The 72,089-nt window shown below is 38.6% G+C and overlaps 1 pseudogene; it reads right to left on the bottom strand.

Annotated features, from left to right (window-relative positions):
• Positions 1 to 42,967: 42,967 nt before the first annotated feature.
• Positions 42,968 to 43,912, bottom strand: LOC121135229 (annotated as a pseudogene).
• Positions 43,913 to 72,089: the final 28,177 nt, after the last annotated feature.

The raw sequence follows: 72,089 nt of genomic DNA, 5'->3' as shown, positions 1-72,089 counted from the left end.
AACTCTTCGTTGCATTGATTCTTTGTATTGTTTTCCTGGTTTCTACTTTATTGGTTTCAGCCCTCAATTTGATTATTTCCTGGCGTCTACTCCTCCTGGCGGAGTTTGCTTCTTTGTGTTCTAGAGCTTTCAGCTGTGATGTTAATTCTCTGGTATAACTGTTCTCCTGTTTCTTCATGTGAGCGCTTAGTGCTATGAACTTCTCCCGTAGCACTGCTTTCAAAGTGTCCCATAGGTTTGGGTATGTTGTGTCTTCATTCTCATTGAATTCGAGGAATTCCGTAGAGCACATAAAAGCATAAAATTAAGAGATTCTTTTAAGAATGCAAAGCCAAGGTGAGCAAAGGGAAGATCATTTGCCATCTTCTTAGAGGACGCTGAAAGCAAACACCAACTTTAATTGCCTCTCATTTGGAATAGGCAATACTCGAAAGTCCTTTTAATTTCCCTCTTTGATATACTGGGATCTCCTCCCACTTAAACATAAAATTGAATAAATAAATACACATACATGGTAATCAAAAGTTAGATCATGGTACTATTTTAAATTTTAAGCTTCAATTTTTAACACTGTAAACATGTAAGAAATTGGTTTCTGTCTATGTTGTTAAATATTTTTATGTATGAATGAGAACAAATAAAAGTAAATTATTATTGGATGACCAAGTAATTTGCTTTTTATATCTTCATCATCTTTGATTTCTTGAATATTTTTGAACATATCATAAGATTACTTATTGATTATAGTTGTAAAATATTATATTAAACTTTAAGCCATATTTGTAAGATCTGTAATTTGCTACAAATGATAGTACAGTGTAGTACCTATTGAAATTTAAAGAACAGCTACTCAATATTTATAACAACTGAAATCTTACACGGATAGTACAGGGAGAATGTGTCCGGGCTCCACATAACATGAAACACTACTTGGCTTTCACAAGAACAATACCAAACAGTATCAGTGGATTATTGCTTATTACAATTCAACTATTGCTTATTACAATTCAACTTATTTGAACATCCAGGTTTGTGTCTGCATATTCCTAAAAACATGACTGTTTAAAAAACGACATATCTAACCACATGAAACAAGTAAAGTCCCAACTACTGAGACTATTTTTGCAAAATAAAATACAATCAGGAACTAGGGAGATAGTTCAGCCAGTAAAGTGCTTGTCTCAGGCATGAGGACCTGAATTTGATCCCCAGAACCCATGCAAAATATACATGAGGCATAAAGCTTTAATCTCATCTTTGGGAAAGGAGAGACTGGCAGATACCCAATATTTGCTGAGCCCTAGCCTTAGGGCAGAATGAGACAATGCTGAGCAGTGCCTGACAAATTATATCCAAGGGTGTTCTTTGGTTTCCACATATATGCACATTCATGTGCCACCACACACATGAACATGAACACATGTACACACAGAAAGAAAAGAAAGCATTAAGTATATAAAGCATCTCTGGTTATTGTGTTCTATACTCTGAAAATTTTAGGCAGGAATCCTTGATTTCTGTAATTAGTTATGTTTCTTATTGCTACAACAAAATATCCCAGCAAGGTGGTGGTATTGCATGCCTTTAATCCAAGCACTTGGGAGGCAGAGGCAGGCAGATCTCTGTGCGTTCAAGCCCAGTCTGATCTACAGGGCAAGTTCCAGGAAAGCCAAAGCTACACAGAGGAAACCCTGTCTTAAAAAACAAACAAAAAAACCTGACTAAAGCAACTTTATGATGGAAGGGTTTAATTTGGTGCAGTCCTGTGCTGCTCACATTTGGGCTGAGCCTTCCTGCTATTATTAAACTAACTTAAATGATCCCTCACAGGCATACCCAGAGACTGGTCTCATAGCTATATCCCAGATCCTTTCTAGTTGACAAACAGTATTAACTGCCACACTGTCTTGTAGAAAAAAAAATGACAAAACAGTTGAATTTGTAGATGATTTACTCTTAGAATAATAAAATAGCTTGCATAATTTTTCTCTCTTATCAATGGCAGATACCAATAAAGCTTTCAGTTTTGCTTTTAGGGCTTCATTTGGAATAGTTTCTTAAAAGTGGCCTGACATCAATGTTCATTTATTTGCTTCTTAGTAACTCAGAGGTCATTCATTCCCCATTATTTAATTCTTCAATATTGAGCATATTATTTCTGTTGTTGTTGCTGTTTTCTGGGGACAGCTCTCGAAATCATTCATCTTTAACAGGTATAAGCTCAGTTCATAGACCAATGTAAATATGAGCCCCTTTAAATGTGCTTAACAACCTGTTAGTAATGCTAGTAAATGGATTCCTTTAGCGTCCATCAAGATGCTTCTGGAAAAGATCAGCTTCCAAATTTCAAATGGTGTCCAGGAACCCTCAGGCACAGAGAGCCATCTACCCCAATTCCTGTGGAATCACTATGTCTGGCTGGCTCTGTCAGGGAATAATTCTGAAGAGCCGTCATTCTATCCACAGATTGCCTGATAGATTGGCCTGGTGCCTTTGCCCTATTGCCTCTTCAATTTTACCATCTTCTTCTGCACACTCCTGTACAGCTTCTTTTCTCCAATAGATTTTTCTTGCTGCATAAATGCCCTTCATTCTAAGCTCTAGCCCAGATCCTCTGTCTAAAATAACTTAGCCTACAAAATTAGGTTAAATAAAAATAAGTACTTTGCCTTAATAAATATAGTTCCTAGCTCCAAAGTCTCTTTTGACAATTAGTCTAGTCTTCCAGTCCACTGTGTCTAGCACAGCAGATTTTCTGTTTATGTCACAGAAAAATACCATCCTTAGTATCATTAGTTGAACCAATTTCCCATTGCTTCACCCTATGATGGATCTGTCTCTTTGGACTAGATGTTCCAACACTGTGCACAAATGATCAATTCCTAAAATCAATTACTTTTAATTTTTCAGATTTATTGTAAACAAAGAGGCAGCCATATAGCTATAATTGTTCTTGCCTGAAATAAAATATGCAAAGAATTACTGGGTAAGTTATATGACTTTAGCTAAAAGAAGAATGAAAATAAGACTCAAAGTCCCCATATAACAAAAACAGATAACACTTTCCCGCATCCAAATTAAATAAGTGATTATTTGCCGGTTTTATCTTTGCTAAGGGTTTTGGTTATTCCCCGTGAACATAATTTAATACATTGAGCAAAAGTGAGCAGTATCAGACACAATACACATTTATTCTTGTTGTATGAAACCATGTGACCTTTACCAGCAGTTACAGGAGAGGCAACAAAGGAGGACACTTATCAGTAACTTCCCAAGCCATAAAGATACCAGTACTCCAAAAATTGGAGTTCTGAGGACATTCATATTCAAACCCCCAAGAGCAATGTCATCCCTAGTACCCTTCACAGATCAAATTACTATTCCCAAAAGTATTCTTGGATATTTTCAGTCTCAAAATATGGAAAACAAAAGCTCTAGACAGAAGCGTCTCCAACTGCCACATCTCATTGAAATGATTATCAGTGAAAGGCAGCAGCTGTACAACAGGAATACCATGGAACTATGAAGCCCTCTGTGCCACTGTTTCACGACATTACTTGACTTAAAGCTATTTCGCTTCACTGGTGTTGATACGAAGATTTTGAGTTGAGTTATCTCAGTCCCTTCCACAGATGATTTTTAATGTGACAAGTTTATTATATCAAAGATTTAATTTCAGCACAGAAAGCTTTCACAGGTAAATGATTTCACTCTTGGTAAAGATGCATGGGAAAGACTAATTAGAAAACCATTGTTGGACTGGGTACAAGGGAAAAAAGAAGGTTTGGTAAAATATTTAAGCTGTACAAAGTGAGATATATGTATATAGTTTCATTTTTCTATATATGGATATCCAGTTATCTGAGCACCATTAGTTGGAGAAACATCTTGTCTATAACATAATTTTTTGGCATCTCTGTTAACAATTTTGTGGCTGTAGCCTTGTAGGTTTATAGCCGAGTCCTCTATTCAGTTTCATTGATTTATGTGTCTCTTTCAGACCAGGACTATGCCAGTTTTGATGATATGGCTCTGTCCCTTGACAGAGGAAATGAACAAAAATATGCTTTATGCAAACAGTAAAATTTTATTCAGTTATAAATAACAAACTTTTGTTTGTTTTTTTTTTCAGGGATATGAATACAATTGGAGAGTACCATGAGAAATGAGACTCGGAAAAACAAAAGTCACCTGCTTTCTCCTACTTGAGATTTTAAGTATGGTGATCCTTTGTTTATGATCTGATAAAACTTGCCTGAAGATCCGAATGCAAAGTTAGCCACAGCCATATAGGCTAAGCAGTAGTGGTACACACCTTTAATCCCAGCAGCGACACTAGTTAGGCATAGAAGCTGGGTGGTGCTGACGCACACATTTAATCCCAGTATTAGAGAGGAATATAAGACAGGAACTCAGGATCTCAGTCTGTATTCAGACTGGAGTCATACTGAGGACAGGATCACCCCAGGCTTGATAGAGGTAGTTACTCTCTAGTGGCTAGCCATTCTGTTTTTCTGATCTTCAGCTTGAACCCCAACATCTGTCTCTGGGTCTTTATCATTCATGCTACATTTCAGGTTCTACATAGGTAAAAAATATATATCTTTATGATATTAAAATATAAGTGGAACTATGAGAACGAAGACAGTTAAATAGATGGAGGGAGGAAACAGATATGGGGGGAACATGGTCAAACTGCAATGTATGAAAAGGTTCTCATGAAACTCATTGCTATGGACAATTAATGTGCACTAATACAATATCAAAAAGTACCCATCCCAAGTATACACACGGACTTTGGACTCCCATAGAACAATGTGAGGTGCACTCTCACCCGAACTCTTGGGGAAGGGTCTAGGCCCTGCCCTATATGAAATGACAGACTATGCACACCCCCATGGAGGGCCTCACCCTCCCTGGGGAAATGAGGGGATAACGGGGGGGGGGGAGGGCTCGGGAGGAAGGGAGGGAATGGGAGAGGGACCTGGAACTGACTTGTGAAGCAACCTTGTTTCTTATCCAAATTTAAACTGGAAAATAAAATTAAAAAAAAAGTTGCCAAACCCTCTTTTATAAGATAAAAGTCCATCAAATCCCTCCCATCAGGGCTCCAGAAACTCTGTAGAAAAGGAAGAAGAAATAGTGTAGGAGCCAAAGAACTGAGCTGAACTCAAGAAAGCCAGTAACAGAGAGGGAGGACTGATGACCAAAGGGATTAAGACTGGGCTGGTTTAACCCCCAGAAACAGCTGACCTGACAAAGATTAACTCTTGAATCCCAGGCATCAGCCTGGGAATCCAGCATGGGACTGATCAAGACCCCCTGAATCTGGGTGTCAGTGAGGAGGCCTAGGTAATCTATTGAGCCTTGGGCAGTAGATCAGTATTCATCCCGAGTATACACACGGACTTTGGACTCCCATCCAACAATGTGAGATGCACTCTCAGCCTGAACTCTTGGGGGAGGGTCTGGGCCCTGCCCTATATGAAATGACAGACTATGGACACCCCCATGGAGGGCCTCACCCTCCCTGGGGAAATGAGGGGATATTGGGGGGGTTTGGGGGGCAAGGGAAGAGGGGAGGGAAACGGAGAGGGACCTGGAACTGACTTGTGAAGCAACGTTGTTTCTAATCTAAATTTGAACTTAAAAATAAATAATAAAAAATAAAAATAAGAAAGTAGTGTAGGAGCCAGAGGAGAGGGAACACACGTAAAAACAAAGTCCTCTGAATCAACATGAGCAAGACGAAATACTGAAGCAGAATGCACAGACCCTGCATGGGTCTGCATCCGGTCCTGGTCCTTAGCGTAAATATTACAGCTTTTAGTTTAGTGTTTTTATGAAATTTCTGAGTGTGTAAACGAGTAGATCCTTGTGCCTTCTCTTCAGTATTTTTCCCTTCTGCTTGCTTGTTTTGTCCTACTATGAAAAAAAAACAATATCAAAAACATTTAGACTACCACCAGATAGCTAGCTAGGCAAGTTAATAAATAATATTACCACTTTTTGAAGTTTTTATTTATATCTGTAAGAGCAATGCCCAAACATAATTTTAGAAATACTAACTTAATTTGTCATAGTATGAATGTGAAATGCCCCCTACAACTTCATAAGTTTTAATACTTGGTACCCAGCTCATTTGGGAAAGGTTGTATAACCTTTAGGAAATGGGACATAGCTTATGAAGTAGACTGTTGGTATAAGTTGGTAGGTTACAGCATAACCCTGCTTCCTACACACATTTCTCTCAGCTTCCTGATTGGCATCCTATAACAAACAGCTACTCACTGCTAAGCCATCTTGCCTTGAAGGACTGTATACTAGAAAGGGGAAACTGTTTGGGTAATTTTAGGTCTCTAATACATTGGTGATCCCAGTAAATATTTTAGATGCAGCAAAACCGATGAACTAAAATTCCAAAACAGGAATCTAGACGTCAGCACCCACTGTTGAATTCACCATCTTCTGGCTCTTTACTTTCACATAGAACACAATTGGCTACGCATTTGATATATATGGGTATTTGAATTTGAATCTGAATGAGTTAATATAAAAATTAATGACCAAATTCCTTGTTACACTGTGATAAGAACATGTAGCTTGTGACTTAAAACTGTAGATGGATAGCACAGACTTGATTTCTTCCATTGTCTTAGGGTTTCTATTACTGTGAAGAGACACATGACCACAGCAACTCTTATGAAGGAAATCATTTAACTGAGGTGTTGGCTTACAGTTCAGAGGACCAGTCCATTATATCATCATGGTGTGGAGCAGGGCAGTGTGCATGAAGACATGGTGCTGGCTACATCTTGATCAGAAGGCAGCAGGAAATGGGGTGTCTATCACACTGAGGAAAGCCTCCACAGTGACACACATCCTCTAACAAGGCTACATCTACTCCAACACAGTCACACCTCCTAATGGCACCACTCCCTTTGGGGCCATTTTCTTTCAAACCACTACATACAATGTTGTGATACATTCTATTATAAAAAGTTCTACTAAATATGATAGAATCTAAGCAATTTAGATTAGGAGCTCACAAGTAACTGCCTTGTGGTCATATGTTCACGTACACGTATAAATATATATGTGTTTATACATAATCTAAACATTAGTATATTTTAATTAAAAACAAATGATCCACTCTCAGTTACGATAATAATGCTTTTAGTTATTCCCCTTCAACATGAATGTGTAATTTTTTGCTCTGATCTTTATTAATGCCATTTTGTATGTGGCTAGTTTCCATTTAGATTATATAAAATATCTTATTGATGTTCCAACATGATCTTAATTATCATTTTAATGCTTGCATAATATTCCATCACAGCAATGTTCCATAATTTATTAAGCCATTTCTCTAGAGTTAGACCTTCTCCTCGAGCTTAATCCTTTTTAAAAATCCTAATTAACTTCATAAAGCAATTTTGTATATAAATATTTCCAATGTTCTCTTGTACTTAGTAACAATTTTGCTTATTCACATATGCTTCTTAATGGAGATCCCATTTGGAGCATCTATGGAGCCCAGCCAATGATAAAGCTGTCTACAACTAATTTCATCTGATGACAAAAAACAAACTAGTTTATGTAAGCAATGGGTTTAGCAGTTTTTTATGTGTGTCTTTGATGAATGACCTTGATTTAACTGTGCAGTTGTTATTCTTCTGAATTTTTCACTCCCTTAAATCCTGTAATGCACTTGGTCACAGAGATAGTCTGTAGAAAAATAGAATTCATGGTACCCAGCAGAAATAACTGTCAAACTTCATTTTATTTTCCATTGAAGCCTCAGCTTTTCTCTCTAAAACTTCAAATTAAGTTCTTGACAGAGGTGGAAATTTTTTTATTTGGTGGTTCAGTTGTTTTATATTGTACCTATGATATACTCCAACTGACTCTACTTACACTCAGAACTAAGGTCTAGAATCAGAGGCATTTTAATAAACTCTGATTACTCCATGAAGCAGAAAATACTTTGCCATTTTTGTAATAAGTTCTCTCCAGAAAGTTTTAGGTCAGGCCCAATGTTTCTATTTTGAACCTAGTGTATTATAATAAACAAATGACTAATAGACTTCAAGCTTCAAGCTGAAGATCAGAAAAACAAAGAAGCTGATCAGTAGCTCTTACCTCTACCTCTGCTGAGACCAAAGGGATGATCCTCAGACTGCTCCATAGTTCACTGTTCCTCAGATTCACTCAAACTGTTATGCCAGAGCTTGCTGAGACAGAACAATGAAGACTGTGCTCCTATCTTTCATACCTCTGCAGTGCTGGGATTAAAGGCATGTGATCAGTTACTCTTTAGGCTGATTCAATCTTGTGTAGCCCTGGGTGGCCTTGAACTAACAGGGATTGGTCTACTTCTTAATCCTTAGTCTTGGGAATAGATGTGTGTACCACCACTGCCTGATCACTGTAGCTTGAGGCTGAATTTGCTTTATAAATCCACAGCAATCTTTAGTAAATCACAAAATTATATCACCACAACCTAGGGTGTGAATACAACAACCACAGAGTAGGACAACAGAAAGGAAATACAATACTTTCCATAGGAGGCTTTTTAAAAAATAAGCACCCAGAGCTGGAAAGACTGCTCCATGGTTAAAGGCCCTTGTTGGTCTTCCAGAGAACCCAGGTTTGGTTCCCAGAAGCCATGTCAGATGTCTTCCAACAATCTTAACTCCAGCTCCAAGGGATCCAATGTCCTTGACTGGCCACTGAGGGCACCCACATGGAAGACCACCACACACACGGAAACACACTTTCTTTATTAAACATGTGGTGGAGAGGGGAGAAGTGCAGCCAGTCATAATGGAACTTTATGTTTCTCAAATTAACTCTTAGTCCTTTCCCCGAAGCAAAGAATGAGCTTTCTGTTTATGTCATGATCCACTAAGATGTAGGAAAGGAAGTCATAATACTGAGTTCTTTTGGTGTTACTCATGTGTACATGTGTTCAGGGCTGAAAACATGGAATGGATAGCCCTATCTGTGGACTTATCCATGGAGAAGATTGATTCTCTCTTTCTCAGCAGACATTGATTTCTTGTTGCTCTTTATGCATGGGTGGAGCCCTGTGAGAATTCCCTTGTTCACACGGGAAGAGCTATTGGTATGTGCATTCAGGTCTTGCTTCACAAACATATTAAGATTTCATTTTTGTCACTTCTGGAAGACAATATCATAGCAGACTTCCTGGCACTTTGGTTCTTACATTTTTTGTGTGTTCCCTGTCCCCAGTATTCTGTGAACTTTGCATATAGGGGTTGGGTGCCCTTGTGGATATACCATCTGGAGCTGGACTCCCTCATGGTCATTTCTCCTTTACATTCCTAGCAATTATAGATATCTATGGTAGTGTCTGTTTGTTCTAAACATGAGGGGTGAGAGTTATTGTTAACCATGTTGATAAGGATAAGTATTTAGAACACAGCTACAAACTATGCTGATTTAGGAAAATGGCAATGGTGGGCTTTTCCTTAGAGTCTGTGACCTCTTCTAGGCAATCTTTTATATTCTTCTGGTTAAAACTTGATGTAAATGGTTGTGAATGGTTAAACAAGGTGCAAATAACCACGCTCTGTATCCCCAAATAATACAAATCAGCACAAGATGTTTGTAAGGAAAATGTGAAATTTAAACAGCACGACAGCACGTTATAAAACATTATTTAGCACATTTCATCCTTATCTTAGTTTCCTTCTCCAGGAATTCCTTGCACATGCATAGAGGCATCCCAGTCCAGCTCCCCATGCTTGGAATATATATATATATATATATATATATATATATATATATATCACACACACACACATATATATGTATATACCCGTTTTCTTTATTGCATAACATAAATTTTACTGATAGACACAAGTGAAGCCACACAAAACTTCCTTGAGCTTTTAATTTTCCTTTGGGTTTGCAAATCTTTAGCTTAGAATATACATTGAAATTTCACATATTAATTTATTGAATACCAAGAAGAGATTAAGATAAGCAAAGCTATCTGTGTGCTTTCTTATCCAAAGGACTCTGAGTTGTCAGTTGTAAAGTGCTGCAGGAGATCCTGTAGTAGATGGGTGAGTAGCTATTCAGTTCTGTCTCATTCAACCCTGAACAAGAAAAAAAACTATAGGTTTTTTCCAACAGCTTCTTTGTATATTTTTCACAAGGGACTTGACTTACCCACAGAAAAATGGAATGTGCTAAGTGAATTCTCCTAATGATGCTGACTGGAAACCTACTACCATGGATTTGGTGCATTTGACTCTGTTTTATTTGGCTCAGGAAACTGTAACAGAGTACCAATAAATCACAACAAATTCTTCGCTGATGTTCTGTGGGTTGGAAAGTTTAAACTGAAGGTGTTACCAGGGTTGATTTCTTTAAAAGGCTGTGAGTGAAAAATCTATTTGAGGCCTATAATAGTCATTGTATTCATATGGTAGTTAGTGGTATGGGTTAGTGAGTGGAAGTTCTTCATTCCATGTTTGATGACCTGAGTTCAATCTCATAATTCCACATAGTGGAAGGAAATAGAAAATCAATAACACCCCAATCCAACAGCAATGGAAAATAATCAGAAAAAATGATCAGAGCATAAACTAGTGAAACAGAAACTAAAAGGAAAAATACATAAAATCAAAGATGAAAATGGGAGGTTACTACACATTAGGACAAAACACAGAGAACTATTAGGAATATATGCACTCACATTCCAAAAGTTGAAATATCTAGGAAAATGGATACATTTCTATATACATATATCCTACAAAAATTAAACCAAGAAAAGATATACATAACTTCAGCAGATCCACAGTTATAAAAAGTCTCCCAAGAGAAGGAAGTCCTATACTGGATGGAATCTCTGTTGGATTAGACTAAATGTTTAAGGAAGAGCTAACTAAAGCCAATGTTTTTTAATCTGTTACATAAATTAGAAAGGGATGGAACATTGTCAAACTCATCCCACAAAGACAACATTACCCTAATTCAACAACCAAATAAAAACACAACAAAGAAATAAAATTATAGACCAATTTGATGAACTCCAGATATAAAGATTCTCAACAGAAATCTTGCAAGTTTAATTCAAGAACCCATTAGGATGATCATATACTATAACCAAGTTGGTTTCATTCCAGGAATACGAGGTAGGTTCAAAAAATGGAAATCAGTTAAGTGTAATTCATCAACCAAATAGACTTAAGTAAGGAAATGCATCTTAATATGTATAGAAAAGGCCCTCAAGAAAGTTTATCAACCCATCAAAACAAAAATATCTGAAGAAAGTTGGACTAACAGGAACATACTTCATCATAATAGAGGTCATATATGACAAACCTCTAACCAACATTATACTAAGTGGGAAGATTTTGAAGTACTTTTGGTAACTACAATTATACAAGGGTACCCATGTCTCCACTTTTAAATACTAGAGTGCTCAAAGTCTTAGAAAGAAAAAGGCTGGAGAGATGATTCAGTGGATAAGAGCATTGGATGCTCTCCCAGACTATTGCTAGTACCCATGTGGTGACTCCCAACCACCATGTTTGATTTCTAGCAACCATATAGTGGCTCCCTGTAATTGCAGTTCCAGGGGATCTGATGCCTTCTGGCCTTCTGAACTCCGTGAACATTACGTACTGAAGTGGTGCTGTTACGTGCATCCAGGCAAAACACTCACATACAGAAAATAAAAGTAATTAAAAAAGAAACAAAAGGACACAAATAGAGACAAAACTCAAATTTTTCCTATTAGTAGTCCACTCAAGCCCATATTGTAAAATCCCAGCAATGCCACCAGAAAACTCTTAGAATTGGCAAATTTAAGGGAAGTGTCAGAAAACAAAAATCAATAAATTTTCTATAACTAATTAGAAATTTGCTGAAAAGAAATTAGAAAATTATACCATTCCCATTACCTTGAAAAAAAAACCCTAAAATATCTAGGAATAAACTTAACTAATAATGTCAAAAATCTCTACAATAAAAACTATAGGATAATTAGAACTTGAAGAATATATTAGGATCTAGAAAGTCTTTGATTCTTATGGATTAACAAAATTAATATTGCGAAATGGCTATATTGAAAAATGATCAACAGGTTTAATATAATGCCCATCAAAATTCCAATTAGAGAAAACAATCTTAACATGCACATAAAAACATAAAAGACCCCCCAAAAGTCAAACAATCTCAATCAGAAAAAACAATGTTGGAGCTACCACAATGTCTGATTTAAATTCATACTACAAAGCCATAGTAACAAAGACAACACAGTATTGGCGTAAAAACAGATATGTATATCAATTGAACAAAATAGAGCGGACTTATCTAAGCTCATAGATTTACTTCTACCAAATTTTTGATAACTATATCAAAAACCTACACCAGGAAAAAGAAAACCTTTTCCAGAAATGTGCTGAGAAAAACGAACATGCAGAATAATAAAATTGTATTCATATCACCATCCTGTACAGAAATTAATGCAAACTAAATAAAAATATTAATATAGAATGTGAAATGTTGAAACTGCTGGAGGGAAACATGGGTCAATGACTTAGATAAATATAGGCATAGGCATTTATTTATAAAAATAACTCTAATAATACAGGAAATAATTTACAAAAAGGATAAATAGAGTTATATGAGATTAAGAAACTTATGGTCAGCAAAGTGAACATTTTTCAGAATGGAAGGAGCCTATAGAATGGGAAAAACAGTCTTTTCTAGTTACATATCAGAAACTATATTAATATCCAGGACACAATAAAAAACAAAAAATGTTAAACAGCACCCAAACCAAATCCTCCAGTTAGTAAATGGAGTAATGAACTCAATAAACAGTTGCCATAAGAAGAAATACAAATGACCAATAAACACTCTAACAGGTTTGAACATCTTTAGCCATCAAAAAATCCAAATTAAACCAACTTTGAAAGTTCACACCATCTGAGTTAGAATAGCTATAGCCCAGAAAACAAATTGCAACAAATACTGAATGTGAATTAATACAACCACTATCGAAATACAGACATACCTCAAAGAAACTGAAAATTGTACTAGCATATGACCCAGGTTCACACAAAGGGCTCTAAATATAACACAGAAATACTCTCACATCTATATATGCTGCTATGTTATTCAAAGTAGCCAAGAAATAGACCATCCTAGATTTTCATCAGCAGCTAAGTGGATAAAGAAAGTGAATGTCATAAATAACTGATACCATGATACTTGGAAGAAAACAGATGCAACTGAAAACAATCTGTAATTTCAGGCTCTTCTGGTTTCAGAGGGCACTGCATGTATGTGGTACACAGACTTACATATGGGCAAATCCCCCTATACATGAAAGAAATTTATAAGAGTAAAAATAAATGTATCAATAGGATGCTTATGGAGAAAGAACTGTTCAGTGTCTACATTGTGGTATAGATGAACAAATCTAAACTGGTTATAAAATTATATAGAATTTAATATGTATACTCCAGAGCAAGCAAAACTGGAAAACTCTGAATACTCTTACTGGTTTATATCAATGTCAATATTTTGGTTGCAGTATATTATAGTTTGCAAATTATTAGCCTAAATGTAAAAAGTGAGTAAAATCTCAAAAGACTTCTCTATATTATTTTTTACAATTGTGTGTAAACTTAAAATTACCTCACAGAATTGTGTGATTTGCCCATTTATAGTACACTGGAGCACATAAAATAGGTGTGATGTACAAGGATGGTAAATATGTATAAAACATCCTTCAATATCTAAAGACATTCAAGAAAAGCAAACTAAAAGGATGAATGTTTTGGAAATAAAGCAAGATTATTAGAATGTTTGCATAGCATTACCAAACCCTGGATTTGGTCCCCAACAATGCACAAACTAAGTCTAGTACCACTTGGGAGGTGGATCCAGGATGATCAGGAGTTAAGGTCATTCTTGGTTGTATATTTAATTCAAAGCCAGTACGGTATACATTAATTAACATGTTAATTGTACGAATTGTTGGATTTCATCAAACATTTGCATAGATGTGTATCATATAATTTACTCATATTCAATGCTCTATCACCATCTCTTGCCCCCTCACTCACCTGTAGTCCTATTTCTGCTTTCATGATTTATACATACAATTTTGAATCTGGATTACTCATAAGAGAGAAAACATTCCATATTGATTTTTTCAGTTTGAGATCTCCAGTTCCTTCCATTTCCCACCAAATAACATAATTTCACTTTTTGATGGCTGAGTGAAACTCCACACATTTTTATTCATCTATTGAAGAATATCTCGAGGAAAAATAAACACAAACTGTAGGTATAACTGTAATAATGAGTCCTATAACTGGGTCATATTATAGTTCTATCTTTAATTCCTTTTTATAAACCTCCATATTGATTTCCATGGTGGCAGCATTCCCATTATCAGTTCATAAGGATCTGTCCCCACCATTCCTTAGCCAGCATATCTTGTTTGTGTTCCAGACAATAGTGTTTCTGACTAGGATGAGGAATGTCAATGTGAGGAATGCCAATATAGTTCTTATTTGTATTTTGTTGATGCCTAGATGTTAAACATTTTCCCACACACTTATGCTGTTTCTTTGCAAACTACTTATTCGGTTCATTTGCCTACTTATTGATTAGATGATTTAGTTTGGATATATTTAATTTTTGAGGTCTTTATATATACTAGATATCAATTCAATATCAGATTATAGCTGGCAAAAAGTTACATCTTCAGGCTATCTCCTCACTTTAGTAGTTGCTTCTTTGGCTGGAACAGATCTATTTTAATTGGCCCAAGCAGAAAAGTGAATGAACTATGACACATACTTACAACAAAATACTACTCATAAAAAGGGATAAGCTGTCAACATCAGAACACCGTCAACAACTCACAAAGGCAATAAACTAGGATGAAGCAAATCTGGGAAGGTTACACACCACAATATCATACTTAAAATACATTGTAGCAAGATAAGCAGATCATAGCTTGCCAGGAATTAACAAGGGAAGTCATGTATGAGAGCATAATTGGAGCATGAAGTGATTTTTAAGGAACGATAGAATCACTGTGTGTCTTGCTGTATTAGTGAATACAGATTTCTAAATATGTTAAACTCACAAAATATGTATGTTAAAGGGGGAAAGGAAATAAAACAGAAGTGATTTTGAATATTCCTATAACAATTTTTACTCAATCCTCTGATTCTCCAGACCAAACGATTTAAAATCAGTGACTTCAGTTACATATACATTTAGTCTTGATAAATGTCTTTTCTGCCTGACCAGGGTGTTTGGGAACAAGAAAGTTGGAAATGATGTTTCTCATGATTTTTCAATTTTTTTGGATGCAGTCTCAACATGCAAACAGGATTCATGTTAGTCTTTTGTTGTGTGTGTCTATCTTCTGAGCCAAGAAACCGTGATCTCAGGGAGTTAAGCTTCACATCCTTGTAAAAGGATTATTCCACCTTGGCTTTTGGCTGTTAGCTCTACCTCATGGAGGGGTATGCAGGGTCATAAGAACTTCATCTGAGTATCCAGTCATTTCCTCCCTCCTGTTGTACATACCCTAATATTTGTATGTGGCCTAGGCTAACCTTGAACTCATAATCTTCCTGTTTTAGCTTCCTGAGTACTAGGGTTATCGGCATATATTACCATGCTAGGCCTACAGTTTTTTTTAATATTTTGTTTTTTTAAGAGTTTGCATTCATGTTTTTAAAATGTGGTATTTTTCCTACAATTGAGACTAATGACCTTAAAATACTACTGTAGTTATTTCACAATGTTTTTGAACGACTTGTTTGTTATTAATGTTGAAACACATTTATACAGGAGGTACAGTGAAGGACCTAGAGTAGTATCAGAAACATACTCTCTGATGTGTTGAAAATAGCTCTAAAATGAAATTTTTTTCCTTCTCTTTGGTTTTGTTCCTATTTCAAGCTTGTACTAGGCATATTGCTGGAATAACTTGAACCTTCATAATGTTGAAGTTCCCCATTCTGGCTTGAGTCTACTATCTATTGGCCCCAGTGAATATTTCATGGAATCAAAGAATTAATGGACTCATTGTCATCACTATCGTTCTCATTTAAAAATGCCGTTTTACTTAATCCCATCACTGCCAAATGTCATTACTGCTTGAAAAACCCATGTACTCAATAGAGCTTTTGTGGATTAATTGTCTGAATAAACACATTTTCCATTACCATGTCCAAATGCAAAATATACTTCTAGTTCTCACTCACTAATTCTTATGTAAATCCAGTGTTTCCTTATATTTATGTAATGTAAGTACCTATTATGCATATTCACTTATATAAATGTTTGTTATTCAATTATCTGTGTGTCATAAACACATTCACAGTCTATCACCTTGGTCCCTTGAAAGAAACTAATCATATTTCTAAGGAATTTATGCTCTGTCTCCTTTCTGACTAGCTTGTCTCCATTCATAAATTGACATTCAATAAATGTTTTAAATGAGTGATGATAAAGATAACTTCATATAACCTATAATGCAAAAGGATTTTATTCACATTTAATGGTTACAAAAAGAGATGCAGAGAAATGTACATGATTTATTTCCAATAATATAATGGACTACTTTCAGATTTTGCTATAACAACAGTATACAATTTTCTTGACTTTAAAAAATTGGCGAATATGATATAAAACATTTTGTATTGCTTGTACTATCCCCCACCAAACAGTAGTTCCAAAAATGTAATTTGTTAAAGGGAAAAAAAGAGCACCAAGGAGTGAAAAAGTTCTTTGAGATAAGTGTGCATGGTTCTTAAGTGTACTCTTACTTTGGCATAAGGAAACACAAGAGCCTAGGAGAAAACAACACAGCAGTGTAATACTAGTCAAACTTGGCGTATACTCTCTCCACACCCCACAATCCTCAAATTATGTGTTAAATGAGAGTCATTGCAAGTTCTTCTATGTGGAAAACATTTTCAATATTAAAGACGACTGAGGGGGATGAAATGGCATCCATCATCATTTAAAGTCCTGAGACCCCAAGTGAGCCAATGACTTCCTGATTGTCAGTGGTAAAGGTTTCAGTTAGAAGTGAGTATCTGACCTTGATGCGGGTATGGTCAAAGTAAGGAGCAGACATATCATAATTTTATCACATTTCCACAATATATTTGCAAATGTTGGCCACTATCCTGATTGATTTTCCTCTCTGAATTTCATTTCCCCTGATGAATGCTGATTTTATAATTGCAGTCTCTGTCTAAGTTGTCTGTCAAGTTTAGGAGAGTAGCCAGGCACTCACACACTGGCTAATGTGTTTGAAGATCTTGAAACACTTGAATAAATATATTTTGTTTGTTTCTCAGCCATTATATAGCTCATGGTTTCTTCCTAGGAACTGCATTTCAGGTATTGGAGTATCTTCTAATTTATTAGAAATAACACTTTGCTTCAAATGTGCTTTTGCTTACTTGAAACTCCATAAAAGCAGACTGTGAACTGAAGACAAGTGTAAAGCTTCTTTATTTTGGAAGGGAACAGAAGATAAGAGTCAGCTATGGGCAAAAAAGGAGCCAGTTGTAGTGGTGCTCATCTGCAATCCCAGCACTTTGGAAGGCAGGAGTATAAGAATCCACTGGTCTGCATGGTGAAAAGAAACAAGGAAGGGAGAACAGGATGGACAGAGAGGAGAAGAGATGAAAGCTTATGCAGTCCATCTGCAAGTAACTGGAGTGGATATCTGTAGGTAACTAGAGCTCATACTCTGTAGAAACCTCTGGAACATCATTTAGTGTAGACTTCTTGATGACTGGAGTGAAGTATAGGAGGTTGATTCAAGTCTAGAATACTTATCACAGATATCCCTTTCCTCACTGACTGAATTTCTTTCATGTATCATAAGCCTTTCTGTGCTTCCAGATTGTACATGTGATATGGAAGCCTATACTTTTATGCTGGATAAATTTCTTAGAGAGATAGAGGCACGTGTTATGTTGGGAATCTAATGGACAGTGGTAACAAGCTTTATTTGCAGCTACAAATGAACTCAGGTAGTAAAAAATGTAAAACAGAATACTGATGGTGTCTGTTCCTGCTTTCTTCTATATTGGGATTTGCTTAATAAAATTCATTGAAAAAGAAAGTGATAGACATATGCATTTTGAATTATTAACCCTGACGAATAAAGAAGCTGCACTGTGGTTTAGATATGGCTTTGGTGTATTTATCCAAAGGCTAGTGTGCTGGAGACTTTATCTGTGTTTCAGTAGTAAAGTGCATATGCTTATGTGTGCTTGTGTGAAAGACAGATAAATGAGAGTACAAAGTACAAAAAAGTTAATATACCAATATTATTATAATAGATTTATACAGTAAGATTTGTTGAATATTAAAGGTGAATATGCTATTTATTTTTTCCCAAACACTTAGCATAGGTTTTACAATCAAAAATAATCAAAGATGGCTCAGCAGGTAAATTCACTTGCCATGATTCCTGATGGTACTTGAACTATTTATATAAGCTTAATCTATTTTCCAGAGGAGGGTCAGCCATCTGAATGTCAAAGAAGATAAGGAACATTGAGCTCCTTATGCAGAAATGAGTTTGAGGCAATGGTCATTTCAGCTTAGATGAGTAGATAGCAGCGGTCAGGATTTGGTAGTAGCAGGGAAAGAACCATGTTGTCATCCTTCTCTAATGCTGTAGGTTGCTTTCTGGCAGTTGATCATGGAAACTTAAGCTAACTTAACCCCCACCAATTCTTTTTTTATACATTTTATGTAAATTAGAAACAATCTTATTTTACATATCAATCCGAGTTCCCTCTCCTTCCTATCCTTCCATGGCTCCCACTGGCCCCCATCCCATCCCCCATGGAGAGATGGCTCAGGCGTTAAAGGCTAGGCTCACAACCAAAAATATAATACTCTCACCAATTCTATGAACTATCTCCAGTACCCTTTAATTTTGTGTTTTAAATTTTTAAAGAAAAGCTTCCTTTTTTCCTAATCAGCCAGTCACTTTCTAGTATATACAGCTAAGTATATGGAACAATACAGAAAGGAACCAGAAGGCATTGCAGACAACAGAACCCTAGGGGACTGGGAGAGATTTTGATTGGTTATGTAGCACAGCAACCATGGAAACCTGCTGCTCAGCTCTCCTTCAGGAGAACCTGCTGTGTGAAGCAAAAAGCACAGTGATTGACAGCTTCCAGCTGCTATTCCTCTCAGCCAGTGTGTAAGCAATGGCTGAGGCATCAGAGTAAGCCTGTCGTCCCTCGGGCTAGGATTTCTCTAGGGAACAACTTTGTTTTCTTTCCCAATTCTTCCTTTCCTTTGCTATTTTCATACACTAGATTGGAGGCTCTTCCTGCCTGGAACTGCTCCCTCTACTGTAACCCTTTCAGGACACTTCCTGCTATAAATTTTTCACGTTTAATCTCATCGTGGCCTCTGCCACTCAACAAACCCACTGACTTAGGTGTTACTGGCAAAGATCGAGGAAAATATATAAAAAGGAATCTGAACTGACTCACTCAGCACCTAGATGATACGGTGAAGCCTACTCCACCTGCATTTCCCAGTATGGGAGAATTCCCTAATAGGGTTTGTCAATTCAGAGGTTTGAGTGGTAGACGTGATATAGTGCCCATAAGGACAGGAGAGTTGTGTGATTGTGTCTAAGTTCTATTGGCATACTGTGTAGAGATAATGTGAGACTGCAAGCTATTAGCAGTTAAAGACTATGAGGATCACTGTGACTACTGGCAGTTTAAAAAATAGGCCATTATTTCCTAAAGACCAGGAACTGATGCTGGTAAGAATGGGCACAAGGCCAGACTGAACAGCACAAGTTCAGAGGCATTCAAACATTCAAGCAAAGCAAGTTCAAGACCATGGTGGAGAAAATTTGAACCTTGAAACATATACTAGGGAACATCAGAATGGATGCTTTTGGGGAATATAGATCTGCATACAGCTCCAAACCCTCAAAACGTTAAAGGAAGCTATTGTTCCCTCAGCAAGAATGAGAATTTTCCCTCATATGGGAAGATTCTGCAGGCTTCTACTCAGTAGTTGGTTCAGGCCATGAGCTTCCCCATATCAGGAACTGTTCCACTTATACACATGACCACTAAGATGATAACTAAAGTTAAATCCCAGAATTGCTGCATAGTTAGGCCCAAAAACAAAGAATGAGGTTACATATGATGAAAGCTTCAAGAATTACTTAGTATGAACCCATAAGAACCATGTAATATTTGTGGTTTGTATTTTGAAGTTGTATGAAAGGGGCTGAACTATATAACTAAGTGAGTCCAAGCTAATTAAGGTGGAACAACTTAAATGAGTAGAGCAGATATTCTGGACCATAGCTTTTGGGAGCCCAGAAAATGATGGCCAATGTCATAGTAGTTGAAATGATTCCTGTGTTGTCATATAGCAGGCAGTAGAGACAGACTGGAGAGATTGAGCAAAATGGGTATACCTAAGTGCACATGCCACATGAAGCCAGAGGACTCAGTAGAGGACCATTTTGTGAGATGGTTGGTAAGACACTATCTGTTAGTATTCAGGCATCTGTACTGGTCTGCCCTTGGGGTTGTAACAGGATATGCCCTCAGCTGCAGGCTAAGAGCACCTCTGTGCCTATTCCCTGTTCCCCACTGAACTCCTGGAGCCAAGCTGCAGAGAGGGAGGAGTGATGAGCAAAGGGGTTATGACTTGGCAGGGGAAACCCACAGAAACAGCTGACCTGAACAAGAGGGAGCTTATAGACTCCAGACTGATAGCTGAGAGGCCAGCAAGGCACTGATCTAGATTCCCTGAAGATGGGTGTCAGTGAGGAGGCCTCAGCATCTTTGGAGGCCTCAGGCAATATATCCCCATTTATCCCTGTCATCCAGATGGACTTTGGGAGCCCATTCCACGTGGATGGATGCTGTCTCCTCCTGGACACATGTGGGAGGGCCTATGCCCTGCCCCAGATCATATGACAGATGTTCGAGATCTCCCATGAAAGGCCTCAACCTCCTTGGAATGTGGAGTGGGGATTGGAGGAGGGGTTGGGGGAGGATCGGAGGGGGTGGGAGAGGACGGGTGGGAGAGGGAGCTGGGTTTGACATGTGAAGCAAACTTGTTTCAATTTAAATTAAATAAAAAAATTAAAAAGGGCCCTACCCATCTCCCATCCCCCTCTCTTTCCTTCTCTCCCCCCTCTCTGCCTGTTTCCTCCCTCTCTCTGCCTCTATGCCTATCTTTCCTCTCTGGCACTGCTTTTGTCCCTGGAGGCTTGTCTCCTCCTCCCCTTTCCCTTTTTTATGATCCCTTTCCCTCATTTAAAAAAAAACTCCATTTGAACTTTATCACATGACATCTGTCTCTGGAGTGCTACATTTTTAAAGTTACAACACTCTATTCATCAATACTATCAGGAATGTAATAGTAAGAGGGGAAGCATTATCACTAATGTGAATGGTAATGATTCCTTTCAGGACATGGAGACGATGTCTTGATTAAGCTTGTGTAGAGTAAAGAGAAGCATACGAGTTAGCATTTGTATATCATACCTTAACACTGCTGGGAAGCATTTACCATAGAAGAACAGCATAAAGGAAAGCAGAGAAAATGTCTTGACCAGTCAGTTGATGTTAAGCAGATATTGTCACTGTGCACACACTATTTCCTCAAGGCTTCATCATTGGCCTAAGTGGAAACTTTCTTGGAGTCTAAAGATAGCCAGCACTTCCTCTCCCCTACCTCAGCCAAATCTGTTGTATATCTCATTTCATATGCTTACTGAAACACTTGGCTGATATTAAGAGGTGTGGCTTAGCAGTTCGTAGATCTTCACAGCGAATGACCACTTAAATTTGGATCACCAATAATCACTAAAAATAAAGTATCTAATAGAACAATTTAAGTTATTTAGTAAATTTGTGGAGTTTGAAACTGCTATTCCAGGCCGGGCGTTGGTGGCGCACGCCTTTAATCCCAGCACTCGGGAGGCAGAGGCAGGCGGATCTCTGTGAGTTCGAGGCCAGGCTGGACCGACAGCCTCCAAAACAGAAAAACCCTGTCTCATAAAACCAAAAAAAAAAAAAAAGAAACTGCTATTCCAAATATTACCAAGACAATGAGGTTGTGGAGATGAGTTGAGAATTCAAAGATTTAAAATGTTAAAATACTTGCAGAGAAGAGGTAGCTGAAAACTATGCTCTAAAATGGAAATGTAGGTTGGAGAAGTATCATTTAATTCTAAGCTTCACCAGGACTCCTGAAAATTAAAAGACTGGTCAACAGCAGAATGCTACTATTGGAACACTGTCATAGGGAATAACATGAGGCATACTGTTCTGCCATTTTCATTGCCTTCTGAGTTTGCTTCCTGTGTGGTTTCCTATATGAAAGGATTTTCTTCTTATTTTGCGCGTGCGCGCGCGTGTGTGTGTGTGTGTGTGTGTGTGTGTGTGTATTCATGTGCATATGTGTGACTGTGTGAGTGACCAGCATAGAAGCTACACAGATGGAGCCATGCTGAGCAAGCACTCCATGAATGAGCTAACTCCACAGCCCTAACAATCTTTTGAATTTCTCTCTTTGATTGTGAATGGTAGAAATTTATAATGGGTTGTATGGGTAATTTTGCCTTGCTTTTTTTCTAGAATTTGTGTGGTTTAATTTCTTTATTTTTGTGATTAGATATCTAAGCCATTTGAAATTCATCTTTATGTATGGTACAGGTATAGCTCTAGCTTTGCCTACACCCCCATGACTATGTACTTCTTATAGTAAAATTTTGTTCATTTTTCTCTCCAGTGAAACAACGGATCCACCTTTATCTTCTTAACTTCCCGTACATTTTGAGGTGTAAAATCCCTCTTTTATATACTGGGACAAGGTCACCTGATATGGTGGTGAGAAATAAAACCAGGCTTGGGTTGGAGGGACCACAGCAAGATTGAGTCTGTGACTATTTTATTGAGAGCAATCCGACTTTTTATTCCTTTATCAGAAACAGAATACAATCGCTATTCTCAAGATGTTGTGGTTTCCAGGATACAGTGAAGTTTATAAGATATACAGGGTACACAAGATTAATGTCTAAGACCAATTGTTTTGTCAACAGTTTATGCTTTCTTGACTACTAAGGGAACATACAGAGAACACAAAGTGGCCTGAGTGCTTCAATGTCTGAGAGAGTGCATCAGTCTCGCAGGAACTGGGAGGCACATTGTGCTCCAGGAGCCATGGACTATAGCCTGGAAAACCTATGACACATACCTCTCAAGGCAGCCGGGCCAACTCCATGGTTCCCTGCACTTGGGTATATTTCTGAACTATTGTATTCTGTTCTACTGCTCAGTCTTTTCATATTCTGGTAACTAAAACTGTTAGTTACAGAACTACGAAGTTTCAGTATCTACTAGGACTTATTTCGCTCATTGCTCTTTGCTTTTATCATTTTCCCAAATTATGATTGCATATTATTGCATTTTTATAAATGGGTTAATTTTAAAAACAGGGTTTGTATATTTGAAGTATATATCCATATATAGGAAATGACTATTGTGTTATATAGTATTGAGTGACATTTGTCTTTACATTTATAAATCTACTGTATATCTTTGGAAGTATTATTAATTAATACTTTCTGATGTAGATTTTCTGATATTTGATTATGTTCAAAGTAGTTTATCTTTCTTGTTATTGTGAATTGCACTGCCAGCAGCAATCATTGGTATATAGGACCTCTCATAAATATTGCTAGCTGTGGAGGGCCCTAAATAAGGATAGCATAATAAAAGTCATCTTAATATTCCTACTGTATTCTTGGAGACTAACACTTAGTTAAGTTTCTATTTCCTCTGTGTCTGCTTATCTTCCTGTACAGCAAACTTTCAAGGCCTGCAGTCCAGGCTCTTTCCCCCCCACCCCCACCCCTCTGCCACCTGACCTGCAGTCCAGACTCCCCTAACTACAGACTTAAGTCCTTGGAACATAGCCTGCCCATCTTCAAGTGATCCTGAATAAGAACTTTCTGTGGCCTGGTTACTAGGCAATGACCCCTCCCTCATTGTCCTGCATTCCTCTGCCCCATCCCCCAATCTCATTCCCCTATAGAAGCTTGTATGAAATCCTCAATAAATGGAGCTTTATCAACCGTGTTGTCTTGCTCCCATTGTCTCCTGTGCCATTATTCCAGGTTCCTGTGGGCTAGACATTCGTTTTGCCCTGCTGGTAAAGGCATTGCATTATCTCTTGCGTTATATCATTGTACTGTTTTTATATATGATGCATACTGAGTTTTGGAATTTCGTATCTTACTAAATTACTAATTTGTTTTATTTTGTGTTATTTTCATCATTTTTATTTTAAAGTAATTTTTCTCATTTTACATACCAATCCCAGTTCCCACTCCCCTCCCCTCCTGCTGTTCCCACCTTGCCCCCACCCCTTCCAGTCCTCAGAAAGGGAAAGGCTTCCCATAGAGAGTCAACAAGATCTGTCCCATCACTTTGAGGCAGGACCAGGCTGAGCAAAGTATCTCTCCAAAGAGAATGGGCTCCAAAAAGCCAGTTTATGCACCTAGGATAAATCCTGATCCCATTGCCAGCGGCAGGAGTTCTTTTGGGCTTTCTAGGCATACTATAATACTAATATGCTTTATTACTCAATTAAATTTATATCTTTAGATTTTCTTTTTATTTCATTTCTATTAATTTCAAAATAATATAAAATAGGAAAGAAGACAATCAGATTTCAATCCTGATCATTGCGAAAATGTCTCTATTGTCCCATTAAGTAATTTGTGTGCTTGAGATGAGTACATACACATACAAACACACATGCACACATGCTTTTTCGGGGGAGGTTTCAAGACAGGGTTTCTCTGTATTGTTTTGGAGACTGTCCTGGAACTCGCTCTGTAGACCAGGCTGGCCTCGAACTCACATATATCTGCCTGCGTCTGCCTCCCGAGTGCTGGGATTAAAGGTTTGCACCACCAACGCCTGGCCACACATGCTTTTTGTCATTTGAGAAAAACATATGAGCATGTTATCAAGTCAGAAAAATTTCCATTTCCTACTTATCTTTTAATGAATATGTGTTTAATTTTTTTCATTTATATTAGAAGCACTCTTATTTACATGTCCATCCCCCATTCCCTCGCCCCCCCCATCCTCCCACTGTTCCACCAACCCCCCCATCCCACTCCCCACCCACTTCCCAGGGATAGTGAGGACCTTCACATGGGTTCATCAAAGTCTGTCACATAATTTGGGGAAGGGCCCAGGACCTCCTTCCCGTATCTGGGCTGCAATTGTATTGCTCCATAGGGGATGGGCACCCAAAATCCATTTGTGCTCTAGGGATAAACACTGGCTCCGCTTTTAGAGGTCTCATAGCCTGTTTTGGCCTCCTAGCTGACACCCACATTCAGAGGGCTTAGTGTGTTCAATGCTGGTTCCCCAACATTAAGATGAGGGTCTCTGTGCTCTCATTAGGTGAGGTCAGGCCAGCTGTTTCTCCCTCTTTGATCATCTCATGTCCTCCACAACTGGATTCCGGGAGTATGGCTCAGTGTTTAGCTGTGGGTCCCTGTTTCTGCTTTGATCAACTACTGGATGAAGGCTCTAGGAGTGGTATCCAAAGTAGTCTGTTGCAGGATTCCTGCCTGGGTCTCGTAGCCGCTTTAGTCCCCAAATAACACAGGGGACACTATATTAATTATAATGCTGTTGGCAGTTTGCTTGGTTTCTTATCAGCTAACTCTGACTTAATTATTAACTGCTAATCTGAGTATTTCCATGCTGCCAACGGTGCTTTATTCATTAACCAAAGAGAGACATATACACAGAAGAACTTCTCCCATAATCTCCTTTTCTGTCTAAATAAAAAGTAAGGTTTTAACATTAGCATAGTAAAATATATAACAAGGCAGTTATTAAGCAAGAACTATAAATGCAATATTTAGTCCATTAACATTTAGCAAAATTTAAAGGAAGTTTTTTATCATCTATCCTATCTGTGTGAGTCTACAGTCTTACATGTAGCTCATCTTTTATCACAGCTAAGAAAAACTATAACTGTAACTATCTGTCTTCAGTTCCACCAAGGCCACAGAAGGATAATATATAAACACTAGAATTGACAGAAACATCTCACTACCTGGACAGTCTCCTGAAGTTCCTCTGTAATGTTGGGGCATCGATCTTCAGCCCATAGGCCACAGTGTGTCTGGCAGACTTCTCAGCAAAGCAGGAAATTTTAAACTGTCCATCTGCATCGGCCATTTGTCAGTCATTTTTCTGTGTCTTGCAGAATCTCTGGCCAGCTTTTCTATGAATCACAAACCCTTTAGGGCTGTCCCATCAAGTTTAGCAGTTATTTTTCCTGTGGGTCCTGCATGTAAAGTCTATCAAAGTAAAGGCAAGAGAATTTTCTTGCCCAAATGGCTAATCTTGCCATGTTGAAAGCAAACTCCATAACCAGTTTCTTCGATGCCAACCTTCCTCTCAGACATAACTGGTGTTTCAGGAGTAGTTGTGTCTCACTATCATGAGAAACCCTAAACTATTTAAATGCCATATATTTTGTAGGTCTTTGAAAGGTTTGAAGAATATCTATCCATCTCAAATATATCTGTGTATATCTAGGAAACCTAACTAACCAAACTATAAGTTCTAACTATTATAGGTGACTATATGCAATCTGTATTTAATTATGCATTACATTTTAAAAGATAAATATAAACACAATACTTAAACAGGAGGAGAACTATACATATCACAAAACTGACTTTAAATTTAAATGAATAAATGAAAATCCATACCAATACAAAGTATTTGTTTTTAGACCATAATCTCCATTTTACCTTTAAAAGAGATTGATTGTGATCATTAACCATTTATAGCCAACACCATTTAAATGAAAGCAAAAGTTTATGAACAGTATTTGGGAATTTCAGCGTTGTTCATTCCAGATTGCTTCCTGCTTGTTGAGGGCACCATCCATACCATGGGGATCATGGCAAAAATCTGGCTAAGTCCTTGGTTTTGTAGTCTTCTCAATTGCATCATCTTAGCTGTTTTATATGTTAAATCTCTTAGTATACTATTTCTGGGAGTCTTGCTTCATCACATATATTAGTCTGGAAGAAATCTAAAGCTTTTCATTTTCTGTGGAAACACAAACAAAAACTTTTCCCCAAGTAACCTGTCCTTATATTTAAATTTCAAAGTCAAAGCATTTTTAAGATATATACGTTGGATTAATTCAGTAGCATTTGTTTTAGCAGTTGTTGCTACTTCCTTAGCAGTCACACAATTCAGAGACAACACAATAGCATACAGCAGCCAGACCGTCTTTGAATGTTTCATCTTTACATTGCTTTTTTTTATTACTCTCTTACTTTTACTTTTATATTTTTTTTCTCTGAGACAGGGCTTCTCTGTGGAAATCTGTCTGCCTTTTTCTCTGGAAAGCTGGGATTAAAGGTGTGTGTTCCACCACCACCCAGCCAATTTCCTGTTTCTTTTACTCTCCCAAGCCTGCATATATATTTTAAACACACTATAAACCTTTTAGAGGTTTTATTTTATCTGAATCTGACTTTACTGTAAATCTTTATATTTTTTCTGACTGTGTATCTTTTATCTGCTAAGAGCTACAGCTGTTTTAACTATTGTCTTTCCAAGATGGCAGGTGTAAGTTTACAGTCAGCATTGGCCATGCAAGTCTCTGCTTGTCTCTAACAAAACATAGTCCACCTGAGAAAATGTTGCTACCAGGAAGCTGTGTTTGACTCTTTTCTTTTGATTGTAAAATCCCTTTTTAAGATTTTGTGAAGTTTTAAGAGGAAGTTCTTAATACTCACGTCGTTGGTGCCATATTGTTTTGGGATTCTTGCCTGGGTCCCATCACTGCTTTAGCCCCCAAATAACACACAAGACACTATATTAATTATAATGCTGTTGGCCATTTTCTTGGTTTCTTTTTGGCTAGCTCTGACTTAATAATTAACCCATAACTACTAATCTGAGCATTTCCACGTGATCTTTGCTTAGTGGAGAAAAGGGTTTGGACCCCTTCCTTCTCCTGCATCCTACATCATGACTGACTGTGCCTCTGTTTCCCAGAATCCTCCTCACCTCCTAGTCCCACCTACCTTGCTTCCCTATTGGCCAACAGTGTTTTATTTAATCAATCAATAAGACAACATACACACAAAAGGACTTCCTCCATCAGTCATCAATCTCATTATAGAGGAAGGACATCAAAGGCAGAGTCTCCCCCACTGCATAGATTCTTAGTTGGGATCATCCCTGTGGATCCCCAAACCTATACTGATTCCCTCTATCAGGGCATCTCCTTTCTTGCCCTCCACTATTCCTCCCCTGTCTCAGTCCTCCTGCTCTCCTCCCCACTTCACCTTATTCCCCTCTCCCCTTCCCACCTCCCTCATCTCCCCACCCCCATCCCATTGCTCCCAATTTGCTCAGGGGTTCTTACACCCCTCCTCTTCTTCAGGGAACCATACCTCATTCTTTTGCGGTCCTCCTTGTTTCCTAGCTCCTCTGGCAATGTGGATTGTAGGCTGGTAATCCTTTGCTCTATGTCCAAAATCCATATATGAGTGAGTACACGCCATGTTTGCCTTTTTGTGACTGTGGTACCTGGCTCAGGATGGTTTCTTTTAGTTCCATCAATTTGCCTGTGAATTTCAAGATTCCATTGTTTTTTTTTCTGCTGAGTACTAATCCATTGTGTAAATGTGCCACATTTTCTCTATCCATTTTTCAGGTGAGGGACATCTAGGTTGCTTCCAGGTTCTGTCTATTACAAACAATGCTGCTATGAACATAATTGAACATATGTCCTTGTTATATGAATGTGCATTCTTTGGGTATATGCCCAGCAGAGGAATTGTTAGATATTAAAGTAGACTGATTCCCATTTTCCTGAGAAACTGCCATAATGATTTCCAAAGTGGTCATACAAGTTTGCACTCCCACCAGTAATGGAAGAGTTTCCTCTTTCTCCAGATCGTCTCCAGCATAGATTGTCATTGGTGTTTTTGATTTTAGCCATTCTGACTGGTGTAAGATGATATCTCAGAGTTGTTTTGAGTTTCATTTCCATAATGGCTAAGGATGTTGAAATCTTTATTAAGTGTCTGTCAGCCATTTTATTTTCCTCTATTGAAAATTCTCTATTTATTTCTGCACCCTACTTTTTAATTGGATTGTTTGGTGCTATGGTGGTTAGCTTCTTGTATTCATTGCATATTTTGGAAATCAGACCTCTGTCAGATGTGGGGTTGGTAAATACATTTTCCCGTTCTGTGGACTTCCATTTTGTCTTGCTGATTGTGTCCTTTGCCTTGCAGAAGCTTCTCAGTTTCAGTCCCATTTATTAATTGTCTATCTCAATGTCTGTGCTATTGGTGTTGTGTTCAGGAAGCATTTTCCTGTACAAATTTATTAAAAGATACCTACCACTTTCTCTTCTAAGAGCTTCAGTGTAGCTGGATGTATGTTGAAGTTTTTGATGCATTTGGATTTAAGTTTTGTTCATGGCAATAGATATGGATCTATCTGCAACCATCTGCATCTCCACATCCAGTTATGCCAGTACAACTTGTTGAAGGTGCTTTCTTTTTCCATTGTATAATTGTAGCTTCAGTGTCAAAAATCAGGTGTTGGTAGGTGTGTGGGTTAATATCAGGGTTTTCAATTCAATTCCTTTGGTCTACCTGTATAATTTTGTGTCAATACCAAGCTGGTTTCAGAGCTATAACTATAATAGAGCTGGAAGTCAGGAATGGTGATGCCACTGGAAGTTCCTTTATTGTACAGGGTTGTTTTGGCTATCCTGGTTTTTTTCATATAAAGTTGAATGTTATTCTTTCAAGTTCTGTGAAGAATTGTGTTGGTATATTGATGGGGATTGCATTGAATCTGTAGATTGCTTTAGGCAAGATTGCCATTTTTACTATGTTGATCTTCCCTATCCAAGAGCATGGGAGATCTTTCAATTTTCTGGCATCTTCTTTGATTTCTTTCTTTAGGGATTCAAACTTCTTACTTTACAGGTCTTTCACTTGTTTGTTTAACATTACCCCAAGATATTGTATGTTTTTTGTGGCTATTACAAAGGGTGTGTTTCCTCTGATTCCTTCTCAGCGCAAGTTTATATCTGTATATAGTAGGGCTACTGATTTTTTTTAGTTAATTTTGTATTGTCCCACTTGCTGAAGGTGTTTTTTCAGCTGTAGGAGTTTGCTGTTAGAGTTTCTCAGGTCATTTATGAAAACTATCATAGTGAATGTTTGACTTCTTTCTTTCAAATATGTAACCCCTTGATCTCCTTTTGTTGTCATATTGCTCTAGCTAGAACTTCAAGCACAATAGTGAAGAGATATGGAGAGCGTGGATAACCTTGAGTTGTTCCTGATTTTAGAGGAATCACATTTAGTTTCTCCTCATTTAGTTTGGTGTTGGCTGTTGGTTTGCTGTATATTGCTTTTATCATGTTTAAGTATGTTTCTGTTTTTCCTGATGTCTCCAAGACCTTTATAACGAAGGGATGTTAGATTTTGTCACAGGCCTTTTCAGCATGAAGTGAGATGATCATGTGTATTTTCTTTTCCATTTTGTTTATATGTTAGATTATATTAATGGATTTTCATATGTTGAATGATCCCTGCATGTCTGGGATGAATCATACTTGATCATGGTGGATGATTTTTCTCATATGTTCTCAGATTTGATTTGCCAATATTTTTGTATAAATTTTAATGAGGGATATTGTTTTGTAGTTCTCATTCTTAGTTGTGTCTTTGTGTGGCTTGTGTACCAAGGTAATTGTATCCTTGTAAAAAGAGTTTGTAATGTCCCTTTTGCTTCTATTGTGTGGAACAATTTGACTAGTATTGCTGGTATTATCTCTTCTTTCAATTTCTGTTAGAATTCTGCACCAAAACCATCTAGCCCTGGGCTTTTTTAGTTGGAAGACTTTTGATGACTGCTTCTATTTCATTAGGGGTTATAGGTTGATTTAAGTTGCTTATCTCTTCTTGATTAAATTTTGCTAAGTGATATCTATCCAGAAAATTGTCCATTTCCTTTAGATTTTCAAATTTTTTGGATTATAGGTTTCCAAAGTATGACATGATGATTCTCTGTATTTCCTCAGTGTCTGTTGTTATGTCTCCCTTTTCATTTCTGATTTTGTTAATTAGCATGTGCTCTCTCTGCATTTAGTTAGTTCGGATAAACAATTGTCTATCTTGAGGATTTTCTCAAAGAACTAACTCTTTCTTTCACTTATTCTTTGTAATGTTTTCCTAGTTTCTACTTTATTGATTTCAGCCCTCAGTTTGTCTATTCCCAGCTATCTACTCCTCCAGGGTGAGTTTGCTTGTTTTTGTTTGAGAGATTTTAATTGCATTGTTAATTCTCTAATGTGACTATTGTCCAGTTTCTTCATGTGGGAAGTTGATGTTATGAACTTTCCTCTTAGCACTGCTTTCAAAGTGTCCCATAAGTTTGGGTATATTGTGTCTTCATTCTCATCAAATTTCATGAAGTCTTTAATTTCTTTTTTTATATATTCCCTGGAATGGTGCATTGTGCATTTTTCAATTTCAATGAGTATGGAAGGTTTCTGCAACTAGTGATGTTGTTGAATGCTAACTTTAAACCATGGTGGTCTGATAAGATACAGGATGTTACTCCAATTTTTTTCTATCTATGGAGGTTTGTTATGTTGCTGAGTATGTGGTCAATTTTAGAGGTTTCATGTACTGAGAAGAATGTATATTCTTTTGGGTTTGGATGGAATGGTCTATAGATGTCTGTTTATTCCAATTGAGTAATAACTTATGTTAGTTCTTTTGTTTCTTTGTTAAGTTTCTATCTGGTGGTCCTATCTTGTGGCAAGAGTTGGGTGTTGAAGTCTCCCTCTATAACTGTGTGTGGTCTCATGTGTGCTTTGAGTTTTAGTAATGTTTCTTTTATGAACCCAGACACCTTTGTATTTGGAGCATATATATCCAGAATTGAGACTTCATCTTGATGGATTTTTCCTGTTATGAATATGAAATATCCTTCTTCATATCTTTTCATTGATCTTAGTTTGAAGTGTAATTTTTTTAGATATTAAGATTACTCTACCAACTTGTTTCTGGGGTCCATTTGATTGGAAAATCTTTTCCTGACCCTTTATTCTGAGGTAACATCTGCCTTTGGCATTGAGATTTGTTTCTTGCATGCAGCAAAAGCATGGATTCTATCTTCATATCCATTCTGTTAGCCTATATCATTTTATAAACAAGTTAAGACCATTGACATTGAGGGATATTAATTATCATGTGTTTGTTGATTCTTGTTTGTTTTTGGTTTGTTGGTGGTAGTGTTATTATGTGCTGATTTCCCCTCCTTTTTTCTTCTTTTTTTCTGTCTGAGTCATTTATTTAATTTTTAATTTAAATTAGAAACAAGCTTGCTTCACATGTCAATCCATGCTACCTCTCCCTCCCCTCCTCTCCTGTCTCCTTCAACCAACCACCAACCCCACTCCACTCTCCAGGGAGGGTGAGGCCATTCATGGGGCATCTCCAAAGTTGGTCTTATCATCTGGGGCAGTGCCTAGGCACTCCCCAATGTGTCAGGTCTGAGACAGCATTCCTTCATGTGGAATGGGATCCTAAAGTCCATCTGAATGCCAGGGATAGATGCTGATCTATTGCCCCAAAGAATGCTGAGGCCTCCTCACTGACACCCATATTCATGGGGTCTGGATCAGTCCCATGCTGACCTCTCAACTATCAGTCTGAGGAACGTGAACTCCCACTTGTTCAGGTCAGCTGTTTCTGTGGGTTTCAACTGTCAAGTCTTAACCCCTTTGCTCATCACACCTCCCTCTCTGCAACTGTGTTCCAGGAGTTCGTTCTGTGTTTAGCTGTGGGTGTCTGCCTCTGCTTCCTTCAGCCACAGGATGGCATACAAGAAAGTCATCAATCACATAATTGGGGAAGGGCATTCAAGGTAGACTTTCCTATATTGCTTAGAGTGACAGTTGATGTTATCCTTGTAGGTCTCTGTACATCTCACTAGTGACAGATCTCTCTTCACACCTTTAATGGCTCCCTCTACTATGTTATTTCTTATCCCGCTCTTCTTTATTCTTCCCCTGACTCAAACTTCCTGCTTAACCCTGTATTTCTCCCAGCTTCTGCTCCCTCCAACCATGCTCCCAAACCCCTCAGAAGATTCTGTGTTGATCCCCTTCTTTTGGGTACCATATATATCTCTCTTAGGGTCCTCTCTGTTTTCCAGACTCTCTGGCTGTGGGATTGTGGTCTGGCACACCCATTTCATGCTTAAAGTCCATATATGAGTGAGGACATACCATGCTTGTCTTTTTGTGACTGGGTTACCTCAGTCAGGATGGTTTCTTCTAGTGCCATCTATTTGCCTGCAAATTTCAAGATTCTATTTTTTTCTGCTGAGTATTACACTATTGTTTAAATGTACAACATTTTCTTTATTCATTCTTCAGCTGACAGGCATTTAGGTTGCTTCCAGATTCTGGCTATTACAAATAGTGCTGCTGTGAACATAGTGGGACAGATGTCCTTGTTGTATGAATGTGCCTCTTCTGGGTATATGCATAAGAGTGGAATTACTGGGTCATTTGGTAGACTGGTTCTCATTTTCCTGTGGAAACTCCAAACTGATTTCCAACGTGGCTCTATGAGTTGGTACTCCCACCAGCAGTGAAAGGGTGTTCCCCTATCCTCATATCCTCTCCAGCATAAATTGTCATTGGTGTTTTTGATTTTAGCCATTCTGACAGGAATAAGATGGTATGTCAGTGTTGTTTTGATTTGTATTTCCCTGATGGCTAAAGGTGTTGAGAACTTTCTCAAGTGTCTCTCTGGCATTTTAGACAACTCTATTATGAATTCTCTAGTTCTATAACCCAATTTTTCATTAGATCCTTTGGTGTTTTGGAGACTTGCTTCATGAGTTCTTTGTAAATTTTGGAGATCAGCCCTCTGTCAGTTGTGGGGTTAGTGAATATCTTTTCCAATTCTGTGGACTGCCTTTTTTGTCTTGTTGACTGTGTCCTTTGCCTTACAGAAGCTTCTCAGGTTCAGATAGTCCCATTTGTTAATTATTGATCTCAGTGTGTGTGCTATTGGAGTTATGTTCAGGAAGCTGTCTCCTGTACCAATTCGTTCAAGAGTACCTTCTACTTTCTCTTCTAATAGGTTCAGTGTGGCTGGATTTATGTTGAGGTCTTTGACCCATTTGCATTGTTCTACATGTCAGCTTCCAGTTGTGCCAGCACCATTTGTTGAAGATGCTGTCTTTTTCCCATTGTATAATTTTAGCTTCATTGTCAAAAATCAAGTGTTCATAGGTGCCTGGGTTAATATCAGGGTTTTCAATTTGATTCCATTGGTCTACCTGACTATTTTTGTGCCAATATCAAGCTATTTTCAGGACTAAGTCAAGGATGGTGATGCCTCCTGATGTTCCTTTATTTTACCGGATTGTTTTGGCTATCCTGGGTCTTTTATTTTTCCATATAAAGTTGAGTCTTGTTCTTTCAAGGTTTGTGAACAATTGTGTCAGAATTTTGATGGGGATTGTATTGATTCCTTAGATACCATTTTTACTTTGTTGATTCTAGCAATTCAAGAGCATGTGGGATATTTTCATTGAAGCATATATCATGGTGTGTAGGGAGTGATTTTACCCATGTGGGAGTGTTCACGTGTATGTAGAATGTATGGTGGTAAATAAAGCCAGGGGGAGGGGACTCTCACACTTGGGGTTTTGGTTTCCTACCTGGAGAGCAGCTGTGACCATTTGTTCCCGGATTTCTTGGTGTTCAAGTGATTTCTTTTTCAATACCTATCTTAGGATATCCCCTTTTGTGTAGTTTAATATTTCTACATTATCTGATGACAGAAATAAGATCATGAATTTCAATGTAGAATGACAAAAGCTTAAAAGTGATTTTAGAAACAAAAGAACAGAGATAAACATGGCTTCTTGGTAGCAGCATTTTCTCAGATGGGCTCTGTTTTGCTAGAGACAAGCAGAGACTTCTATGGCCAGTATGGTAAACATACACCAGCCATCTTGGAAAAACCACAGTTTAAATAGCCACAGTTTTTAGCAGATAAGGCATGTGGCCAGAAACAAATAAAGATTTACAGTAAAGTCAGATTCAGATATTGAGAAACCTCTAAAGGTTTACTGTGTGTTTAAAAGATTATGTAGGCTTAATAGCAAAAAAGAAACTGGGTAGTGGTAAAAGAAATATGGAAGCTGGTTGTGGTGGCAAACGCCAGTAGGATTTGCCGCAGAGGCAGAGGCAGGCAGATTTCCAGAGAAATCCTGTCTCAGAGAAAGTAAATAAATAAATAAATAAAAGTAAAAGATGTAGAGTAAAATAAGCCATGTAAAGATGGAAAATACAGAGAGAGTCTGGATACTGTATTCTATTGTGTTTTTCAGTTTTTCAATTACTAAAGAATGAAGGACTACTAAAGCACACTTGATTATAAATGTTGTTAAATTAATTCAACTTATATCTTTTGTAAATGCTTTGACTTCTAAATTTAAATATAAGGACAGGTTAGTTGGAAAAAGAGTTTTTGTTTATGTTTCCACAAAAACTAAAAAGCTGTGGATTCCTTCCAGGCTTCTGTGGTTTGATGAAGCAAGACCTCCTAAAGCAATGTCCCAGGCAGTCCAACATCTAAAACAGCTGAGATGATACAGCCTTAAGGACTACAAAAAACAAGGACTTGCCAGGTTACTGAGTTTTGTCATAATCCCTATGGTATGGACAGCATCCCCACCCAACAGGAAACAGTTTTAAATGAGCAACGTCCAAATTCCCAAATATTGTTTAAATGTATATTTTCATTTATACAGGGCTGATTATAAATGGTAATGATCACACTCACTCTTTCTAAAGGGAAAAAATGGAGATATGATATAGAAATAAATACTTAGTCTTGGAATGGATTTTCATTTATTGATACAAATAAAGGTCAATTTAGGCAGTCCAACATCTAAAACAGCTGAGATGATACAGCCTTAAGGACTACAGAAAACAAGGACTTGCCAGGTTACTGAGTTTTGTCATAATCCCTATGGTATGGACAGCATCCCCACCCAACAGGAAACAGTTTTAAATGAGCAACGTCCAAATTCCCAAATATTGTTTAAATGTATATTTTCATTTATACAGGGCTGATTATAAATGGTAATGATCACACTCACTCTTTCTAAGGGGAAAAAATGGAGATATGATATAGAAATAAATACTTAGTCTTGGAATGGATTTTCATTTATTGATACAAATAAAGGTCAATTTAGTGATATGTATATTTCTCCTCTTGATTAAATATTGTACTTATACTGATCTTTTAAAACATAATGAATAATTAAATACAGACTATAGATAGTTACTTATAGTAGTCAGAACTTATGGTTAGGTAAGTTAGGTTTTCTAGATATAAAAAGATATATTTGAGATAGATAGGTAGTTTTTGAACCTTTCAAAGGCCTTCAGAAAATGGCATTTAAAATGGTTTAGGGTTTTTCTTGACAATGAGAAATGTCTGTTCCTGGCACAACAATTACGTCTGAGAGGAAGATGAGCATTGAAGAAACTCATTACTGAGTTTGCTTTCAACACGGCAAGATTAGCCATTTGGGCAAGAAACTGCTCTTGCCTGGACTGCTTGACTGACACTGTATAAACTGTACATTCAGGACCCACAGGAAGCAACTGCTGAACTCAAATTGTCCTACAGGGTTCCTGCTTCATGAAAGAGTCTGCAAGACTTTCTGCAGGACACAGAAAAATAAAAATGACTGACAGCCAATGCAGATGGTCAGTTTGAAATTTCCTGCTTTGCTAAGATGTGGCCTATGGGCTGAAGATAGATGCCCCAATATTACAGAGGAACTTTGGGTGACTGTTCAGGTAGTGAGATGCCTCTTTCAAAGATAATGTTTATATATTATCCTTTTGTGGTCTTTGATAGAGTTTAAGACAGCTAGTTATAATCATAGATTTTTTTAGTTATGATAAAAGATAAATTACATATAAGACTTTAGACTCACAAAGATGAGATGGATGATATTTTCTTTAAATGCTACTAAATGTTAATAGACAAAATATTGTAACTATAGATTTTACTTGATAACTGTTCTGTTATATATAATTTACCTATGTTAAAGTTAAAACCTTTCTTTTTATTTAGACAAAAAAGAGGAGATGATGGGAGAGTCCAGTGTATATGTCAACAAAACACTGTTGGCCGATATGGAAAAAGATAGCTAGGACTAGGAGTCTAGGAGGATTCTGCGAATTGTAGTGAAGAGTGCATCCTAGCAAAGATAAGTTCTTGTAAAATATGTATGAGTAATCATGGGTTAATAATCAAGTCAGACATAGACGATACCAAAGCAAAAAAACAGCCAACAGCTTCATAATTAATATAGTGTCCCGCGTATTACTTGGGGGCTCAGACAGCTCAGTAGGGCTCAAGCGGTAGGCAGGAAGACTACATGTTATAATGGTGGATGATATTTTCGGATGTATTTTTGGATTAGATTTGCTAATATTTTATTGAGTATTTTTTGCATCAATGTTTATGAGGGATATTGTTCTGTAGTTCACTTTCTTAGTTTAGTGTTTTGTGTGGCTTGGGTACCAAGTTATTTATAGCCTCATAAAAAAAGTTTGACAATGAACCTCCTGCTTCTATTGTGTGGAACACTTTGAGGAGTATTGGAATTAACTCTTCTTTAAATTTCTGGTAGAATTCTGCAATGAAGCCATCTGGCCCTGGACTTGGGAGACTTTTGATGACTGGCTCTATTTCATTAGGGATTATAGATCTGTTTAGATTGTTTAACTGCTCTTGATTTAATTTTTGTAAGTGATATCTATCCAGATAATTATCTATTTCCTGTAAATTTCAAATTTTTTGGAGTACAGGTTTTCAAAGTATGATCTGAAGAGTCTCTGGATTTCCTCAGAATCCATTTTAAGTCCCCCTTTTCATTCATGATTTTGTTAATTTGCATGTTCTCTCTCTCTCTTTTGTTTAGTTTGAATAGAGCTTTGTCTATCTAGTTGATTTTCTGGAAGAACCAACTCTTTGTTTCATTAATTCTTTGTATTATTTTCTTTGTTTGGACTTTATTGATTTCAGCCCTCAAGTTGATTATTTTCTGGCATTTCCTCCTCTGCAATGAGTTTGATTCCTTTTGTTCTCAGAGCTTTCAGTTATGCTGTTAATTCTCTAGTGTGACTATTCTCCAGTTTCTTCATATGAGCACTTAGTGCTATGAATTTTCCTCTTAGTACTGCTTTCAAAGTGTCCCATAAGTTTGGGTATGTTATATCTTCATTTTCATTGAAGTCTTTAATTTCTTTCTTTCTCCTTTGACCCAGGAATGCTGAAATTGTGTGTTGTTCAATTTCCATGCATTTGTAGGGTTTCTGCAATTTTTGTTGTTGTTGAATACTAACTTTAAAGCATGGTGGTCTGATTAGATGCGGGGGCTTATTCCAATTATTTTGTACCTGTTGAGTTTTATTGTGTTGCCAAGTATGTGGTTAATTTTAGAAATGGTCCCACATGGCACTGGGAAGAAAGAACATTCTTTTGTATTTGGATGGAATGTTCTATAGATGTCTGTTAAACAAATTGGGTCATACCTTCTGTTAGTTCCTTTGTTTATCTGCTAAGTTTCTGTCTGGTGGTCCTATACAGTGGTGAGAGTGGGGTATTGAAGTCTCCCACTATAACTGTTTGAGGTCTTATGTGTGATTTGAGTTTTAGTAATGTTTCTTTAACTTACGTGGGTGCCTTTGTATTTGTGGCATAGATGTTCAGAATTGAGACTTCATTGTGATGGACTTTTCCTCTGATGAATATGAAATGACCTTCTTCATCTCTTTTTATTGATTTTAGTTTGAAATCTAAGTTGTTAGATACTAGAATAGCTACACCAGCTTGTTTCTTGGATCCATTTGATTGGAAAATCTTATCCCAACCATTTACTCTGAGGTAATGTCTGTCTTTGAAGTTGAGGCATGTTTCTTGTATGCAGAAGATGGATGGGTTCTGTCTTCGTATCCATTCTGTTAGCCTGTGTCTTTTTATAGGTAAATGAAGACCATTAATACTGAAGGAGATGAAGGTCCATTGAGTCTTAATTCTTGTTTGTTTTTGATTTGTTGTTGTTAGTGGTATTGCTTGTAGATTTACCCTGATTTTTCTCTTGGCTTTTGGTAAAGTTGGATTATCTATTGCCTATGTTTTTGTGAGCATAGTTACCTTCTTTTATATTGAAGTTTTCCTTCTAGTACGTTCCTTTTTTCTTTTAGTGTTTGGTAAAGTGAAATTATCTATTGCCTATGGTTTTGTGAGTGTAGTTGTCTTTGTTGGGTTGGAGTTTTCCTCTATTACTTTCTTTAGGGCTGGATTTCTGGATATGTATTGTTTAAATCTGTTTTTTTCATGGAATATCTTTTTTCTCCATTTATAATGATTAAAATCTTTGCTGGGTACAGTAGTTTTGGCTGGCATCCCTAGTCCCTCACCTTTTGTTGAACATCTATCCAGATACTTCTGGCTATCATAGTTTCCATTGAGAAGTCATGTGTAATTCTGATAGGTCTTACTTTATATGTTACTTGGCCTTTTTCTTTTACTGCTCTTTATATTTTTTCTTTATTCTGTAATTGTGGTGTTTTGATTATTATGTGGCAAGGGGACTGACTTCTTTTTGTGGTCCAGTCTATTTGTTATCATGCAAGTTTCTTGTACTTTCATAGGCATATCCTCCTATAGGTTGGGGAAATTTTCTTGTTTTATATTTTATTTTTTAATTTAAATTTAAATTACAAACAAAGTTGCTTCACATGTCAATTCTAGGTCCCTCTCCCTTTCCCTCCCCAATTCCCGCGCAATCCCACCAACCCCTCCAATATCCACCTCATTTCTCCAGGAAGGGTGAGGCCCTACATGGGGGTGCCCATAGTCTGTCATTTCATCCAAGGCAGGGCCTAGGCCCTCCCCCAAGAGTCCAGGGTGAGAGTGCATCTCTCATTGTTGGATGGGTGCCCAAAGTCCCTTTGTATACCTGGGATAAATACTGATGTACTAACCAAGGCTCAATAGATTACCTAGGCCTCCTCACTGACACCCACATTTAGGGGGTCTTGATCAGTCCCATGCTGGATTCCCTGCCATTAGTCTGGGATTCAAGTGCTCACCCTTGTCAGGTCAGCGTTTCTGGGTTGTTATATGATTTTTGTGGAGTATGTTTTATGTACATTTGAGCTGTTTTTCTTCACATTCTTCTATACCTTAATCTTAGGTTTGGCCTTTTTACAGTGTCCCATATTTCCTGGATATTTTGTGTTAGGGATTTGTTGGACTTGAGATTTTCTTTGGTTGATGACTGCATATCCTCTTGTGAGTCTTCAACACCTGCGATTCTCCCTCCCATCTCTTATATTCTATTGATTATACTTATATCTGTAGTTCCTGATCATTTACCCAGCATTTCTCTTTCTAGCATGCACTCATTCCATTTTTTCTTTATTGATTCTATTTCTGCTTTCGAGCCTTGAACTGTTTGAGTTGTTTCCTTCACTTGTTTGGCTATTTTATCATGGCTTTCTTTAGATTCTGTAAGAGATTTCATTTCTTGTTTACTTTTTTTGTTTGTTTGGTTTTTTTTTTGGTTCGTCTTTCCCTTCCTTTTATGTATTTTTTGTTTGTTTTTCTTTTGTTTCTTTGCGGGATTGTCTTGTTTCAGCTGTAAGGGTCTCTATCATCTTCATAAAATAATTTCTAAGATACATCTCTTCTGCTTTATCTGTGTTGGGCTTTTCAGGTCTTGCTGGTGTGGAGTCTGGATTCTGGTGGTGTCATATTAGTTTTTCTATTGCTGAGTTTGTTATATTGTCGTCGTCCCATCCCTTCTTCTAGTGAGTACAGGTGGGGTAACTCCTTCTTGTCTATTCTTCCACTGTTGTATGTGGGCTAAGACTTCAGTGTCTGCAACTCTGTGTGGTCTGGCCTCTCCTGTTATTCTCCTCACTCAAGCTCAAGCAGGGGGAGGAGGGCAGAGGGGGAACCAAGATTGATGTGTGGCTGTATTCAGGTTGGACTTTCTTGTCTGGGCAGACCCACTCTACTAGAGGAGCAGGCCCAGGGAGATCCAAGGAGTGGGTGATGACCAGGAATTGAGGCCCAAGCAGAGCTCATGCTCAGTTCAAGTAGAGGGCATAGGGTAGAGGGGGGCCCAATTGTGAGGTGTGGCCATACTCAGGGTGGTCCTTTCTGTCTGGGAGGGTTGGCTCAAGCAGAATGTGGATGGTCAAGGGGGAAACGGGAGTGAGGTGTGGCTGGACTCAGGGTGATCCTTTCTTTCTGGGAAGGTCCATTCTACTCAACAAGGACTCACAGGAAGATCCAAGGAGGGGGTGATGCCTGGGAGTTGGGGCCTGAGTTTTCCTAAAGATATTTTTAACACCTATGGAGAAAACCAAGTTTTCTTTTTACTTCTTCCAGTGACATGAATTACATTAATGGATTTTTTTGTTGCTTTTTGTTTTTGTTTGCCAAGATAGGGTTTCTGTGTATTGCTTCTGTATATTGCATTGGAGCCTGTCCTGGCACTCGCTCTGTAGAGCAGGCTGGCTTTGAACTCACAGAGACCTGTCTGCCCCTGTCTCCCAAATTCTGGGATTAAAGATGTGTGCCACCAACGTCTGGCTAAATGTTTTTTTTAACACAAAAGGTTATAATTATGGAATAAGACCATTTTGATTAAGGTATAAGGTGTGTGTTTCTAAAAGTGTTTTGAATGTTATATGGTAATATTTTATTAATGTGAAAAGCATTAATAATTATGAGATTAGACCATGGATGCTACTTGTATATTCTATATTAGATTTGCTTGCCTTATAAACAAAATTGTGGAAGTATTTCTATGCTCTAGAATCATATAAAGAGTGTCTGAAGTATCTGATCTGTGAGGGTCTGGAAGATGTCCCTCCACAAGCCTTCTATATTTGTACATTATTGTGGATGTTTGATATATTTCCCCCTTTTACTTATGAAAAGGAGTATGCCGTGTGTGTGTGTGTGTGTGTGTGTGTGTGTCTGTGTTTCTGTACGAGCATATGTTAAGTGTATGAATGGATCCTTGAAAGCCAGAATAGGGTGTAAGATTTCCAAGAGCTGCAGTGGACGGTGGTTTTGAGTCACTTGATAATATAGGTACTAGGAACTGAACTTAGGTCTTCCCTTTTTTTTAACTAGGTTAGGTAGTGGTTTGTCTGTTTGTTGAATTTAAATTTTTCTGAATTTCTACTATGTTTTATTATACTATTCTAAATGACTCCTGTGGTGGTTTAAATGGCTTTGGTTCTCATAGATTCATGTGTTTGAATTCTTGGCCCATAGGGAGTGGCACTTTTAGGAAGTATAGTCTTCTTGGATTAGGTGTGGCTTTGTTAGATGAAGTGTGTCACTGTGGGGGTGTGCTTTGAGGTCTCATATGTGCTCAAGCTCTTCCTAGTGTAATATAGAGTCTCCTTCTGCTACCTGCAGATCAAGATGTAGAACTCTTTTTTCTTAATAAAATACTGAGTTTATTTCATACGTATATTTTTGTTTCCCTAATATTTCCACATCTGACCACCACCATTACTATGTCCTATCGTAACATTCCATACATACTTAAAACCAAGTAAAGGGTGGAGTTTCATCCTTGAAAACTAAACAGGCATTTTAGACAACACATTCTTGGCATTGGAACCTGGACAACATTTACCAAACATAGTAGGGAAAGTTCTCACTTTGCATTATAAAAAGGACAGCCAGATATATCAACTGTTACAGAAATAAGTAAGACAGAATATTTCAAACTGTTTAAACCATTTTCTTAAAGAGACTTCCTCCACTGCCAGAGATCTTGAATAGCCTCCTGGTCAGTCATCCGGAAGCAATTCTTCACATAATTAATGAACTTGGCTTCCACTTTGGAAAGAGAATCATCTTTTTCTATATTTACTTGCATTTTTGCCTTAATGTCTTCTACAGAGCTAGGTCCTTTTGGGGTTTTAGGAGTTTTTCCTGTTTTTTGAAGGACTCTTGACCTTTTGATCTTGGTGTTGACAGTTTTAAGTCTTTTCCATTTTGGTTTGATTTTTGTGCATTTTTGGCTGGGGTATCTCATACAGATTTCTTCACTGGAACTTTTTATTCAGCTTCTTCATCAGCAAAATCATCATCATCTTCTTCATCATCCTCATCGTCCTCATCCTCCTCATCCTCATCTTCATCGATTTTTACTTTTTTCTGTGGAACTTTGCTACCACCTCCAGGAGCAGACCGCTTGCCAGACATACTTAAGAGTTTCACATCCTCCTCATCTTCATCTTCTGACTCGGCATCCTCCTCTACAGCTACTAGGTTCTGTCCACTAATATGCACAGGCCCTGAACCACACTTCAACCGTAAGACCACAGGTGGCGTAATTCCAAAGCCCCCAAGAGAGACTGTTGGTTGTACAGACATTTTCAAAGTTGCCAGTGTTACTTTAATTGGACTGCCTTCCTAGTTCATTGCTTCTGCCTCTACGATGTGTAATTCGTCTTTTGCCCCTGCCCCTAAACTAACCGTTCTTAGTGACAACTGGTGTACATTCTCATCGTTATCCACCTTAAAGTGGTAATCTTTGTCAGCTTTTAGTTTATAACCAAAAAGGTAGTTCTGCGGCCTAAGAGGGCTCATGTCCATGTCCATCGAGTCTTCCATGATGTGGAGGCACGCACTTCGGTGTGAGAGAAGTCCAAGATATAGAACTCTTGGCTCCTTCCCCAGCATCATGTTTGCCTGCATACTGCCATGTCCTACCATGATTATAAGGAACCAATCTGCCGGGCATTGATGGTGCACACCTTTAATCCCAGCACTCGGGAGGCAGAGGCAGGGGGATATCTGTGAGTTTGAGGCTGGCCTGGTTTACAAGACATAGTTTCAGGACAATCTCCAAAGCCACAGAGAAACCCTGTTTAAAAAACCAAAGAAAAAAAGAAAGAAAGGAAACAATCCTCTGAACCTGTCAACCAGATCCAATGGTTTTCCTTCCTTTATGAGTTGCTGTGGTCATTGTGTCTCTTCGCAGCAATAGAAACCCTAAGACATCTCCATTCATCTTTCCTAATTCTTTCACTCCTCTGTCTGTCTGTCTCTATTTTTTTGACAGAGTCTTGCTATATAGCCTAGACTGGCCTATAATTGCCCTTCCTCTGTCTTCTGAGTGACAGAATTGTGAGTGTATGTTACCATGTCCAGTCTTTAGTCTGTTGTCTTTTGAATTACAATGATTTTTATATATTGTAACTATGTGCATAATTTTATTTTTGTTAAATATTTAAGACTATGTTTTTTTAAGAATAATCACCAGGTATTTCCCATATAGTTTAATTTCCGAATAGGTTGTCCCATTTTAAAAATTTATTTTTATTAATTTTGATTATGTGCACGTGTGTGTGTGTGCATGTGTGTGTGTGTGTATGTGTGTGCATATAAGTGCAGCAGGCAAGCCACCCAGTGTAAGTGCTTTACAAGATCAGTACACCCTTTTTACAATTAAGCCCTCTCTTTAGCTCCAATATATCCTAATTTATAATGTTTTCATTATCATTACATTAAAGAACTTCTACAGATTTGACTTTATTTCCCTTTTTGCAAATACACAATTTATAGCATTTTGAAAATGCCAAGTGAAAAGAGTTTTTGTTGTCTCATTTTTTAACAGTGTAAAAGTATGCATGCTATTTATTCTTTTTTATTTTTCTATAATTTTTATTTAAATTAGCAATAAGCTTGCTTCACCTGTCAAACCCAGTTCCATCTCCCTCCCCTGCTTACCCCGTAACCCTCCAGCCCCCCACCCAATCCCCACTCCATTCTCCAGGGAGGGTGAGGCCCTCCATGGGGATATCCAGAGTCTGTCATTTTGTTCAGGACAGGGCCTAGGCCCTCCCCCAAGAGTCCAGGCTGAGAGAGTGACCCTCATTGTGGGAGGGACACCCAAAGTCCATTTGTAGTTCATCTTATTTATTCTTTATTAAATACTTGGAGGGATTTCTGTGACATCATTCATGGCATATATTTATGAATATTTGAGCATGAGTCTTTTAAATACCAGATGGCAAACAGGTCATCAACATTGGCCCATTCCTCACTGCCCTTGTGTATTAAGAACTGCCTCTTATCACAGCACATGAACCATTCCACCTTAATTTCTCTCCCATTTCTCTGCCATATACTTTCTTCATCATAATGATATCCATGTGATGGGCATGATAAGGTGGTGCAAAGGTCTGTGCTGTGGATACTTCAGGCAAGTCTGACAGTGAGGACCCAAGCTGCCTGATGGTGCTCACCTGAGCTGCATGGCATCAGGCTGACCTGTAGATGCTTCAGGAAAGACAGACCTTGGGGACACAAGCTGTTACTTGGTTGTCTTTCACCTGCCTAAGCTATACCATTTCCTGTGTCATTCATATTAGTGTTATTTTTCCATTCAACGGTATTATTTATTTTTAATTTTTATTTTTAAATTTAAATTACAAAAATGTTGTTTCACATGTCAATTCCAGGTCCCTCTCCCTTTCCCTCCCCTCCTCCCACGCCCTCCCACCAACCCCTCCAATATCCTCTCATTTCTCCAGGGAGGGTGAGGCCCTACATGTGGATGTCCATAGTCTGTCATTTCATCCAGGGCAGGGCCTAGACCCTCCACCGAGAGTCCAGGGTGGGATTCTATGTCTCATTGTTGGATGGGCAGCCAAAGTTCATTTGTACACCCGGAATAAATACTGATCTACTACCTAAGATCCAATAGATTACCTAGGCCTCCTCACTGACACCCACATTCATGGGGTCTTGATCAGTCCCATGCTGGATTCCCAGCCCTCAGTCTGGGATTCAAGAGCTACCCCTTGTCAGTTCGGCTGTTTCTGGAGGTTAAACCAGCCCAGTCTCAACCCCTTTGGTCATCAGTCCTCCCTCTCTGTCACTGGATACCTTGAGATCAGCTCAGTGTTTAGCTGTGGGAGTCTGCCTCTGCTTCCATCAGCCATTGAATGTAGGTCCTGTTTCCCAGACTCTCTGGCCATGGGATTGTAGGCCGGCACTCCCATATCTATGTCTAAAATCCATATATGAGAGATTACATGCCATGTTTCTCTTTTTGTGACTGGGTTACCTCACTCAGGATAGTTTCTTTGAGTGCCATCCATTTGCCTGCAAATTTCAGGATTCCATTGTTTTTTCTTCTGGATAGTACTCCACTGTGTAAATGTACCACATTTTCTCTATCCATTCTTCAGTTGAGGGGCATCTAGGTTGTTTCCAAGTTCTGGCTACTACGAATAATGCTGCTATGAACATAGTGGAGCAGATGTCCTTGTTGTATGAATGTGAATCTTTTGGATATATGCCTAAGGGTGGAATTGCTAGGTCTTGTGGTAGATTGATTCCCACTTTTGTAAGTTATCTCCATAGTGAATTCCAAAGTGGGTGTACGAGTTGGCACTCCCACCAGCAGTGGAGGAGTGTTTCCTTTTCACCAAACCTCTCATCATTATGTCCTTCCTATTTTTAAGAAACACAATGCATATTCACTTGGAGAGAAGAGAGTTTGTGTTATGAAATATCTCCTCATATACAATATCAACATGAGAATACTCAAAATCTGAATGGCCGCATATATCATGTTTGTTGGGAATGTAGAATAACAAGCACACTAATACATCACTAACAGGAGTGTAAAATTTTACAGTCTCATTCAAGTATGTCTGGCAATTTCTTATAAAATTAAATATCCTAGATCTTTGAAATGAGTGATTATGCAACTAAGTACATATCTAAAAATGTGAATATTTATGTCCAAAAATCTTCAGGGAAAATTTATTCTTAATAACTAAACACTGGAAATAATTCATATGTCAATCAAATAAAACCAATAAAGTGCTATATATTCAAACAGCAACTAGTATACAATAATGAGAAAGATCAAATGTCTGTCAAAAGTACTCTTATGAATCGCTGATGGAGACTCAGGAAAAAAAATTAATAAAAGTATAATGCAAGGAAAATGTCAAAATCAGGGATCAGGAGGGCTATGAGCACTGATGACTCAGGCCAGAAAGCTTATTAATGTCACAGTCTTTTTTATACCCCTCAAAAGTGGAAGCAGAAAACAAGTCAGTAAAGAGCATCAAACAGCAGAATCATGGGGAGCTCAGAATATCTCAAGTTCCCCTTTAGCAAAGTATATTCTGTAATGGCAAACAAAGCATTTCATATCTCAGTGTCTAGAACATTTGACTACATACATACAGGAGAAATTACAATTATAAGTTCCCAGATGGCAATGCTCCTAGGCCCCAGTGCCAGTCCATAGCAAGCCCTAGCCTGGTATGATCCTGACTATGTGAGGGGCCCACATCCCATCAGGACCTCCAGGTAAGCTCCAATCCAATCTAGCTCACAAAAGATTTCACATTCATAATGTTAAGCAAAAGATACCATATAAGAGTGCACACAGAGTTGAAAGTACATACTTTGTAATTCTCCTAAGAATTTCAAAACAGGGAAAACAATCAACAATGACCAAATTCAGTATATTGGTCAGTCTGGGGAGCTTATAGTTGGGAAAGGGCATGAGACAGTTCTCTGTGATGCCTGAGTTGTTCTGTATATGAGGCAGCAAGGAAGTGGTTGTATAGTATATGTGTCATTTCTTTGTACTATATAGTGAATATATGTGTACTTAACTCAGTGTAGTTATATTTTAAAACTCCCAAATTGGGAAAGACAGAGAGAGAGACAGAGAGAGAGAGAGAGAGAGAGAGAGAGAGAGAGAGAGAGAGAGAGAGAGAGAGAGAGTTCTTCCTGTAAAGAAAGTGTCAGCATACAATCCCACTGCCAGAGAGTCTGGGAAACAGAACTTCATCCAGTGACTGATGGAAGCAGAGGCAGACACGCACAGATAAACACTGAACTGAACTCCTGGAACCCGTTGATAGGGAGAACTGATGAGCAAAGGGGTTAAGACTGGGCTGATTTAACCAACAGAAACAGTTGACCTGAACAAGGGGGATCTCTTGGACCCCAGATTGATGGTTCTATGGAAAGCATGGGACTGATCCTGACCCCCTAAATGTGGGTGTCAGTGAGGAGGCCTAGATAATCTATGGGGCCTTGGGTAGCATTTATCCCTGGCATACAAATGGACTTTGGCTGCCCATCCCACAATGAGGGATGCTCTCTCAGCCTGGACTCTTAGGGGATGACCTAGGTCCTGCCCTGGATGAAATGACAGACTCTGGAGATTCTCCATGGAGGGTCTCACCTTCCCTGGGTATCTGAGTGGAGATTGGGTGGAGGACTGAGGGGGTGGGGAGGGATAGGGAGCTAGGATTGACATATGAAGCAAACTTGTTTCTAACTTAAAATAAAAGGAAGAAAAAAGAAAAAAGAAATCATAGAAGGAAGTTGTCTGATTTGCCCAAGCGAGCCTTCACTTCTGCTGTATCTCATTCCATGAGCTATGTGCAATCCCACATGTAGGAAATGTACCAAATAAAGTACTGATCCATCCAAGGCCAAGGTTTTACCAGCTAGGACTGTTAGAGCAACTGCACAAAATGCTTTGTGTTCATTTTTCTGTTATCTTGACACAGGCTAGGGTCATCTGAGCATAGGAAACCTCAACTGAGAACATGCCTCCACCATACTCTCCTGTATGCAAGTGGGGGAACCCTTTTTTGATTAAGTATAGATGTGGGAGGTTTTAGCTCACTGTGGGCAGTGCTACTCCTAACAGCTGGTTCTGGGGGGTGTCAAAAGCAGACTGAGCAAACTGTAAGAGGCACACTAGTAAGCAATACCCCTCTACAGTATGTGCTTTAGTTCCCATATCCAAGTTCCAGCCCTAACTTCTTTCAATGGTGGACTGTGGTCTAGGATGTTTATACCAGATAAACCCTTTCCTTCCCAGGCTGCTTTTGGTCATTCTACTTATCTCAGCAATAGAAAGCAAACTAGGCCAGCTTTCCAAAGCTTTTCAGAGCTTTGTAGAGTACAGTGTGTGTTTAACAGGCTGCTGCTGTTCTTTGAACTGTAACTAGTGGCAGTGTCTCAGCAGTGCCTGTATCAGAGTTCCATAGGGTCAAGTGAAGCATAAACTCTACAGTAGTTTGGTTTCTGACCAGTCCTTCCATCCCAGTAAAGCTCTATGTTCCCTGAACATCTTGTGTTCATAACCCTTTTGTGATCACTCTGTGTCCCATCTCTTTTCCACCATCAGCTTTCTAACACCAAGAAACAGTTTGCACTCTCAGTGGATCTTCAAGATGCTTGGAATTCACCATCATTCGTCTGTCTGCAACCCCACAGGAATAACTCAGGATTCAGGGTTGTTAGATGAGTTGAAGAGGACGAATTTACCCAGTTAACAAAGTAACCGGCCTGTTTTTTAATCTTTAAGAGAAAGGATAGGAACAAACCCCATAATGTGGCACAAGCTTGCATTTTAGTCTACAATGTCTTTTTGCCTTGGCTCCGGGACTGGCATATACTTCAGTGGTAGAACACTTTCCTACCCTAAGGCTCTATGTTGGGCGTGGATATCCTTCCCTAGTAGCTCCAGTAAGCCTCTTAAACACTATGTGGAAATCACAAAAAAAGAAAGAGAGATAAAGAGAGAGAGAGAGAGAGAGAGAGAGAGAGAGAGAGAGAGAGAGAGAGAGAGAGAAAGAGATAGAGAGAAAGAGAGACAGAGAGAAAGAAAGAAAGAAAAAAGAAAGAAAGCTTCTTCCCTCTTGTGGATTTCTACCTACTATCTAATATCCTTCATGATTTCTTCTTTTTTGTATTGTGCATGACAGCAACAAGACAGCTACCCAATCTATCTTAGCCCCATTTACCCTATTTTCTATTATTTATCTATTAATTTGTCTAAATATTTAAAAAATTATGATTCTGGAAAATGTGCTTAGGCATAAGAAAAATTTTGCCTACTGCAAATACTGTATCCTCAAGAGGAGGCTCTGAGATGTGGATTACTATACAATAACTGTACTTGAAAATAATAACTGGCTTTGTGCATAGGTGTAGGGTATTCGAATAAGCAGAATTTGGTCAAGGGCAGTGATAGATAATGAATGTAGTGGCAAGAACAGGCTTTGTGACTAAGCATGATGGTGGGCACTTATAATTGCAGTACTATGAAGATAGAAGCAGCAAGGTAACTTCTTCTAGGCCAGCCATGGTTATAAAGCAAATTTAAAGAATGCCTGGGGTCATGTGAGATCTTGTTCCAAAAATACAAAAAAGAAGAAAAATGAATGGCTGGGAGATCTAAAGCTAAAAATGGCCTCAAAGAGTTGTCCCACTTGAGGGGAGTAGTCTGACCTGTATTGTACCAAACTGTCATTGGATACAGACTGTTCACAGAAAAGAGGTGTAGTATCAGGTGATATATTTCTCTTAAGCCAATGAAATTTTTCAGCAAGAAAGCTGGTAGCTCATGGCTGGGTGTTGCCAGCACTCTTAGTATCTGGGACAGGAACAACAGTTCCAAAGGGGAGCATCTTCACTGTCTATGACAGCATCTGCTACAACCCATTTCTTAAAGTAATCACTATTTGAGATAATATGTTAATGGTCTGATTACATAAGTGAAAGAGAAGCATTTAGGTCAGATTCTCTCAGTACCTACTGAGCTGCTTTTACAGCACAGCACTAAATACAAAGGCGTTTCGTCTGCACCAAAACAAACAAGTTCTCAATCCCACTGGGCACCAACTGAGTGTCCCACAATTGAATTCAATTCTAACTCTAACTAACCAGCATGAGCATTGGATATCATACATTCAAATATTATGATCTCACAGAAGTATTTTCATTGAACTCTGGGATCAATAAAAGACCCTGTCTCAAAATTCCAGTTGAGACACAATGGAACTGATGCACAGAGGACACACAAGACCAGTACAGATTCAAACCAGATGGATTCCCAGCCCTGAGAGGGGGGCATGAACATGGAGTCCCAACCCCAACCAAGAAGCTGTCTGCAGTTGATACATGCTGGCAAAAGGAAGATCAGTTTTCTCCAGTGGAGTGTCATTGAGCATATCAATCACACTCCAGAGCAGGCCAAATGTACAAGAGTAGTTGGCCACCCTAAAACAGACTACAAGTTTTTTCTGGGTTTCCTGTTTTGGTTTGGTATTTTTTATTTGTCTTTTGTTTGTTGTTTTTGGTTCTCAATTTTGTGTGGGGGGTGGGTGTTAATTTGTAAAAAGATACATCCATCTCAGAATATGTTCTCCGGAGGGAACTCCACACAATTTTCTCAAAGACACTCATATACTAGCTCATCAAAAGGTATTTCAAAGAAAAGTCTCCAGCCTATCACCCACACAAGACTAATCATAGATAAGGGCCTAGTCATCAATAATTTTGAAATCTCCATGGTGATTGAAATATATAGAAAGGATTGAGAAGCAATTTTTTATAAATTCATAATTTCTCTTTATTTATTCTGTGGTTCTTTTATGTATTTGAATTAGAAACATATTTGCTTTGCATGTCAATACCAGCTCCCTCTCCCTCCCTTCCTCCCCCACCCCACCCCTCCACCCTTCCACACCCACCAACCCCACCAATCACCCATCCAAACCCCACTCGACTCTGCAGGGAGGCTGAGACCCTTCGTGCCGGATCTCCAGTGTCTGTCATATTTTCCGGGGCAGGGCCTAAGCCCTCCCCTATGTGTCCAGGCTGAGAGAGCATCCCTCCATGTGGAATGTGCTCCAAAAGTCCATTCAGGTGCCAGAGACAAATACTGATCTAGTACTCGTGGCACCGAAGGTTGCCGAGGCCTCCTCACTGACACCCATGTTTAGGGGGTCTGGATCAGTCCTTTGTTGGCCTCTCAGCCATCATTCTAGGGTCCATGAACTCCCCCTCTTCAGTTGAGGGGCATCTAGGTTGCTTCTAGGTTCTGGCTATTACAAATAATGCTGCTATGAGCATTGTGTTTATATGGTGGGTTACATTGATAGATTTTTGTATGTTGAACCATCCCTGCATTACTGGGCTGAAGCTTACTTGATCATGGTGGATGATTTTTCTGAAGTGTTCTTGGATTTGATTTGCTAATATTTTCTTGAGTATTTTCGAATCAATATTCATGAGGAATATTGGTCTGTAGTTCTCTTTCTTAGTTGTGTGTTTGTGTGGCTTGGGTACCAAGGTAATTGTAGCCTCATAAAAAGAGTTTGGCAGCAAACCTTCTACTTCTATCATGTGGAACACTTTGAGGAATATTGGCATTAGCTCTTCTTGAATTTCTGGTAGAATTCTTCACTGAAGCCATTTGGGCCTTGGCTTTTTTTGGTTGGGAGACTTTTGCCAAGTGCTTCTATTTCATTAGGGGTTATAGGTGTGTTTAAATTGCTTATCTGTTCTTGATTTAATTTTGGTAAATGATATCTCTCCAGAAAATTGTCCATTTCCATTAGATTTTGAATTTTATGAAATACAGGTTTTCAAAGTAAGACCTGAATATTACCTGAATTTGCTCTGTGTCTATTGTTTTTTTGGGGGGGTTATGAGACAGGGTTTCTCTGTATTGTTTTAGAGGCTGTCGGTACAGCCCAGCCTCGAACTCACAGAGATCTGCCTGCCTTTACCTCCCGAGTGCTGGGATTAAAGGTGTGTGCCACCACCACTGGGCTCTGTGTCTATGTTTATGTCCCACTTTTCCTTCTGGAAATTGTTAATTTGCGTGTTCTCTCTCTGCTCTTCTGTCAGTTAGGATAAAAGTTTGTCTATCTTGTTGATTTTCTTGAAGAATCAACTCTTTGTTTCAATGATTCTTTGTATTGTTTTCTTTGTTTGGACTTTATTGATTTCAGCCCTCAAGTTGATTATTTCCTGTCATCTACTGCTTCTGGGTGAGTGTGATTCCTTTTGTTCAAGAGCTTTCAGCTATGCAGTTAATTCTTTAGTGTGAATATTCTCCAGTTTCTTCATATGAGCACTTAGTGCTATGAATGTTCCTCTTAGTAATGCTTTAAAAATGTCCATTAGGTCTGGGAATCTTGTGTCTTGATTTTCATTCAAATCTAGGAAGTCTTTAATTTCTTTCTTTTTTTGTCCTTGGCCCAAGAATGGTGCAATTGTGCATTGTACAATTTCCTTGCATCTGTGGGTTTCTGCAGTCTGTGTTGTTGTTGAATTCTAACATCAAAGCACAGTGGTCTGATAAGGGGTTTTCCTATATATTTGTACCTGTTGAAGTTTACTATCTTGCCAAGTATTTGGTGGATTTTAGAGAAGGTACTATACGGCACTGAGAAGAAAGTATATTCTTTTTTATTTTTATTATTTATTTTTAAATTTCAATTTAAATTAGAAACAAGGTTGCTTCACAAGTCAGTTCCAGGTATCTCTCTGTTTCCCTCCCCTCCTCCGTGCCCTCCCCCCAGCCCTCCCCAATAACCCCTCATTTCCTCAGGGAGGGTGAGGCCCTCCATGGGGGTGTCCGTGGTCTGTCATTTCATCCAGGGCAGGGCCTGGACCCTCCCCCAAGAGTTCAGAGTGAGAGTGCATCTCTCATTGTTGGATGGGAGTCCAAAGTCCATTTGAATACTGGGGATAAATACTGATCTACTACCCAAGGCTCAATAGATTACCTAGGCCTCCTCATTGACACACAAATTCAGGGGGTCTTGATCACTTCCATGCTGGATTCCCAGCCCTCAGTCTGGGATTCAAGAGCTAATCCTTGTCAGGTCAGCTGTTTCTGGTGGTTAAACCAGCCCAGTCTTAATGACTTTGGTCATCAGTCCTCCCTCTCTGTCACTGCATTTCTTGAGTTCAGCTCAGTACTTAGCCTTGGGAGTCTGCCTCTGCTTCCATTAGCCACTGAATAAAGGTTCTGTTTCCCAGACTCTCTGGCCATGGGATTGTAGGCTGGGACTCCCCAGATCTATGTCTAAAATCCATATATGAGAGATTACATGCCATGTTTCTATTTTTGTGACTGGGTTACCTCACTCAGGATGGTTTCTTCGAGTGTAATACATTTGCCTGCAAATCTCAGGATTCCATTGTTTTTTTCTGCTGAACAGTACACCATTGTATAAATGTATCATATTTTCTTTATCCACTCTTCGGTTTAGGGGCATCTAGGGTGCTTTCAGCTTCTGGCTATTACAAATAATGCTTCTATGAACACAGTGGAATAGACATCCTTGTTGGATGAATGGGCATCTTTTGGATATATGCCTAAGAGTGGAGTTACTGGGTCTTGTGGTAGGTTTATTCTCAGTTTTCTGAGGAATCTCCATACTGATTTCCAAAGTGGCTGAACAAGTTGGCACTCCTACCAGCAATAATGGAGTGTTCCCCTTTTACCACATCCTCTCCAACATAAATTGTCATTGGTGTTTTTGATTTTAGCCATTCTGACAGGAATGAGATGGTATCTCAGAGTTGTTTTGATTTGCATTTCCCAGATGGCTAAGGATGTTGAGCACTTTCTCAAGTGCCTCTCAGCCATTTTAGATTCCACTATTGAAAATTCTCTACTTAGTTCTGCAGGCCACTTTTTAATTGTATCCTTTGGTGTTTTGGAGACTTGCTTCTTGAATTCTTTGTAAATTTTGGAGATCAGCCCTTATCATATGTGGGGTTAGTGAATATTATTTTCCCATTCTGTGGGCTGCCTTTTTGTCTTTCTGACTGTGTCTTTTGCCTTAAAGAAGCTTCTCAGTTTCAGGAGGTCCCATGTATTAATTGTTGATCTGTGCTACTGGTGTTATGTTCAGGAAGCTGTCTCCTGTACCAATTCGTTCAAGGGTACCACCCACTTTCTCTTCTAAGAGGTTCAGTGTGGCTGGATTTATGTTGAGGTCTTTGATCCATTTGGACTTAAGTTTTGTGCATGGCGATAGACATGGATCGGTATGCATTCTTCTACATGCCAGCCTTCAGTTATGCCAGCACCATTTGCTGAAGTTGCTTTCTTTTTCCATTGTATATTTTTAGCTTCTTTATCAAAGATCAGATGTACACACATGTTCGGGTTAGTATCAGGGCTTTCACTTTGATTCCATTGGTCTACCTATCTATTTTTGTGCCAATACCAACCTGTTTTCAGACTATAGCTCTATAATAGAGCTTGAAGTCAGGGATGGTGATGCCTCTGGACGTTGCCTTGTTGAACAGGGTTGTTTTGGCTATCCTGGGTCTTTTGTTTTGCCATACAAAATTGATTATTGTTCTTTCAAGGTTTGTGAAGAATTGTGCTGGGATTTTAATGGGGATTGCATTGAATGTGTGGATTGCTTTTGGCAGGATTGCCATTTTTACTACCTTGATCCTACCTATCCAAGAGAATGGGAGATCATTCCATTTTCTGAGGACTTCTTTAATTTCTTTCTATAAAGACTCAATGTTCTTCTGATACCGGTCTTTCACTTGTTTGGTTAACGTTACCCCAAGGTATTTTATTTTTTTATTTATTTTTTATTGTTTTTATCATTTTTTATTTTAATTTTAAATAGCTTATTTTACATGCCAATCCCAGTTTCCTCTCCCTCCCCTCCTCCCACACTCCCCTTCCCCCCCACACTCTCACCTATTGCCAAATCCTTCCACATAGGGGATATCTAGAGTCTGTCATTTCACTCTGGGTAGGGTCCAGGCACTCCCCTAAGAGTCCAGGCTGAGAGAGCATCCCTCTTTGTGTTATAGGCACATGATGACTGTTTGTATTCCAGGGATAGACACTGATCCACAGCTCAGGGCCCCATAGGTTGCCCAGGCCTTCTCGCTGACACTCACATTTGGGGGGTCCAGATCAGTCCCATGCTGGCCTCCCCACTGTCGCTCTGGGGTCCAGGAGCTCTCCCCTGTTCAAATCAGCTGTTTCTGCTGGTTTTGCCAGCCCATTCTTTGCCAATTTGCTCATCACTCATCTCTCTCTGTCACTGATTTCCTTGGGTTCAGTTCAGTGATTAATTGTGTGTTTGCCTCTGCTTCCATCAGTCACAGGATGAAGGCTCCCGGATGGTTACAGACATCAAGTTCATTGTCAGGAATGGTCATTCGAGGTGCTGGAGAGGATGTGGAGAGAGGGGAACACTCCTCCACTGCTGGTGGGAATGCCGACTCATACAGCCTCTTTGGAAATCAGTATGGAGATTCCTCAGGAAAATGGGAATTAATCTACCACTAGACCCAGCAATTCAACTCTTAGGCATATATCCAAATGAGGCAAGTTCATACAACAAGGGCATCTGCTCCACTATGTTCATAGCAGCATTATTTGTAATAGCCAGAACCTGGAAGCAACCTAGATGCCCCTCAACTGAAGAGTGGATAGAGAAAATGTGGTACATTTACACAATGGAGTATTACTCAGCAGAAAAAAACAATGGAATCTTGAAATTCACAGGTAAATGGATAGCACTGGAAGAAACCATCCTGAGTGAGGTAATCCAGTCGCAAAAAGACAAACATGGTATGTACTCACTCATATATGGATGTTAGACATGGATCAGGATAGTGCTAGTCTGCACTTCCACTGATAGAGTGTCTGGGAAACAGGAAAGAACCTAAAAGATATGCATATATGCATAGTACCCAAGAGAAGAGGATTGAGACAAGATCCTCTGAATGGATGGGGAACATGGCGAGGGTTGGGGGGGAGTGGGAGCTGGGAAGAAGAGAGGGGGTGAAGAGGAAGAGAGCTGGTCATGGGGGAACAGGAAGTTGAGTGGGTGGGCATAGAATAGGGGGAAGAGGGAATCATGGGATAGAAGACAGATCAGGCACCAGAGTGACCTCGAGTGATCTAAAGGGATAACACCAATTGGCAAACCCCAAGGTATTTTATGTTGTTTGTGGCAACTGTATAGGTTGATGTTTCTCTGATGTCTTTCTCAGCCCTTTTATCATCTGTATATAGTATGGCTACTGATTTTCTTGAGTTGATCTGGTAGCATGCCACTTTGCTGAAGGTGCTAATCAGCTCTAAGAGTTCCCTGGTAAAGTTCTTTGTGTCATTTATGTAAACTATCATATCATCTGCAAAAAGTAAAATTTTGACCTCTTCCTTCCCAATTTGTATTCCCTGGATCTTTTGTTGCCGTATGGCTCTGGTTAGAACTTCAAGTACAATATTGAAAAGGTAGGCAGAGAGTGGACAGCCTGTCTTGTTCCTGATTTTAGAAGAATTGCATTGAGTTTCTGTCCATTTAATTTGATGTTGGCTGTTGGTTTGCTGTATATAGCTTTTACTATGTTTAGGTATGTTCCTATTATCCCCGATCTCTCAAAGACCTTTATCATGAAGGGTTATTGGATTCTGTCAAAGGCTTTTTCAGCATCTAGTGAGATGATCATGTGATTTTTGTTTTTCAGCTTGTTTATATGGTGGATTACATTGATGGATTTTCGTATGTTGAACCATCCCTGCATTCCTGGGATGACACCTACTTGATCCTGGTGAATGATTGCTTTGATGTGTTCTTGGATCCGATTTGCCAATATTTTATTGAGTATTTTTGCATCAATGTTCATGAGGGATATTGGGCTGAAGTTCTGTTTCTTAGTTTTGTCTTTGTGTGGCATGGGGATCAAGGTTATTGAAGCCTCATAGAAAGAGTTTGGGAAAGACCCTTCTGCTTCTATTGCGTGGAATATTTGAGAAGAATTGGTATTAGATGCTCTTTGAATTTCTGGTAGAATTCTGCACTGAGGCCATCTGGACCTGGGCTTTTTTTTTTGTTGGAGATTTTTGATGACAGCTTCTATTTCCATAGGGGTTATAGGTCTATTTAAATTACTTCTCTGTTTTTGATTTAATTTTGGCAAGTGATAGATATTCAGGAAGTCATCCATTTCCTTTCGAATTTTGTGGAGTGCAGGTTTCCAAAGTATGACCTGATGATCCTCTGAATTTCCTCAGAGTCCATTGTTATGTCCCCCTTTTCATTTCTGATTGTGAATTTGCATGTTCACACTCTGCTGTTTGGTAAGTTTGGACAAAGGTTTTTCTATCTTGTAGATTTTCTCAAAGAACTAACTCTTTGTTGCATTGATTGTTTTGTTTTCCTAGTTTCTACTTTACTGATTTCAGCCCTCAATTTGATTATTTCCTGGCATCTTCTCCTCCTGGGGGAGTTTGATTCTTTGTGTTCTAGAACTGTGCTGTTAATTCTCTAGTATATCTATTCTTCAGTTTCTTCATGTGGGCACTTAGTGCTATGAACTTCCCCTATAGCAATGCTTTCAAAGTGTCCCACAGATTTGGGTATGTTGTGTCTTCATTCTCATTGAAATATAGGAAGTCTCTAATTTCTTTTTTTATTTATTCTTTGACCCAGGAATGGTGCAGTTGGGCATTATTCAATTTCCAAGAGTTTGTAGGTTTTCTGCAATTTGTGTTGTTGTTAAATTCTAATTTTAAAGCATGGTGGTCTGATAAGATGCATGGAGTTATTCCAATTTTTTGAAGCTGCTGAGGTTTGATATGTTGCCAAGTATGTGCTCTATTTTTGAGAAGGTTCCATGTGGTCTTGAGAAGAAGGTATATTCTTTTTTATGTGGATGAAATGTTCTATAGATGTCTGTTAATCTCAGTTGTGTCATTACTTCTATTATTCCCTTTGCTTCTTTGTTGAGTTTCTGTCTGGTATTCCTGTCTAGTGGTGAGAGTGGTGTGTTGAAATCTCCCACTGTAAGTGTGTGGGGGTTTATATGTGATTTAAGTTTTAGTAATGTTTCTTTTACAAATGTGAATGCCTTTGTATTTGGGGCATAGATGTTCAGGATAGAGACTTCATCTTGGTGAATTTCGCCTGTGATGAATATATAATGACGACCTTCATCTGATGAATATATAATGACGACCTTCATCTCTTTTGATTGATTTTTTAAAGTCTAATTTGTTAGATGTTAGGATTGCTACCCCTGCTTGTTTCTTGGTTCCATTTGATTGAAACAAATTTCCCAACGTTTAACTCTCAGGTAATGTCTATCTTTGAGGGTGAGGTGTGTTTCTTGTATGCAGCAGAAGGATGGGTTGTGTCGTCGAATCCATTCTGCTAACCTGTGTCTTTTTATGGGTGAGTTAAAGCCATTAATGTTGAGGGATATTAATGACCATTGATTGATCATTCTTCTTTGATATGGAATGGTTGTTTTTGGTGGAATTATATGTGGAATTTCACCCCTTTGTTCTTTTGTCTGTTGATAGTGAGGGATTCTCTAATGCCTATGTTTTTGTCATTGTAGTTACCTTCCTTGTGTTTGTGTTTTTCTTCCAAAATTTTCTGTAGGGCTGGATTAGTGGATACGTATTACATGAATCTAGTTTTATCATGGATTATCTCTTTTTCTCCATCTATAGTGATTGAGAGCTTTGCCGGGTATAGTAGCCTGGGCTGGCATCCATGGTCTCTTAGTGTTGGTTGAATATCTATCCAGGACCTTCTGGCTTTCAGAGTGTCCATGGAGAAATCAGGTGTAATTCTGATAGGTTTGCCTTTATATTTTACTTGGACTTTTTCCTTAGCTGCTCTTAATATTCTTTTTTTATTCTGTATATTTGGGGTCTTGATTATTATGTGGCAAAAGGACTTTTTTTCTGATCGACTCTATTTGGTGTTCTTTAAGCTTCTTGTACATTTATTGGCATGTCTTTCTTAAGGTTAGGAAAGTTTTCTTCTTTGATTTTGTTGAATATGTTTTCTGCCTCTTTGAGGTGGTTTTCTTCACCTTCTTCTATACCTATTATTCTTACGTTTGGTCTTTTCATGGTGTCCTATATTTCCTGGATGTTTTGTGCTAAGGATTTGTTGGATTTAAGGTTTTCTTTGGTTGATAAGTCCATTTCTCCTAGTGTATCTTCAACACCTGAGATTTGCTCTTCCATCTCTTGTATTCTGTTGGTAGTGCTTGTATCAGTAGTACATGACCGATTGCCCAGCTTTTCTATTTCCAGCTTTTCTTCATATTATGTTTTTTTATGTTTTCTATTTCAGTTTCCCCCGCGCTGCACTGTTTAGATTGTTTCTTGGAATTTTAGGTTCATATTTTTATCCATTTGTTGCATTTTATGAATTGTTTGGTTTGTACTTTCTTCCATTTCTTGCCTTTTTGGTTTGCTTTTTCTTCCAGTTCTTGTATTTTTTGGTTTGTTTTTTCTTCCATTTCCTGCCGTTTTTGATTTTTTCATCCATTTCTTGCATTTTGCTTTGTTTTTTTCTTCCATTTCTTGCATTTTTTTGGTTTGTGTTTTCTTCCATTTCCTGCCTTTTGTGGTTTGTTTTTTCTTCCATTTCTTGCATTTTTGGTTTGTTTTATCATCAATATCTTTGAGGAATTTTCCTATATCCTCTTTTAGGGCCTCTATCATTTTCTTTTTTTATGTTTTATTTTCCAGTTTAAATTTAGATAAGAAACGATGTTGCTTCACAAGTCAGTTCCAGGTCCCTCTCCCATTCCCTCCCCTCTTCCCGTACCCTCCCCCCAGCCCCCCCTTTATCACCTCATTCCCCCAGGGAGGGGGAGGCCCTCCATGGGGGTGTCCATAGTCTGTCATTTCATATAGGGCAGGGCCTAGACCCTTCCCCAAGCGTTCAGGGTGAGAGTGCACCTCACATTGTTCTATGGGAGTCCAAAGTCCGTGTGTATACTTGGGATGGGTACTGATCTGCTGCCCAAGGCTCAATAGATTCCATAGGCCACCTCACTGACACCCAGATTCAGGGGGTCTTGATCAGTCCCATGCTGGATTCCCAGGCTGATGCCTGGGATTCAAGAGTTAACCTTTGTCTGGTCAGCTGTTTCTGGGGGTTAAACCAGCCCAGTCTTAATCCCTTTGATCATCAGTCCTCCCTCTCTGTTACTGGCTTTCTTGAGTTCAGCTCAGTACTTAACCAAGGGAGTCTGCCTCTTCTTTGATCAGCCATTAAATGAAGTTTCTGTTTCCCAGACACTTTGGCCATAGGATTGTAGGCTGGCACTCCCCAGATCTATGTCTAAAATCCATATATGAGAGAGTACATGCCATGTTTCTCTTTTTGTGACTGGGTTACCTCACTCAGGATGGTTTCTTCTAGTGTCATCCATTTGCCTGCGAAACGCATGATTCCGTTATATTTTTCTGCTGAATAGTACTCCATTGTGTAGATGTACCACATTTTCTCTATCCATTCTTCGGGTGAGGGACATCTAGGTTGCTTCCAAGTTCTGGCTATTAAAAATAAAGCTGCTATGAACATAGTGGAATAGACATCCTTGTTGGATGAATGGGCATCTTTTGGATATATGCCTAAGAGTGGATTTGCTGGGTCTTGTGGTAGGTTTATTCCCATTTTTCTGAGGAATCTCCATACTGATTTCCAAAGTGACTGAACCAGTTGGCACTCCCACCAGCAATGGAGGAGTGTCCCCCTTTCATCACATCCTCTCCAGCATAAATTGTCATTGGTGTTTTTGATTTTAGCCATTCTGACAGGAGTGAGATGGTATCTCAGAGTTGCTTTGATTTGCATTTCCCGGATGGCTAAGGATGTTGAGCACTTTCTCAAGTGCCTCTCAGCCATTTTACACTCCTCTATTGAAAACTCTCTATTTAGTTCTGCAGCCCACTTTTTAATAGGGTCCTTTTGTGTTTTGGGGACTTGCTTCTTGAGTTCTTTGTAAATTTTGGAGATCAACCCTCTGTCAGATGTGGGATTAGTGAATATTTTTTCCCATTCTGTGGGCTGCCTTTTTGTCTTGCTGACTGTGTCTTTTGCCTTACAGAAGCTTCTCAGTTTCAGTAGGTCCCATTTATTAATTGTTGATCTCACTGTCTTTGCTACTGGTGTTATGTTCAGGAAGCTGTCTCCTGTACCAATTCTTTCAAGGGTACCACCCACTTTCTCTTCTAAGAGGTTCAGTGTGGCTGGATTTATGTTGAGGTCTTTGATCCATTTGGACTTAAGTTTTGTGCTTGGCGATATACATGGATCGATCTGCATTCTTCTACATGCCAGTCTCCAATTATGCCAGCACCATTTGTTGAAGATGCTTTCTTTATTCCATTGTATATTTTTAGCTTCTTTGTCAAAGATCAGATGTTCGTACGTGTGTGGGTTAATACCCGGGTTTTCAATTCGATTCCATTGGTCTACCTGTCTATTTTTGTGCCAATACCAAGCTGTTTTCAAGACTATAGCTCTGTAATAGAGCTTGAGGTCAGGGATGGTGATGCCTCCGGACGTTGCCTTGTTGAACAGGGTTGTTTTGGCTATCCTGGGTCTTTTGTTTTTCCATACAAAATTGATTATTGTTCTTTCAAGGTCTGTGAAGAATTGTGCTGGCATTTTAATGGGGATTGCGTTGAATCTGTTCATTGCTTTTGGCAGGATTGCCATTTTTACTACATTGATCCTACCTATCCAAGAGCATGGGACATCTTTCCATTTTCTGAGGGCTTCTTTAATTTCTTTCTTTAAAGATTCAAAGTTCTTACGATACAGGTCTTTCACTTGTTTGGTTAGCGTTACCACAAGGTATTTTATGTTGTTTGTGGCAATTGTAAAGGGTGATGTTTCTCTGATTTCTCTTTCAGCCCTCTTATCATCTGTATATAGTAGGGCTACTGATTTTCTTGAGTTGATCTTGTAGCCTGCCACTTTGCTGAAGGTGTTAATCAGCTGTAAGAGTTCCCTGGTAGAGTTCTTTGGGTCATTGATGTAAACTATCATATCGTCTGCAAACAGTGAAAGTTTGACCTCTTCCTTCCCCATTTGTATCCCCTTGATCCCCCTTTGTTGTCGTATGGCTATAGCTAGAACTTCAAGTACCATGTTGAAAAGGTATGGAGAGAGTGGACAGCCTTGTTTTGTTCCTGATTTTAGAGGAATTGCGTTGAGTTTCTGTCCATTTAGTTTGATGTTGGCTGTTGGTTTACTGTATATAGCTTTTATTATGTTTAAGTATGTCCCTGTTATCCCTGATCTCTCCAAGACCTTTATCATGAAGGGGTGTTGGATTTTGTCAAAGGCTTTTTCAGCATCTAGTGAGATGATCATGTGATTTTTGTTTTTCAGCTTGTTTATATGGTGGATTACATTGATGGATTTTCCTATGTTGAACCATCCCTGCATCCCTGGGATGAAACATACTTGATCGTGGTGAATGATTGTTTTGATGTGATCTTGGATCCGATTTGCCAGTATTTTATTGAGTACTTTTGCATCAATGTTCATGAGGGATATTGGTCTGAAGTTCTCTTTCTTTGTTGTATCTTTGTGTGGCTTGGGGATCAAGGTTATTGAAGCCTCATAGAAAGAGTTTGGCAAAGACCCTTTTGATTCCATTGTGTGGAGAACTTTGAGAAGAATTGGTATAAGCTGTTCTTTGAATTTCTGGTAGAATTCTGCCCTGAGGCCATCTGGACCTGGACTTTTTTTGGTTGGGAGACTTTTGATGACAGCTTCTGTTTCCATAGGGGTTATAGGTCTATTTAAATTGCTTATCTGTTCTTGATTTAGTTTTGGCAAATGATAGCTGTCCAGGAAGTCATCCATTTCTTTTAATTTTCGAATTTTGTGGAGTACAGGTTTTCAAAGTATGACCTAATGATTCTCTGGATTTCCTCAGAGTCTGTTGTTATGTCCCCCTTTTCATTTCTGATTTTGTTAATTTGCGTGTTCACTCTGTGCTGTTTGGTAAGTTTGGACAAAGGTTTGTCTATCTTGTTGATTTTCCCAAAGAACCAAGTCTTTGTTGCATTGATTCTTTGTATTGTTTTCCTGGTTTCTACTTTATTGATTTCAGCCCTCAATTTGATTATTTCCTGGCGTCTACTCCTCCTGGGGGAGTTTGCTTCTTTGTGTTCTAGAGCTTTCAGCTGTGATGGTAATTCTCTGATATAACTGTTCTCCTGTTTCTTCATGTGAGCACTTAGTGCTATGAACTTCCCCAGTAGCACTGCTTTCAAAGTGTCCCATAGGTTTGGGTATGTTGTGTCTTCATTCTCATTGAATTCGAGGAAGTCTTTAATTTCTTTTTTTATTTCCTCTTTGACTCAGGGATGGTGCAGTTGAGCATTATTCAATTTCCATGAGTTTGTAGGTTTTCTGCAATTTGTGTTGTTGAATTCTAATTTTAAAGCATGGTGGTCTGATAAGATGCATGGAGTTATTCCAATTTTTTGTTGCTGCTGAGGTTTGATATGTTGCCAAGTATGTGGTGGATTTTTGAGAAGGTTCCATGTGGTGGTGAGAAGAAGGTATATTCTTTTTTGTGTGGATGAAATGTTCTATAGATATCTGTTAATCCCAGTTGGGTCATTACTTCTATTAGAGCTTTTGCTTCTTTGTTGAGTTTCTGTCTGGTATTCCTGTCTCGTGGTGAGAGTGGTGTGTTGAAATCTCCCACTATAACTGTGTGGGGCTTTAGATGAGATTTAAGTTCTAATAATGTTTCTTTAACGAATGTGTATGCCTTTGTATTTGGGGCATAGATGTTCAGGATAGACACTTCCTCTTGGTGGGTTTCACCTGTGATGAGTATGTAATGACCTCCTTCATCTCTTTTGATTGATTTTATTTTAAAGTCTAGTTTGTTAGATATTAGGATTGCTACCCCTGCTTGTTTCTTGGGTCCATTTGATTGAAAAAATTTTTCCCACCCTTTAACTCTCAGGTAATGTCTGTCTTTGAGGGTTTGGTGTGTTTCTTGTATGCAGCAGAAGGAAGGGTTCTGTCTTCAAATCCATTCTGCTAGTCTGTGTCTTTTTATGTGTGAGTTAAGGCCATTAATATTGAGGGATATTAATGACCATTGATTGCTCATCCTTCTTGGATTTGCGATGGTTGTTGTTGGTGGAATTATGTGTGGAATTTCACCCCTTTGTTCTTTTGGCTGTTGGTAGAGAGGGGTTCTCTAATGCTTATGTTTTTCTGGTTGTAGTTAGCTTCCTTGGGTTGGGGTTTTCCTTCCAAAATTTGCTGTAGGGCTGGGTTAGTGGACACATATTGCTTGAATCTAGTTTTGTCATGGAATATCTTGTTTTCCCCATCTATAGTGATTGAGAGCTTTGCTGTGTGTAGTAGTCTGGGCTTGCATCCATGGTCTCTTATTGTAGGTAGAATATCTATCCAGGACCTTCTGGCTTTCAGAGTTTCCATGGAGAAATCAGGTGTAATTCTGATAGGTCTGCCTTTATATGTTACTTGACCTTTTTCCTTAGCTGCTCTTAATATTCTTTCTTTATTCTGTATGTTTGGGGTCTTGATTATAATGTGGCGAGGGGATGTTTTTTTGTGGTCCACTCTATTTGGTGTTCTGTAGGCTTCTTGTACCTTCATTGGCATGTATTTCTTAAGTTTGGGAAAGTTTTCTATGATTTTGTTGAATATGCCTTCTGCCCCTTTGAGGTGGATTTCTTCTCCTTCTTCTATACCTATTATTCTTAGGTTTGGTCTTTTCATGGTGTCCCATATTTCCTGGATGTTTTGTGTTAAGGATTTGTTGGATTTAGGGTTTTCTTTGGTTGATAAATCCATTTCTCCTAGTGTATCTTCACCACTTGAGATTCTCTCTTCCATCTCTTCTATTCTGTTGGTAATGCTTGTATTGGTAGTGCCTGACTGTTTGTCCAGCTTTTCTATTTTCTGCCTTTCTTCAGATTGTGTTTTTTTAATGTCTCTATTTCAGTTTTCAACCCTTGCAGTGTTTGCGTTGCTTCTTGCAATTTTCTGTTTATCCTTTCATCCGTTTGTTGCCTATTATGAATTTTTTGGTTTGTTCTTTCTTCAATTTTTTGCATTTTTTGGTTTGCTTTTTGTTCCATTTCTCACATTTTGTGCTTTGTTTCTTCTTCCATTTCCTGCCTTTTTTGGTTTGTTTCTTCTTCCATTATTTTCATTTTTTGTTTTGTTTTTTCTACCATTTCTTGCATTTTTTGCTTTGTTTCTTCTTCCATTTCCTGCCCTTTTTGGTATGTTTCTTCTTCCAATTCTTGCATTTTTTGCTTTGTTTTTTCTTCCATTTCTTGCATTTTTTGCTTCATTTCTCCTTCCATTTCCTGCCTTTTTTGGTTTGTTTTTTCTTCCAATTCTTGCATTTTTTGGTTTGTTTTTTCTTCCATTTCTTGCAATTTTGGTTTGTTTTTTCTTCCATTTCTTTGAGGGATTTTCCTATATCCTCTTTTAGGGCCTCTATCATTTTCATGAAAGTGCTTTTAAGGTCGTTCTCTTCTGCTTTGTTCGCACTGGAATGTTGGGGTCTTGCTGGTGTGGAGTCTCTAGAATCTGGCGGTGTCATATTTGTTTTTCTGTTGCTGACTGTGTTTTTGTATTGTCTCTTTCCCATCTCTTCTTCTAGTAAGTGCAGAAAGAGCCCCTTCCTGGTCTGGGGACCAGAGTTCCCTTTTGGTGGGTGCTAGTAAGTCCAATAATCTGGTGGTTCTTCTATTCCTTGTCCAAATGCTGGTCCCGTGGGTGGAAAAGAAGAAGAGGAATCTGGGGTGCTTAGCCTCCTACCTGGTCCCCTGGACCCTATGCTGCGTCCTGTTGTACCTGATTCAGAACAGTTACTCCCCTGGTCTCACTGCCCCCTCTGGTTTCCTGGTCTCGTTGGTGGGAGAGAAGATCTGGAGTCTGGGGTGCTTGGTTCCCGCCGGGATTGGGAGCTCTGTGCAGTTCCCAGGCGATCTGCAGGCACTGGAACACAGGCCAGGAAGCTGGCCTGTTTACCTGATGCTGCTGGAGGAACAGCTGCTTCCCTGGACTCCCAGCCTCCTCTTGTTTCCTGGTCTCGTTGGTGGGAGAGAAGATCTGGAGTATGGGGTGCTTGGTTCCCGCCGGGATTGGGAGCTCTGTGCAGTTCCCAGGCGATCTGCAGGCACTGGAACACAGGCTGGGAAGCCGACCTGTTTACCTGATGCTGCCGGAGGAACAGCTTGGCCTCTATCATTTTCATGAAGGTGGTTTTAAATTCAGTGTCTTCTGCTTCATTTGCATTTGAATGTTGGAATCTTGCTGGTGTGGAGTCTCTAGAATCTGGCAGTGTCATATTTGTTTTTCTGTTTCTGAATGTATTTTCTCTTTCCCATCTCTTCTTCTAGTGGGTTCAGAAGAGCCCCTTACTGGTCTGGTGTTTAGGGGACTAGAGTTCCCTTTTGGTGTGTGCTAGCAAGTCGAATAATCTGATAGTTCTTCTATTCCCTGTCCTCATTCTGGTTCCGTGGGTGGAGAAGAAGACCAGGAATCTGGGGTGCTTACCCTCCCACCTGGGTCCCTTTTTCCTTTGCTGGATCTGCTGGTTTCCTGGTCTCGTTGGTGGAAGAGAAGACATGGAATCTGGTGTGCTTGGCTCCTACTGGGATTGGAAGCTCTGTGCAGTTCCCAGGCAATCCCAAGGCACTGGAATGCAGGCCTGGATGCAGGGCCTGTTGTACCTGGTCCTTCTGGACGAGTTGGTCCCCTGGTCTCCCTGGATCTTTTGGGTCCTGGTCTCATTGGTAGGAGAGACGACCTGGGATCTGGGGTGCTTGGCTCCCACTGGGATTGGAAGCTCTGTGCAGTTCCCAGGAAATCCCCAGGCACTGGAAAGCAGGCCCAGATGCAGGACCTGTTTTACCTGGTCCCACTGGAACAGCTGGTCCCCTGGTCTCGCTGGATCTTTTGGTTTCCTGTTATCGTTGGTGGGAGAGTAGACCTGTAATCTGGGGTGCTTGGCTCCCGGAATGTATAGTCTTAATGTTTGGATGGAATGTTCTATAGATTTTGAGTCAAAACTTTAGTCAGTTCCTTTTTTGGTTAAATTTCTGTCTGGTGTTCCTGTTTAATGGTGAGAGTGGAGTGTCAAAGTCTTTCACTATAACTGTGTGAGGTCTTATATATGATTTGAGTTTTAGTAATATTTCTTTTATGAATGTGGATTGCTTTGTATTTATGGCATTGATGTTCAGAATTGAGACTTCATCCTCATGAATTTTGCCTGTGATGAATATGAAATCATGTTATTCATTTCTTTTGATTGATTTTATTTGGAAATCTAATTTGTTAGATACTAGGATAGCTACACCAGCTTGTTTCTTTGGTTCATTTGATTGGAAAATCTTATCCCACCCTTTTATTCTGAGGTAATGTCTGTCTTTGAAATTGAGGTTTGTTTCTTGTATGCAGTGGAAGCATAGATTCTGTCTTTGTATCCATTTTGCTGGCTTGTGTATTTTCATAGAAAATTAAGACCCTTAATATTGAGGGATAGTGCAGAATAAGACAGTTTCCATTTCTGTACCCTAAGTTTAAGTGTCTTCTGCACAGCAATAGTTGTGTCTGGAGTATCTGGAAATATCTATGCTTTAATAAAACTAAGACAATAGAATAATCACATATCCCTATCCATTTATCTGTAGATAAAGCTGACAAAATCAGGTATTTTTGTGGATTACATTGTGTCCTTTTGAAATTCACAAGTACCATCCATTGTGATAGGGCTTGGAAATAGTAACTTTAAGATGTAGAGTTAGATAAGATGATGAAGATGGGGACTTCAAATTAAGAAGTGTGCATGTATGAGAACTCTCTTTTTCTCTCCATCTTACCATTTCCTCCCTATTCCTCTGTTTCCTGGCTCCTATGAGCTGGACAACTTTGAATCCCCCAAGAACTACCTGCCATGATAGTCTGCCTCCTCTTTGGTCCAAAAGCAAAGGAGCTAGTCAACCACGGAATGTAATGTGTAGAACCACAATCTAAAATATACAGGTCTCCCTTCCATTGTTTTTCCTTAGGCTTTTTGTCACTGAGACAGAAAACTGACCAACACACTAATCATATCTCACTTCCTGCCTTTACATCCATCAAAACACAGGTTTCTAGTTTTCTGGTATTAGAACTGAGGTGAACCTGCTCATGAAATGGGAACCTAAGTTTAAAAAATATAGATTTCTCTTCTTGACTTAAGAAACAGAGTTCAAACTGCACAAATCCAGTATTTTTCTGGTTTTATAGCAATTTTCCAGTTGAGCTGGGCGCCTACAATACATTTTTTCCAATAAGACTTCCCTAGGACTGGGAGTTATTTTCTCCACCCACATCCCTCATTTTCTTTAAACACAAAATGACTTTAAATAATTGAGTTTAAACCATTCCATTTTGTTCTAAAACATAAAACAAAATCTGTTTGTTTCTTAACTCCCTGGTCAAAGTGATCTGTCTGTGTTTTCCAACTTTATATTATACAACAGTGCTGTTGCTATACATCTACTATTTTCTAAATTGGGAAAACAATGAGGATCCTCAGAAAACCAAAAGAGGATATATTAAGGGGTAGATTTCAGCCTTTAATCTTGATAGATGTAGTCTTCTGGAACTCAGTTTTGCAAATATATGAGGACCATTTCTGCTTTTCTATTGGACTGTGGTTTTCTAGCACCTTCTCTTTCCCTTCATCTTGCATCATGATCTACTCTTGACAAAGTTCACCAGATTGTAGCTTACTGATGGCACATGTTTCCACACTCTCCACCCTAAGGCTATGGTACATGCATCATGCAAGTACTTACATAAAACAGCAAGTAAAAGCTCTCATTTACATTTTTCTTCTAAATCTAGAAATAGGACTTTCTCTGACCTGCTAGAAGTAGCTTCCAGACTTGTCAACTTCTGCTTTCAGATGTCCACCTCACAGTCAGTACTGGCTCATGAGTTGTGACAATTTCACTGAATTACTTGTCTTTCAATTACACATGTACCATAAAATGTAATAAATGAATTACGGAATATTAGAAAATGATTATAACTCCTATAATGTCCTTGTTCTGCCTAGGAGAGTATTTGGCATAGAGAAAGTGCTCAGTAAGTGTTGATAGAGTGAATGAACATGTGGTGTTTATGATTGAAAACCCTGATGTCCCTTGATATATAACTTAGTAAGATAACTTGTTTTAAGCTCACTGAAACATTTTAAGAATCCAATGAAGAGTCTCAAATACTGAGAGAAAAGCATAAAATGGTTCTGGTATTTTTCAATTACTGTTTCAAACTGTGTTCCCAAATCCTTCTTTCTTGTGGAATTTAATAATACAGCCCCAGGTCAATATCAGGGATATGGTATAAGTAAGGCATCGTTAAGGCACTTTATTGTTGTATGACCACCATAGAATATACTTACACAAACTAACAAAGCTACATATTACTAGGCCATGTATCTTATGGAACTATAGTGACATACATAATTTGTCCTTGATTCAGATTCAAATGGTGTTATGAATCATGACTATATTTTTTACCTCTGTCTCTTCAGCTGTCAGTTTTTAGAGTGGTTTGATTCAGTTTCCACAGGCTGAAGGGTCTTGTGTATTTTACAAGTTGAATATCATATTTAGTCCAAGGATTTTCTCTTATCTGGAGGTAAAAGCTAAATTTACATTTCTATTAACTTTAATAGAGGGGATTGCAATGGTCTGGGACTTGAGGTGGAACAATGGATCTTCTCTGATAAGCACCTTATAGTGTACCTTCTTTGCCATAATTTACAGAGAGAAGAGTAGGGAAGGCTTCACATGTTACTACACAATCGTACATCATCACATGCCATTACACAATGGTCTGTCGTGAGGTTACTCTCCTCTGCTTCTTAGTTAAAATGGCTGCTCTGGCATGTTGGCTTTGAACTCTGGGGAGAGAGTAGCTCTCATATGCTACACGTGTGAGGACTAACATTTACACTGCTGTCTTAGGCCATTTTCTTTACCTACATTCAACAAAAGTTCATGACTTTCATTTTCCGTGATGATCTCTAACAGTTGTTTACTGTTTAATCCTCTCAGTGATTCCAAAATGTGAGATCTTTACCAATAATAGAAAATATCTTTAATCATACTCCTAACAATCTAACCCAAAGACACTTTCCCTTTAATCTCTTTTTGACATATGGAAGAGGAAAGTAGCCATTTTGTCCAAGGTCACAACTGATCAATAAAAGGAAGTGGGTGCTTCTAATATGTGGCTGGGGTGGAAAGAAACTTAGTGTGTGTGCTTCTCAGTTCATGTATTTCAATGTTGTATAGTTTAGACTATTTTAATGTACTCTCAATGATTCCACTTTTACGTTAGATGTCTTAAATACACACACAAGGCATATCTACTGTAAAAATATAAGAAATATGTTTACATCTGCTATTAAATTATACATGTTTATACATATATTCAGATGTCATATAAGCACACCTGAACCATATATTCACACATGTATTTATGTGTGTACATATTCAGTGAATTGTGAGAAATGGAAAACTATAAAATTTTACTCTCTTTATGTATTATGTATATTCAGTGAAGTTTACCACTTTTTCCTAATTTTTGGAGTTTTTTAATAAAGAAGTTTCTGATATTCATATTAGTCAAAATGTCAGACAAATTTTAATAAAGAGAAAGTCTAGAATGTTGATAAAAAATTAAGGGCTCTGTATGTGAATGACTAAGACTATCAAGAACGGCGGTGAAAGAAAATAAATTCATTCTGATTTGAGTAGTAGGATAGCCTAGGAAATTATGTTTGTAAAACATCTATACTCAATCTTGGAAGCTAGAGGAAAGAGAATGATTAGTATTTAAATCCATTATATTTGTATTTTTTTCATGTCACCACACAACAAAAACTAAGAGGAAGAAGCAAGTTAAGGTGGAGCATTGCTAGTTTGAGAGCTAATGCATATGACTTCTTTAGAGAAATTACTATTAACTCAGAAAGCTGATCATGTGAACTTCTTACAGAGTAGCAGTCCCACATGAAAACACAGATAACCAAGTAAAACTCTCAACCTTAATCTATACAAAATTCAAAACAATTTTGCAATGAGGAAAAGAAAACAAAGGTTAAA

Source organism: Mesocricetus auratus, unplaced genomic scaffold (assembly GCF_017639785.1).
Source record: "Mesocricetus auratus isolate SY011 unplaced genomic scaffold, BCM_Maur_2.0 Super-Scaffold_100033, whole genome shotgun sequence".
Taxonomy (NCBI): domain Eukaryota; kingdom Metazoa; phylum Chordata; class Mammalia; order Rodentia; family Cricetidae; genus Mesocricetus; species Mesocricetus auratus.
This window is presented reverse-complemented; position numbering and strand designations above follow the sequence as displayed.